This window comes from Martes martes (genome assembly GCF_963455335.1).
Source record: "Martes martes genome assembly, chromosome: 1".
Lineage (NCBI taxonomy): Eukaryota > Metazoa > Chordata > Mammalia > Carnivora > Mustelidae > Martes > Martes martes.
In genome coordinates this window covers 215,625,746-215,689,745 of record NC_137888.1, presented here as the reverse complement: position 1 = coordinate 215,689,745, position 64,000 = coordinate 215,625,746, and the positions used below count along the sequence as shown (strand labels likewise).

Below are 64,000 nucleotides of genomic sequence, written 5' to 3'. Positions count from 1 at the left end.
CCTTGGTCTAAAGGCACTCCGTCGGCCAGGCCGGGCCTGCACCAAGGAAGCAGGGGCTCGGAACCGCCCACCTGCCCAGCAGGTTCTCCCCCGCCAGGCTGGGCACACGCCAATGGCCTCAGCCCTCCATCGGAGCACGGCAGCCAGCCAGGCCTGCTGCTCCTGCCCTGGGAGCCACAGAGGCCTTCAGGGTGGCACGGAGCGTGTCCTGATGACCCAGAGAGCAGCTCCAGCTCTGGGAAGGTCAGATGGGCTGGTCACTGGCTTTTCCCCGAAGGGTGGGCACAGGCTGGGACAGGTGGGATGCCTGCCTCTTTTCCTGGCAGGCCCAGAGCCGGTGGCCAGAGCAGGTCTGATCCCACCGTGGGCTGGGAGACACCATCCCCCCCCTGCCTGCTGCTGGGGGCTGGAGATGCAGACAGGCGGGGAACCGGCGCACCGCCTCCCCGCCCCACGCTAATAACTTGTGCACCAGAGACGAAAACAGCAGACAACAGAAACCCCGACACACTGTTATTAAGGTTGATTCAATCCACGAGGCCCGGGTGCCGCCTCGTAATTTCCCCCTCTTTGTCTCCAGATCAAGGAGGGGAATGTGGCTGACTCCATCCAGCTGTCACCCGTGCCCTGAGCCCCCACGCAGAGCAGACCTGGGAGGGCTCAGGCCTGGGCCGGCGACCTCCTGGTGGAGGAAGACGCTCCGGTGGCCTTGGCTGATGACGGGAGACGGTCCCGGGGTAACTCTCCTCCTGGCAGAGCTCTCAGTGGTGTCCCCAGCCCAGACACCCCTCCTCCTGCCCGCCCAGGACCCCTCCCGGCGGGGGAGGGGAGACGCTAGGCCGAGTGGATGGGCGCAGACGGCTTTGACCCCGCCAAATCCACGCCGGCAGCGCTGCTGCTGGGTGCTGTGCGGAGGGCTTGGCTTTGAGCGCTCGCTGGGCGCCCTCACTTCTGGCTGCAGTGCCGAGCGCGACCGACCGTCCGTCAGCAGGCGTCTGCCCCCTCCTCTCTCCGACACGCACACAGGATCTCAGTGCCAACGGGCCTCTGCATGGAACCCACTGTCACTTCCCGTGAAACAGAGCAGTGACACCCCAGTGTGACCACCACGGCCGTCCTCAGGCACTGCCTGGAGTGCCCTGGGGGATTCCCCCCTGCTGGGAACCGTGGAGTGAGCAGAAGACCCCCAAAAGACAGGGACCTCTGCAGCAGCAGGCCCCATGGCGTTTCCTTAATGTCATCAAGTTGCACACGGACAGCCGTTTGTGGCTCCTGTCCAGTTTTGTGCAGGGGCTGGTCTGGGGCCAGCTGGCGATCAGCCCGCAGTCGTATCCACGGGAGAGCTGCTCCTGCCGCGTGGGGTGGGCGAGGGGGCGGGGATGGAGCCGGGGCAGGCCTCAGAAGAGCCTCGTCTAGGCCGGACTTGGCCACCAGAGCCCAGGAAACCTCGGGAGCGGGTGCCGCTCCTCCGGGCTCCGGTCGGAGGGCAAAACAGCCACTCTTCTTAGCTCAGGGCACAGATGGTCTGATCCGCACCCCTTGTGGGGAAAACTGACCAGAACGAAGGCCCTGTCACCCCCATGGCTGGCCAACTGCGGCAGCTTCTGGGAGCAGGTCCCGGGGCTGACCCTTGCTCCGCTGACCACAGAAGACAGGAGGGGCAGCCAGCAGGGGCCGGGGGGGGGGCTGCGGCAGCCTGCATCTTCTTCTACAACACAGCCCCCTCAAACCTCTCGGGGTCCCAGCATCCTCTGGGGGCCTGGAAACAGCTTGCTGGAGCCGGTGGGACCCTAGGGAGAGCCGGGAGCAGCCACGGCCCAGCAGACGGAGAGAATCTGAGTTGCCGATGTCTGACTGAGGGGCCCGCAGAGGGAACCCCGGGTCTCCCTATGACCCAAGGCTCCTTGCTGGTGTGGTGCTGCCCTCCCCGGGCCCACTGGTCAGGAAGTGGGCTCAGCCTGAGGGAGACAGGGCCCTGGAGACATCAGTGGGGGCCACAGGAGGTGGTCAGGCTGGGGTGTCCCCAGGGCCAGACCCCCAGGCTGCTGATGGCCGGCAGGAGGGCAGGGACCCTGTGGTGAGTGTACTTTTGGAAGCGACAGGGAGTTTGGAGCCGGGGTCCCTGGAGCAGAGACGACCCTGGCCCTGATGAAGGCAGGCTCACAACCTGGTGGGCCCCACGGTGACCTGCCCAGTCGGGGAAGAGGCCAAGTGGGTGGAAACTCCCACCTCCTGGGCGGAGTGAAGCAGGGGCAGGCCAAGGCTGACGCCACTGGCTTTAGGACACAATGGAAAGGATAATGTCCCCACACCCACGCGGGTCGCTTTCCCAGCACAGGGACAGGGTCAGGCCATGTGGGGTTTGGAGATGGGTCCCCAGGACAAGCCAGACTGAAGTTTCCGGCAACAGGCCTGACAGTTCTGCAGACACACATCTCCGCTCCCCTGGCCTCTTGTAACAGAACTGGACAAGGCCGGGGCACTGGCAAAGCTTGGTTGCTTGTGCTGGGAGGGGCTGAGCACCAGCAGCAGTCCCCAGGGGTGCCCACAGGGCTGGAGCCGGGGACCAGAGGCCCCGGATCAGAAGGGGCCCGTGCTTGGGGGACCCTGCAGGCCCAGAGCGAGGCGGAGGAAGAAACTCAGGGCACTGGGAAGGCCCGTGCACCCGGGCCCACGTGCCTGCTGCCATGTGGCCGAGCGTCCCTGACAGAGCTCAAGAGGCTGTGGCTGCCACAGCCCAGCCCAGGCCACCAGCCCACACTCCCCCTGGAGCACTCCTGATGGCAAAATCCCCCGGGAAAGGCTTTCGGCCCAGCCTCCCATCCCTGGAGGCCCGCATGGGGGTTGCTGAGACAACAGGCGAGTTGAACAGGTTACCAGGGAGCCGGCGTGCAGGGCTGGGGCCAGCGCCACGCGCGCCCTGTGCTCCCGCACCCCTGAGGCAGCTTCTGGCTTCATCGGTGTGTCTGCGGCGGTGGGGGGGCCGGGATGGGTGGGCGATTCACAGCGTGTGGCCCCTGCCCCACAACCCTGGGGATGGCGGGCTGAGAACCAACGGCCCAGCGGCCCCTGGACCCCCACCTGCGCATCTCTTGGGTCCCCCAAGTGTGTGGGGGGGGTACGGCAGAAGAGGGAAGTGCTGAGGTGCCTGGCAGCCTGCCCGTCCCTTTGGAGGCACCGGCTCGGTGGCAGGAGTTAGAGCTCCCCTGTGTGACTCTGTGTGACGCTCTGCGGCAGAATCAGCTGGGAGAGGCGGCCAGGAGTCTCCAGCCTCCGGACGGGAGTCTCCAGCCTCTGGACGGGCCCGGTGGCCCGGAGCAGGTGGGGTCCTGTCCTGTCCACAGGCAGGAGTGGGGGGGGGCAGGGTCCCAGCCCAACCCCAGCCAGCTGCGCGGCCCCGCCTCCTCCGAGAGTCCTCGGATCTCGATGCCAGAGCACGACAGGCATGACACAAAGCCACACAGCTTTGTGAAATAATTTTAAGAGAAGTATTTTTAAAAGTAGTCACTGTGCCCCAGGCTGAGGGTGTCGGATCCAGGGCGTGGCCCCTCTGTGCACAGGTGGCTGCCAGGGGCCTGCGCTCCCCTGCTTGGGGGGAGGGGGGAGGGGGGATGCCTGTGTCCGGCGGGCGGGCGACGGGCCATTCACCACTTGAGGAAGACCATGCCGGCCAGGACGGCGTAGCCCAGCACCAGAAAGAGGACTTTGAGCAGACGGTCACTCTTCTCCTCCAGCTCCTTTGCCAGGATCTCAAAGAAGGTGACAAAGAGGAACGTGCCGCCCGCCAGGCCCTGCAGCAGCACCGAGGCCACGCTGCTGGGCACCCCCTGGGCACTCTCGATGCCCAGGCCGATGCCGATGCCCAGGGGGATCATGGCGCTGACGGTGACGGCCAGCTTGGCCGCGTCCCTCAGGGCCATGGCGCTCCTGGCCATGCTGATGCCCAGGGCCACGGCCACCAGCGTCTCGTGGATGGCCACCCCCACGAACAGGCTCACCACCTTCTCTCCGTCCTCCTGCAGGCCCAGGGCCAGGCCCTCGAAGATGGAGTGCGCGGACAGCGCAAACACCAGGCTCAGGAGCCGCAGCGGGCTGGAGCGCGACAGCTCCTGGACGCTCAGCCCATGTGCGTGGGGGTGGGGCTCCGCATAGAGCGCGTGGCCCCGCACGCCCCCCATGAAGGGGCTCTCGTACTCCGAGTCACTGCCGGCGTCCGAGCCGGCGTTGAAGGTCTCCAGGTCGATGAAGGACGGCTTCTCCTTGCGGAAGGTCAAGATGAGCTGCTCCAGGAAGACGGTCATGAAGAAGCCCAGCATCACGATGGTCTCGGCCAGCGGGTAGTCGGTGCTGATGTGCCCGAGACTCAGAACTTTCTGGAGCTGGAGCGGAAGATGCACAAAAGAGGAGACGGAGGGAGAGAGGGGTTCAGAGCGGGCGGCCCGGCCTCCGGCCGCCAACGCAACAGGGTTTGGGAGTTATCACTGTTCACTTAGCAAAGCACAGAAATGTCCACTTCACACAAGAAGCCAAAAAAGTAGGAGAAGCTGGGCTCACCCTTGTTGGGTTCAGGAAAAAAAACACCAAAAACTCCATTACAGAGGGCACTTGAGGGTTAAGTCAGCCAAATATTATGAATCATGCTGTAGTGGTCCCTAAGGGCACGCCCACTCGGAAGCTCAGAACGTGACCTGACTTGGAAGAAAGGTCTTTGCAGATGTAATGAAGGTGCGATGGGCTGAACTGTGTCCCCCACCAAACACTCCTATATTCCAGCGTCTGAACATCTGGAATTTCAAAACCAACCCTCCTTAGAAGAAGGGTCCTTGAAGAGGCGAGTCAGTGGTCTGCGGCTGCTAGGGTGGGCCGCAGCCCACTAGGACCAGCGTCCTCGCAGGGAGCAGCACGTGAAGAGACGGCAAGGAGACAGGCCTCAGAGGGGCCCAGGCCTGCCAGCACCTGCCTCCCGGACCTGTGGCCTCCACAGGGACAGACGGCAAACGTCTGAGGTATTTTGCTGCGGCGGCCCCCGGGGAAATCCTACCTAAGGGTCTGGAGACGAGACAGAGCATCCTGACTTAGGATGGAATCTTACCCCAGGAATGGTGTTCTTATGAGACAAAAAGGAGGGGACACAGAGAGACACTCGGGGAGACGGGCAGGTGACCCAGAGGCAGAGACTGGGGTCATGTACCTGTAAGTCAAGGGACGCCAAGGATTGCCAAGAACCCTCCAGAAGCAGGGAGATGGCGCGGAACCGACTCTGCCTCACTGTGCCACCGCCCAGCCTCTGCAGCCCTGAGGCCTGCGTGGGGTCTGCCGCCACAGGACAGCTTCCGAGGTCTTCCTGCGTGAATACGACTCCGCACATGCCCCCAACCGGGGGGATCCCGCCAGCCAGCGCTGTCCAGAAGCCCCCGGCCACATGCGGCCCAGGGGGACCTTACACACGGCCACCTGGCCAAGGACCGGCATGTGGACTCGTGTCTCACTTACTTCACTGAAGCTCAACCAGACAGGCAAGGGGAGGGGCTGCCGCTCGGGACAGCGCAGCGCTGGGTGCTGTCCGGCAAGGCGGCAGGTGGGCTCCTCTGGGCTGGGCTCATTTTCCCTGCGCTCCTAACGACGCGTGCATACCCCCGGGGGGCTGCAGAACGGGCCGTCAGCTGTCTGGACCGCTCCTCCTCCAGCTTACTCAGAGCTGGTTGATGCTCACGCTTTGGGTCCTGGGTCTCGGGGCACAGAGTCGCCCCCGCATGGGAACCCCAGCTGCAGAAGGCTGTATTTTTTAGATAGACCACTTCATTTGCTAAGCACCTCCAGGAGGCCTGCCTGTGCTCTGCCCAGGAAACCCCAGCCCGCGAGAAACACTAACGGCCCCCCGCCCCCGGAGGAACAAAGTCAGATCAGATCCCCAGATCGAGAGAGACAAGGCAGACACGCAGAGGCCACAGCTTTTATGCTGCCATCTGCGGGGTGACCAAGCCAGCAGCTGTAGGCTGAGCCTGGCTGGGGGTCGGGGGGGAAGGGAGCGGACCCGCCCAGGCTCAGGTGTGGGCAGGGGTGCAGCCTGGAGGGGTCTGGAGAGGACCACGGGAGGCCACACGTACTGAAGGGGCTGGGGAGGAGCAAGCCCATCGCGGCAGCCCCGGCCCGAGGCAGGGGTGTGATGACGGGTGACGGCGCGAGGACGCAGCAGAGGGGGGTTGGGGGCAGTAGGGCTGGAAGTGGCCCTGGGGGTGCAGACGGCCCGAGGGAGGACTCTGAGACCTCACCCCCAAGGATGCCAACTGCGTGAGCTGCCACGCTGGGTCATGAAGGAACGCAAGGTGGGCGGCCGGAAACAACACAAACATGTCAGAAATGCAGGCACTTGCTGATGAAGCAAGTGGCTATGTTGGGGGGCCCACGTGGAAGGGGCTGGGGGCAGCCCTCAGCCACGGAGAAACAAGGCCCTTGTCTGACAACCGGGAAGGAACTGAATTTGCCTCAGCACCACGTGAGCTTGGACACTGATCTGTCCCTGTCAAACCCTGAGATGCGACCACCACCCCTGCAGATCCGGAATGCCACCTGACAAGGGCCTGGAGCGGGGGGCCCAGCTAAGCGGTGTCCAGCCCCGACCCAGAGAAACCGCAGCGTAACCAACACGTGCCACGTTAAGCTGCGAAATTTGTTATTGCTGGTTAAGCCCCAGCAGCTGCTGGAGGAGAGGCCCGGACTGGCAGCTACAGGGCAAGGTGGGGGCCACCCAGCTGGGAAGCCCAGGTCTCGTTCTGGCCCCTTGTCTACCAGGTAAGGCCCAGAGAAGGGAAGCAACTGACTCGCGGTAACACAGCAAATCCATTTCCGGTCACTCCTGCACGGTCACGGCTATCACCAAGCTCGGTGGCATCATTGAAAACACATCAGAGATCGTGGGTCATAAGGGGCCACGGGCTGCGGCGGCCCCCAGGGAGCCCTTACCTTCTCCCTCACGGCCGGCAGGAGAGCATTGAAGCACGTGGCCAGAAAGACCCCACCTCCAAAGGTGTTGCAGAGCGAGAGGATCTTTTTGGAGCGATGGGCCTTCTCAAAATCCGTCTCGATGATCTTCACGGGGAGCAGGGAGCCCAGCAGCATGAAGAAGAACACGCCCACCATGCAAAGGATTTTGGCCACCAACAGCTTCATCATGGTGGCGGCCCGGGCTGTTCTGGTCACTGCGGGGCCAAACCATGTGTGGGCGCGCACTCCCGTCCCACGGCGTGCTACCGGGCCCCACCACGTAGCCGCGGGCTCATGCCTCCGTCCAGCCACTGTGAACGCCAAGGGCAACCACGTCAGCCGTTGGATTATCTGAGCAGCTCTAGCGACCAAGCTCATCACCACCCCCCCCCACTTCACTCATTCCAGCCTGGCCCACCTCACAGCCTCCTGCAGAACATTCCCCACGGCCGCGCTGTCCGGTACGCAGTCACGAGCGCCGCGTGTCTGCTTAAATCAATGACAACTACATTAAAGGCAAAATTCAGCTCCTCAGTCACACTTCAAGTGCTCAACGGCCACACAGGTGTAGGAGGACCGCACCGGCTGGCACGGACAGAGCCTTTCCATTGTTGCGGAACGTTCTACTGCGCGGTGCTGCTCCACCGGTTCCCACTGCCCTTCCACGGCCTGCGTAGAAGGCTCTGCCCCGCCAGCCTCTGCTTCGCCCCACCCCGATGCCGGCCTCTGTGGCCCTGAAGTCTGCCCGGCCCGTTCCTGCCGCAGGGCCTTTGCACAGGTTGTTTTCGTGGCCTGGAATAGTCTTTCCTTCCCCCGACCTCCTGATGAGGTCTTGTCTTTTAGGGTCACTACCTCCAGGACCCCTTGGAAGGGCCTCTCCTTGTACCCCCCACGCGCCTTGTGCAGACCAGAGGCCAGGAACACCGCGAGCCCACAGGTGAGCTGAAGCATGTGCCCCTCAAGGAGCCCCGGTGGGGCAGATTTCACCCTGGAAACCGCTCCGCTGCGGGCGGGCCCCGGGCTGCTCCCGTGTCCTGCGTCCCCGGTCCCCGCTCCCGCTGCCCACGCCCCGCTCGGCGAGGCCTTCAGGTCCCCGCTGCACGGCCCCTCCCGCCCCCGGCCTGGCACGGCGCTCGGGCATCACTCGCGCGCCGGGAAAGCCCCGAACCCGGCGCCCCTGCGCGAGCGAGCGCCGCGCTCCAGGCCGCGAGCTCCGCGGGGCACCGGCGTCTGTCCTGCCCCGGCCGGGCGCGCCGCTGGCCACCGCGCACCCCCGCCGGTGCCCCGGAGCCCGGCCCGCGGCGGCGGCCTGCGCGCTCTGCACACCGGGCCGCGCTCGCCCCTCGCCCCGCACCCATCGAGCGCCTCCTGCGTGCGCCGCCGCGCGCGACGCCCCGCGGACCGCGGCACCGAGCGGGCCCCGCCCGAGAGGGAGCCTCGCGCTCGGCCCGCGGGCCCGGAGCCCGATCAGCACGGACCGAGCCGGGAGCCGGGAGCCGGGAGCCAGCGCCGGGCCTCGGCCAGCGGGCGGCCCAGCCGGCCGGACCAACCGCCCCGCCCCGGCGCCCCGCCCCCGGCCCGCCCGCACGCACCTCCGCCGGGCCCTCGGCCGCCCGCCCGCCGGCGCCGTCCGCCGCTCAACCGCCGCGCGGTCTCGACCCCACAGCCGCGGTCCTGTCCAGCCCCGGCTCCGCGCGCGGCGGCCCACGCCCCGCCCACGCCCCTGTCCATTGGCTACCCCGCGCGACACGGGCCGAGCGCGCCGGGCCACTGGCTGCTGCGACCGCCACTCATCCTGAGACCCCACCTCCCCTACCGGCCCGGGAAAGTAGTTTCCTCTCGCTGAGCGGTAGGTACGGCCAGCAGGTGGCTCCGGTGGGAAACTCGGGCCGCGGGGGAAAGGTTCCGGGAGCACTTGGCCTCCAGCGCTGTCCAGGGCCGCCTGGTGCTGAATGCCGTTCGCGGGGAGGCCGGGCCGGCGTCGGGAGGCCGTTCCCGGGGCGGTCCCTGCGGGGCGTCCACGACGCCGATGCCGTCCCGTGAGCTGAGTCGCAGGTTCCTCTGCTCAGCACCCCTGCCCGCCGTGGGTCAGCACCCCTGCCCGCCGTGGGTCAGCACCCCTGCCCGCCGTGGGTCGCGCCCCTGCCCGCCGTGGGTCAGCACCCCTGCCCGCCGTGGGTCAGCACCCCTGCCCGCCGTGGGTCAGCACCCCTGCCCGCCGTGGGTCAGCACCCCTGCCCGCCGTGGGTCGCGCCCCTGCCCGCCGTGGGTCAGCACCCCTGCCCGCCGTGGGTCAGCACCCCTGCCCGCCGTGGGTCAGCACCCCTGCCGGCCGTGGGTCAGCACCCCTGCCGGCCGTGGGTCGCGCCCCTGCCCGCCGTGGGTCAGCGCCCCTGGCCGCCGTGGGTCGCGCCCCTGCCCGCCGTGGGTCGCGCCCCTGCCCGCCGTGGGTCAGCACCCCTGCCCGCCGTGGGTCGCGCCCCTGCCCGCCGTGGGTCAGCACCCCTGCCCGCCGTGGGTCGCGCCCCTGCCCGCCGTGGGTCAGCACCCCTGCCCGCCGTGGGTCAGCACCCCTGCCCGCCGTGGGTCAGCACCCCTGCCGGCCGTGGGTCGCGCCCCTGCCCGCCGTGGGTCAGCACCCCTGGCCGCCGTGGGTCGCGCCCCTGCCCGCCGTGGGTCAGCACCCCTGCCCGCCGTGGGTCAGCACCCCTGGCCGCCGTGGGTCGCGCCCCTGCCCGCCGTGGGTCAGCACCCCTGCCCGCCGTGGGTCAGCACCCCTGCCGGCCGTGGGTCGCGCCCCTGCCCGCCGTGGGTCAGCACCCCTGCCGGCCGTGGGTCGCGCCCCTGCCCGCCGTGGGTCAGCACCCCTGCCCGCCGTGGGTCAGCACCCCTGCCCGCCGTGGGTCAGCACCCCTGCCGGCCGTGGGTCGCGCCCCTGCCCGCCGTGGGTCAGCACCCCTGGCCGCCGTGGGTCGCGCCCCTGCCCGCCGTGGGTCAGCACCCCTGCCCGCCGTGGGTCAGCACCCCTGGCCGCCGTGGGTCGCGCCCCTGCCCGCCGTGGGTCAGCACCCCTGCCCGCCGTGGGTCAGCACCCCTGCCGGCCGTGGGTCGCGCCCCTGCCCGCCGTGGGTCAGCACCCCTGGCCGCCGTGGGTCGCGCCCCTGCCCGCCGTGGGTCAGCACCCCTGCCCGCCGTGGGTCAGCACCCCTGGCCGCCGTGGGTCGCGCCCCTGCCCGCCGTGGGTCAGCACCCCTGCCCGCCGTGGGTCAGCACCCCTGCCGGCCGTGGGTCGCGCCCGGGCGAGCCAGCAAGGAGCTCCCCTCCCGCCCTTCCGGGGCTCGGCCGGTCGCGCCCGCCGCGGGACGAAGGGCGCCCGGCGGGGTCCGGCTCGAGCGCGCGGGGTCGCAGGAGCCACGCGGCTCTCGGCGGTGCTGCGCGCGGGCCGCTGCTCTGCGGGAGGCGCTCGGACAGCCTCGCGGAGACCGGGGCGCGCGGAGACGGGCGCGCGGGGGGGCGCTCCGGAGGGAAGTGAGGGGCCGCCGCAGAGTTCTGAGCCGAGACGCGCCGTCTGGTGCCCGCGCTGTGCGGCCGACGCGCCCAGCAGGGTGGAGACGGAGCGCCGTGGGTGACATTGAGACGGAGAAGGTACCAGTAAAAACGGTGGGGCGCCGGGGGGCTCCGGGGGCTGGGCTTCTGCCTTCGGCTCGGGTCACGGTCCCGGGGTCCCGGGATCGAGCCCCGCATCGGGCTCTCTGCTCGGCGGGGAGCCTGCTTCCCCCCCACCCGCCTGCCTCTCTGCCTGCTTGTGAGCTCTGTCTGTCAAATAAATAAATAAAATCTTAAAAAAAAAAAAAAAAAAGCTAGCGGAACCTGGGTGACTCAGTCAGTGAAGGGTCTCCCTTCGGCTCAGGTCATGATCCCGGGTCCTGGGACTGAGTAACACAACCCGGGCTCCCTGCTCAGCCGGGAGTCTCCTTCTCCCTCTACCTCTGCCTCTCCCTCCTGCTCACGAGCGCCCGCTCTCTCAAATGGATAGATAAAATCTTAAAAAAAAAAATGTGTTCCGTGCCCTGTAAAAGCAACCAGAGTTATGAAAAGAATGTATTCATTTGTTAACTAAAATCTTATTGACAGACTACTATGGCCCCGGCGTGGAGAGAGCTGCTAAGAATGAAGTAGGGAATATTGTGATGTGAACGGACCCCAGGGACACGGGGCTCAGCGAGAGCAGCCGGACCCAGAAGGACCCGTCCCGCAGGACCCCAGTCCCAGGGGGGCCCCAGAGGAGTCCCGTCCACACAGACAGGGAGGAGAGGGTGGGAGCCGGGGCTGGGGTGGGGACGGAGTCTCTGTGTGGGGAGATGGAACGTGCCAGAAACAGAGGGCGGAGGTGGCTGCAGGACGGGGTGAGTGTGCTTCATGCCTCTGAGCTGTGCCCTTAAAGTTGTTAAAATGGTAAGTTTAACTTTATGTATATCTCACCACAATTTTTAAAAAATTACTAATGGAGTAAAAAACAAACAAAAGACTGACTTCCGTCTTCCTAGCATCTCTCCTGCCCGCCTTGAAGAAGGACGCTGAGGTGTTGGAGAGGCCCACACGCTAAGGAACTGAGGATGACCTCCAGCCGGTAGCCAGCAAGGGACTAAGACCTCCCTCCCGCCCGAGACCCTTTGGGGAGTGGAATCCTGCCGACGACATGCGTGGTCTTGGAAGGGGGTCGCGTCCCGGGCATGCCTTCAGATGGCCGCTGCCCAGTGGACACCTTGGCCGTACATCTTGAGAGACCCCGAGGCTGAGGACCCAGACTGTACGAAAAGCTCTGAAGAGGAAGAGACAGTTCTGCGTGTGAACTCAGCCAGGAAGCGAGGGAGAAGCAGGAGCAGCAGGGCACAGCTGACGTAACGATGGAAAAGAACCCGCCACGCTGGGGGACCTGGAAGGCTGGGCTGGCTGAATGTTAGCAAGCAGCAGGGAGGGGAGAGAGGAGGGACGGTCCCCCGGGCCACGTTCAGGAGTTTGCGTGTTACCGTGACTGCAGCGCGATTCACTGAAGGGGGTTGGTTAAGCAGGTGAAGCTGGTGATCCAATTTATCTCTTACGGCGATCCTGACGTCCGTGTAGAGACTGAATTGTGGGGAAGCAGGAGACCAGTTAAGAGTCATCTGGGCGAGGACAGGCACTGGTTTAGATAAGGGCTCTGGCAGGGAGATGGCGGAGCCAGGATGGAGGGTGAGTTGAGAGGACGTGGCGCTGGTTCACCTGGGCAGGTTCCAGGAGTAGGAGGGGTCAGGGTAACTTCTTCTAGTTCTCTGGTTGGAGCAATTAGGTGGATGTTGGCGTTGTTCGCTAAAACAGGAGGGACTGGAGGAGGTGCAGGTATTGGAGGTGCCGGAAGGCGGAGCTGGGCTTGGCAGAGGTCAAGTGTGGCCTGTTTAATGCTGATCTCTGCCTTCCTCATCGTAGGCACACAACATGGGGCGCCTCTTCGTTCTTAGTAGACACTTCGTTATTATAGTGAGTCTTTTCCTGGCTTCCATAATTCACAACAACAAAAAAAGATGGTTTATAATAAGCGCACACCAGGTAAATGCCCACAGGGTGACACCTTCCTACAGAAGAACTCGTGATGCGCAGTATTTGTTCGTAGTTATCTAGAGAATGAAGCTGCTCGGAGAAGCACGCATTTTTGAAAAGTTCCGAGGCTCGAGGACCTGTGTACGAGCAGGTATCTTCAGGACACCACAGGGAAAAAACTGACACATCTGACTGCATTGTCGACTTCAAAAATATCTTCTAGTGGAAGACACTGTGAATGGGCTTAGGAAACAAGAAACGGGGGGCGCCTGGGTGGCTCAGTTGTTGGGCATCTGCCTTTGGCTCATGTCATGGTCCCAGAGTCCTGGGATCGAGCCCCACGTCGGGCTCCCTGCTCGGCGGGGACCCCCCTTCTCCCTCTCCCACTCCCCCTGCTTGTGTTCCCACTCTCACTGTGTCTCTGTCAAATAAATAAATAAAATCTTAAAAAAAAATAAAAAAGAAACAAGATGGAGCGGAAGGAAACGCCGACAAGAGAAGACAGGGCACTTGGCAGAGAACGAACATGCTAGAACAAGAATGGGAGGGGGGTGAAGAAGTTATCCCCCGGAGAACACATATACAGGGAAACAAGTATCATGGAAATTGGAAGTAAAACGATTTTAACAGCTTTATTGAGGCTAATTGACATAATACAAGGAATGACACAAATTTAAAGTATGCAACTTGGTGAGTTTTGACATGTGTAATATACCTGTGAAACCACCCTCACAGTCACGAGTGACCATGACCTGCTCCCCTGCGGGTTCCCTCCTGCCGCTTCGCGCCCTGACTCCCAAGCACCTAGCCTTTGGCACGGTGGTTCATCTGGGTACTTTCTGGTGTTGGATCTTGCTTAGGTCATACGTGTTGCTGTTGGGCGGATGTCCATAGCGGGTATTGTACTTGGGGTCCCAGGGGATGCAAACCCTTGGTTTTAGGACTTAATGGAGCTGGTTTTCCCCCTTTGGTGCAGAAGAAGAGTTAACACAGCAGTCTAAGGCTGGCTCACGAGGCTGGCCCTCCGCGGTGTCTGGAACCGGACTGCGGGCTCCGGCCAGCCTCGCTGCTGGGGGGCTCGGGTCCCTGAACCATCTGTGCAGACGCGAGGTTCAGGCTGAGCACCTGCTCCCCTCCCTGAGTCTGGGCTCCTGGCTGGATCTGGCCAGAGGGGCCCGTGAGACCGACCCCCACAGAGAACCCCGGGCGCTGGGTCTCTGCCAGCCCCTGGAGACCAAACCACATATGCATGGTCCCGTCTCGTTTGTTGGGAACTAAGTGTTGTCCTGTGGGACACCCCGGGAGAGGGCCCTGGGAGCTCCCACCCCGCCACCCACACGGCAATGGGGACGACTGCTGGGCCCTGGGGTCCTCCTGGCACACCCCCGCACCGGGGTGCTCCTGGGGCCCCGGATGCATCTCTGTAATGACAGCACTTGCTTTGTTCATTCTAACCGTTCTGCTGTATTTGCCTCACATTATGGTTTCAATCATGTTCCTCAGGTATCTAATACCATTGACTACTGGCTAACTGCATATCCTGTTTTTTTGGAAGGCCTATTTTGCCCATTTAAAAAATTTGGTTCTGGCGCCTGGGTGGCCCAGTCAGTTAAGCAACTTAAGCATCTGCCTTCCCCTGGGGTCATGATCCCAGGGTCCTGGGATCGAGCCCCGCATCGGGCTCCCTGCTCTGTGGGGAGCCTGCTTCTCCCTCTCCCTCTGCTGCCACTCACCTTGCTTCTGCTCTGTCAAATGAATAAATAAAATGTTTTTAAAAAAGCTCTTTAAAAAATTGGGTCCTATTTTTAAAAAATATTTTTAAAATTTATTTGATGAGAGAGAGAGAGAAAGAGATCACAAGTAGGCAGAGAAGCAAGCAGAGAGAGGCAGAGGCTTAACCCTGAGCCACCCAGGCGCCCCGGGTCATATTTTTCTCATGGATTTGTAGGAGCATATCTTTGTGAAATAAATAAATATATATATATATATTATATATATATATATACACACACACACACACACATATACATACATATATATATATAGCAAATGGCCTCATCCACTCAGACAGGCTGGAGACCCAAGGGAGAGCTGACACTGTAGCTTGAGTCCCAAGGCCATGTAGAGGCTGAATTCCCTTGAGGAGAGTTTCCTCTAGGGACCTGTCTTTTCTCTGGATGCCTTCAACTGGTTAGGCGAGGCCCACCCGCACCGGAGGGCCCACGTTCTACTCCAGACCCGCTCATTTAAATGTTGCTCTCGTCTCAAAAAATTCCTTCCCAGCAACATTCAGACTAGCGTTTGACCAAGTACCTGGTACTGTGGCCTGGCGAAGTGGACACGTAAGACGATCACAGTGCTGTGCTTTTTAAGATCTGCCTACCCAGAATCATATTCTAAATTTTCTTCTATGATTTTTACTTTACCTTCCCCCCCTTAGATTCCATTTTATCTGTATCAAAACCAGGCACAACTATCCCATGGCACTAAACACTGGGGGAGTGTTACCCTTGAAGGCGGTAATGGGGGCGGGGACACGATGAGGGCTGCAGGGCGGGCTCTGCTCTCGGTCCAGGTGCCAACGACGGCTGCGTGCTGCCTTTGTGGACACTCATCCCGCCGCCTGCTTGTACTCTGTGCACTTAGCGTGTGTATTTACGCTTTGATGAAGAGTGTAAGAAGCGTGGTAACGAGAGAGGGAAGAATGCAGCTCCCTCCCGCCCCAAGTCTACATGAGCTTCCAGCAGCCGTGCGCGGAGCAGAATCCGTGGTTGTCACCCCAGAAGGGGTTCCCATTCTCCGACCCCAGGATGGTGGCCCTGTCAGCGCAGCGCAGAGCCTGACATCCTTGCCTGCGACTTGGAATTCTGAAAGGACAGCCAGCTCTAAAAGCACAGGCCTGACCCCTGGGACTGTGGCCCTTTCTAGGCTGGAGACCGGGTAGTTTTGTTCTTTCTGGTCCTGATGCCGAGGACCCCCGCGTCCGGGAGGCTGGGGCACGGCTGCACCACCTGCTGGTCCCAGCACCTCCCAGATGAGGGCCCCTTGGAAAGAGCCGGTTTTCAGTATGGAGGGGTGGGGGTGGAGGGGCGCGCCGGGAAAGGCCACGTGGTGTGGGGTTTTCAAGTTACCCAGCCTGGGGCAAAGCCTCTGCTGCTGGGACACAGGAGCCCTCGGGGCGGGTGAGATCATTTCTGCTTGTGGCACAGCGGGCCAGGGTATTTGTGTATGGGACACCTCTCTCTCGGGTGCACTGGGTGCCGGCAACACCGTGGGGTGGGCGCTGCGGGGGGCTGAGCAGCTCCCTGGTCCCAGGTTCCCGATGTCAGGAGCCCCTCTGGCTGTGACAACCCCTGATGGCCCCTGGACACAGCCCTGGGGCATAACTGACAGCCAGGGACACCCCTTGCTTGCTTTCTTCCTCGGCATCCTGGGACTTAATGTGGGTGGGGCTCGCAGTCCAGGGCCCGGTCACCACGCACGGCCACGCACCGGGTGTGGGGGCCGAGGACAGACTCCACGATTCCACCTACGGTAACAGCGGCTGCCTTGCCTTTCGCGGCTCAACCTACTCCTGCAAGCGCTCTCCAAGCCACGACTTCTGCTACCTCCGTGTTTCACTGCCGTTCCTCCTCCTCAACGCAACTCTGACAGGAATATTCAGAAAGACCCTATTTCTACCTCGTGTGGGATCGAGCAGTAAGTACCCGTGACACACGTCTCATCAAGTCACTCGGAGAAGCCACCAGCTTCTCGGATGACACGTTGACAGCGACTCCTTTTCTACCCCCTCCCACTCTAGCAGTGGCTCCAACAGAAAGTTTCTGGGTCTTCCCTGAACACTTAGGCTGGGTGTGAGGCAGCGGCTCTGCAGGGCTGCTCACTGACGGACACACCGGATGGAGTGAGACGATCTGGGGAGACCTAGAATGCACCTGTAGAAGTTTCTGGAACACAGGGCTCATGCCCCTGTGCCTCCCAGTGTGCTCTCCAAACAGGTGCGTCAGCATCCTGACGGCAGCCGAGTGCAGAGCAGACGGGGGGGGGGGGGGGGGGCTGGGCGAACTCAAGAGAACGCAGACTGGTCTTGCAGGGACTAAACCGTGTCCCTAACCCCCACCTACAGGATGCCAAGAGCACCCGATCACGACACTCATAGTTTGTGATGGCCACAGACGTCTCCAGCATCAGAACCTGCTCTGTGAGATGCGTGCTGGCCTGGCTCCCCCCGCCCTCCCTGGGACAGCCCCAACCCTGGGAACCTTGTTTCCCTGCCTGCAGGCGGCCACCCCGCTCACGCGCGACAGGTACAAAGAGGGGCCCTGAGGGTTACCCCAGGGAGAGTGAGGTGCCCTCACGGCTCTGCCCGAGATGTGGGGGGTCCAGGTTGGCCCCCGGAGCGAGATGGGAAGTGAAAGCGCGGCAGAGACGATACAGGAGCAGCGCGGGGATCTGCTGTTTCTGGAATCATCCGTGACCCGACACAGGAAGTCAGCTGTCAACACGACAGACCCCTGGTGTGGGCCTGAGGCGGGCACTCCAGGCTGGGGGTTTCTGGGAGCTTGGGGCAGGAGGGCAGGGGTGGCGCGAAAGGTCACGGCAGAGTGGAGCAGAGGTCGTGATGCCTGTTTATTCCCCACACGTTTTCTTGTCACCGTGGCTAGCACTCAAGTTAGGACACATCTCGCCAGACGTGGGACGGACTGCGGGTGGCTGGCAGTGGTCCGTCTTCCCACTAGTTACCTACAACACACACGTACTGGGTCTACCTCGCAGACGGCCCGGAACATGAGGGAACCTCACACGATCCAGATGCCAACACTGGTGCCCACAGACCTGCCCTCCCCCCATCCCGCCCGAGTGGAAGCCGTGGGCACATCCACGGCAGCCCCGTGTCCTGGGCGGGCTGTCCGGCCACGGCTGGCACTCCTGCCCCGCCGGGAGCAGCTCTGGTGGCTGTCCGGCGACGGCGGGGGGGTGCACCAGGGACCCCTGCTGGCCCCCTAGCCCTGAAGAGGACAGGAGAGCCTGCCAGGGCCCCAACATGCCGGCCGGCAGGATCGTCTGTGGACAGGAGGGCAGTGGGCTGGACGGGCCTGGGGTCTGTCGGTCACGAGTACTGGGACAGGAGGATCAGAGACGAGACCTGTGTCCGCCCAAATGCTTGATTGGAAGTCGAGTCCCAGTACCTGGTTCCGTGCGCCCCAGGACGGTCCCGCCCCTGCTCCCAACAGGGGTGGCAAGGGCACGAAAATCGTCTTCTAGGAAAACGTGTCTGAAGAGCTCCTCAAACGAAAACCCTCGGTCTGAGGGGCAGGGCGGCCACTGGCGCCCAGGCCGCGGCTGGCAGTGAGCTCATCCGAGCGGGGCGCGGCTGGGGAGGCCAAGGTCGACTCAGAAGTGGCTTCTCGTGTCTCCTCTGAAGACACCACGGGGCTCCAGAAAGGGGCTCTGGGAGCCATGGGCGTCCCCGACGCGGTCGACACAAAACGGGCAGCCTCCTGGAGTGCGGCTCGAGGACGACCCCAGCCCGGGCCGGCCTAGAAGACGCTTCCGTGACTGAGTTTTCAGGGGGCTGGGAGAGATCAGTGCTGGTCTGCGTTCACAGCTTGCTGGCTCTGTTTCGAGAAGGGTCTAGGGGCCGCGGGAGACTACAAACAGGGAGGGGACGGCGGAGGGAGTAACAAAAATCCATCTTGACATGCAGGTCCGATTTCTGTTTCTTTTTCTCTCTTGGGTGGTCCAAGGGGAGAAGACGGCAAAACGCGAGACGGCCTCCGGTCGGTGGGAAGGAGCTGGCGGCACCGGGAGGGCTGCGGGAGAAGACACGAGGGCGAGGGCCGCGAGTCAGCGCAGACAGGACGTCCCTGCAGGCTCTGGGGCTGAGAACGTGGGAACGCTGGCAAAGGTGTTTTGCAGATAGTTACGACGTAGAACAAATGCAAAACTGATCTCAACTAGGTTTCTTTTTCTCTTTAAGAATGCTTTGGGGGAGAAAAAGGAAGAAACACGAGCTCAAATAACTAACGTTCGACGCTGTAGGTGGAGAGATCGGAGTTGTTTTCCTTGCTGCTGGATGGTTTTGGCATTTAAAACCTTTTAAACTTTTTTTTTTTTTTAAGTTTATTTGTTTTAGTAACCTGGACACCAGCTCGGGGCTCGAACTCATGACCCCAAGATCAAGAGTTGCACCCTCCACAGACTGAGCCCGCCAGGTGCCCCGTCCTTTGAAATTTTTAACAGAAAATCACAGTAAAGGAGAGAGGAGGACAACGATGAGGTCTCCTGGGCACAGGATGAGTCTAGTGGCCCCAGGGAGGGAGGTGGCCCCGAGCCAGCCACGGCCACAGGGACCCCCAGTCTGTTTTCTAGCAATCCTGCCGTAACAGCTGCTTCTGGCGAACACACACACACCCAGGCAAGCCCCGGGCTGCAGTGCCAGGCAGGGCGGGGCTGTCAGCCTCCCTCGCAGGGACCTCGCTGGCATTGCCGCGGCTGCCCCGGGGCTTCCCACACAACTGCGGCCTGCCAGCGCTCTGGCCGCTGCTGGGACACGGAGCCCTGGGTGTGCAGCCCTCGTGTGCACAAGACCCACCGGAGTGACCGGCCCACCCACAGACACCCGCTGGGAAGGAACAGGATGCGAGTGGAAAACACCTGGAAAGGGACCTGATGATCCCAGACACCCTAACCACGGAGACCCTCCCTACCTCATGGACCCAGGGCTGTCCAAAAGCGGTTCTCCCCCCTCCATGGCCCACGGGGACTCACGCGAGCGGTCACTCCTGCTGGTCGTCGTTGCTGGCACTGGGGGTCCGACTCCGGATCTGACTCCGGAGCTGTTCTATCAACTCTGGGTTCTGCTGCTGCATCTGCTGGGCGAACTGCTGGCCGCTGCGGGAGGGCCAGGCCCAGGCTTAACCCCGAAGCCCGGGGCACCCTTCTGGCCACGTCCCAGGCGCGTGCCCCCCACGGGCAGTACGACTACGCACTGGAGGACGCGGGCCCAAGGGTGAGCCCAGGGACACGGCACCTTGGTTCCTATGCTCGTGGGTGGAGCCCCACCCCACCCCACCCCACCCCAGGTCTACTCACGCCTGGATGAGACTGGCCAGGTCGTTCTGTGAGGGGCTGGTGCCGGGAGTCCCCAGCGGGTTGTGGCCGCCCGAAATCATGCCGGACATGCTGCAGGGGGAGCCCGCGATGAGACCACCAGCCTGGCTGGCCTACTCCCGCCAGGCCCTGCCCTGCCACCCGAGAGCAGCTGTTATGACTGCCCGGCAGCCCCCCCGGGGTCCGGCGCCGGCCCGGCCCGCCCCTCTCTGATGGCGGCCGCCGAGAACTCCACCAGCTCACTCAAGAACAGCCTTTGTTTTTTGGCTTAGAGACGGGGGTCTTCAACCAGGGGACACGGGGCCAAGTATGGGGACGCTGGGCTGCCCCCACAGTACCCCGGAGGCCCCGAGGGCGCCCCACCCCGACGGCAGCGGTGCTGCGGAGAAGCTGGGCTTTAAGGTTTGACCACAGCCCGGCAGTTCTTCAGTAAATAGAACAGAATCACCGCGTACCCAGCCATCCCGCTCCTGGGTGTGGACCCAGAACGGCCCCTGACATGCAGGGAGGGAACCAGACGCAGACGGCCACATGGGATGTGAGTCCACACGTGGGACACGCCCAGACCAGGCACCTTCACGGACGGGAAGGAGGCTCGTTCACAGGGACCGGGGGCTGGGGAGGCAGGAAAGTGCCTCTAATGGGGACAGGGACTCTATGGGGTGATGGAATGTTCCGGAATGAAATGGTGATGGTCGTACAGGTGAATGTACTTAACGCCACTGTACTGTAAACCCTAAAATGGTTAAGATGGCCAAATTCTGTTACATGCATCCTGTCACAATAAAAAAAGAAATCGGACCCCAGACCCCAAGGAAGACGGCGGTCACTTACAGCTGCTGAACCTGCGGGTTGTTCATTAGGTTGGACGCCTGAAGAAAGAACACGTCATCAGACACGGCGCGTGCTACGCGGCACGCTCGCGGGGCCTCCTCGATGCCTTTCCTGACATGGGCTCGCCCATGGTTTACTGCTTTTCCTGCTTGGGTCTTGTCCCTCTTTAGGACCCATTTCAGGAGTGGCCAAGCAGGACGCTGCAAGTGGCCTGCCTAGCGTGGCTCATGGGGGCCTGGCTAACCTCCACGAGGGGCCAGAGTTGAGGTTCTCGGCTCTGTGGGCCAGGCTCTGCCCCGACCACCCAGCTGGGTCGCCACCGACAGATGGCGGCAGCCATGCGCCAACACGACCACAGAATCCAGCCGGTCGCCGACCCCAGGTTCAGGAGATCAAGTGCGGCCACCGCCCGACTGAGTCCTCCTGCCCCTTGGTGGGCTTGTGCACACCGCGCCAGCCCCCGGTGGTGCCCGGCCATCCTGCGGCCTGCGGACAAGGTGCAGCCCCTGCGGAAGGAGGCGGCCAGCAGCTCCTGGATGCCCTGCGGGGATCTCTCTCTAGCGGAGAGCCTGGGCCCTGAGGCGCGGTCAGGGAGCCCCACCGTGGACACGCGCATGTGGGGACCAGCCCCACACAGAACTAGCGCTTCTGGCCTTAAGTCGGGGTCTCACTGGGGGTGGTACTGCCCCCGGGACATGGGGTGCTGTCCGGGGCCATCTGTGGCCGCCACACGGGGGCAGCTCCTGGCATCGAGGGGGTGGGGCTGGGATGCTGCTCTGCCCACGGCACCCCGGTCACGCCCCCAGCTGGGGCAGCCCTGGCTCAAGGCAGGCGTACACAAGCGGACACGGGCGTGGGGCGCGGGGGCCAGGCCCCAGGGGAGGCGGGAGCGCAGGTTACCATGCTCATGAAGCTGGGGTTGTTGAGCAGGCCAGCGATGTCAAAGCTGCCGACGCCTCCTGTCTGTGGGGATGAGAAGAGCCCTGGTGAGTGGTCACAGGACCATGACACCAGCCCCCCATCAGAGACGGACGATCCCGCGGTGGGGCGGCTGGGACCTGAGAGGCCTACGGCTCAGACGTCCTTTCACCCCACAGCCAGGCCTCACAAGGCATGTGCCCCGGGCTTGACTGCTTGGGGAAAGTACCGTGTGAGGCTCGGACGTCTTGGGCCCCTGCGGAGCCTGGAGGGCCCTCGGGGTGAGCAGTTCCCAGAGAATAATCACCTACCAGTCCACAGCCCACACCCCCAGCCCGACTGCCCCGGACTCCAACGGGGGTACTCGTCTAGCCTGTCCTAAGCCCACGTCCCCGGTTTCCCACGGAAACTGGCCCACACCTCTCGGCTCCCACCCGCTCCCTTCCCGGGGCCACTCACGGGACTCGGCGTCTCCCTCAACTTCAGCTCGGCTATCTTGAGGTTCGACTTGTAGGTCTCGTTGTCAGGATCCAGCTCCAAGGCCTTCTTGTAGTAGGCCACAGCCTCGGTGTGCTTGTTCAAGCTGGAGAGCGCGAGGCTGCGGGAGAGATGGCAGCGCGTGGGGAGGGGCCCGGGAGGCTGCCCGCCGCGGCCTGGCGTCTGCTGGGGACGGCCTGCGAGGGCCGCGGGGGCAGAGAGGATGGACGTGTGGAAATAACGGGAAGGCACAAGGGCTATAGCGCCCGAGAGGACCCACAAGGGTCCTCCTCCTTTCGGACAGCCCAAAGGAGGGGCACAGAGGCAGAGGGCAGGGTGGTCGGACGTGGCTGGCCCTGTTCTTGGCACAGAACTCTTAAAATCCGGAATTTCCCAGGTCACAGGTGCTCCTGGTTTTCCTAACGAGCCCCTCTGATCACACTTGAGTTTATGCTCGTGCGGCGACCTGGGACGGGGCTAGCGGCCAGGAAGACCAGATCTGGGATTTGGATCCTGTGATCCCCACAGCCCCCGGAGGGGAGAAAGCTGGAGAATAAAACTGGACAATGAGATAGGGAGAATGTCCTGTGGGTGAAGGCATCACACCCCACTCCAGGGGGACAGAACTCCCACCCGGGGACCCTCCTGGACCCTGCCCTGTAAAGCCCTTCGTCTGCATCCTCTACGGGAATGCACAAGTGCATTTCCAGCAAAACACAGGAGAGCGAGCCGTGGGGACTGATCTAGCAGCTGGGTCGGAAGGAGGGGAGGCCCAGATTCAGGACACGTGAATGGGGCCGAGTCCTAACTCTGTCTACGCAGAGGATCAGCACTAGAGCAAACCACTGCGCGTCGGCAGGGGGTGGGAGAGTGGGGGGTGGGAGAGTGGGGGGTGGGCCCTCCCCCTGGGGCACTCACCCCATCCTGCCGTAGGCTTTGCTGTAGGACGGGTCTATGCAGATGGCTCGCTCACAGTCCTGCACAGCCCCAGTGTAGTTCCCGAGTTTGCTGTAGGCCGCGGCTCTGGGGACACAAAGCAGGGCGGGGCTTGCTAGCTGCCAAGGAGCAGCCTTTTGGGGAGCCTAGGCTGCCCCATCAGTCAGGTAGGGGTGGCGGGGGTGGGACAAAGGGCTGCCAAGGGCTTCCGCTGTGGAGCACCTGTGCTGGGGGCTGCGCCAGCCTCCGGGGGAAACTGAGGCTGGAGGCCAAGCTGCTTGGCTCAACAATGCTGTGACGGGACTGGGATCCAAACCCCGAGTCCATGGGCCCAGCACCTAGGCTCTGCCCACCGTCGGGAGCTGACACCCGTTCTAGGTCAGGAACTATCTGTTGGTAGACACTGACTGAACCCCCACGCGAGCTCTGTCCAAGCTCTCGGGGGTCTCCTCTCACACTTCTCGGACTGTTTCAGGTTTTTTGTTTTTTTTTTTAGATTTTATTTATTTATTTATTTGACAGACAGAGATCACAAGTAGGCAGAGAGGCAGGCAGAGGTGGGGTGGGGGGAGCAGGTTCCCTGCTGAGCAGAGAGCCCGATGCGGGGCTCGATCCCAGGACCCTGGGACCATGACCTGAGCCGAAGGCAGAGGCTTTAACCCACTGAGCCACCCAGGTGCCCCGGACCATTTCAGGTTTTAACACCACACTTGGCGTTTCCCCAGGTTCTGAAGTGCAGAAATGCATCAGGTAGAAACACCGAGCGGCTGGGCCGGCGTGTGGGGTTCTGAGGACTACGCGTGCGACTTTCCCGCCAACCTGTTCGCGTCACTGCCCCCAAGAGTCAAAAGCAAGAAACTAAAGCAACAAGCGGCTCTAGGCTGGCAACAGCGCATTGCGTGCGGCACCCCCGGCCCCCACCACCCGCCATCGGCTCCCGGGGCTGGTGTCCTGGAGCGCGACCCTGTGTCTACTCTGCGTCCTAGAGTCCGCCTTGTCATCACGATGGTCTGTCCTGGGGGCCGAGGCAAAGCGGAGGCAGCTTTCCCTGTAAAACGACCAGCCAGGGGCGCCTGGGGGGCTCCGTTGTTGAGCATCTGCCTTCGGCTCAGGTCGTGGTCCTGGGGTCCTGGGACTGAGTCCTGTGTCGGGCTCCCTGCTCAGTGGGGAATCTGCTTCCCCCCTCCCACTCCCCCTACTTGTGTTCCCTCTCTCACTGTCTCCCTCTGTTAAATAAATAAAATCTTAAAAAAAAAAAAAAAAAAAGAGAGAAAGGATCAGCCAGATGCGGCTTCCCACAGCCATGCTGCCGTGACCGTGGGCGCGAAACATCACGCGTGGTCTGGCTTATTTCCTTGCCGCAGCATCTGTGCAGAAGGCTGCCCCCGATTTTAATCTAATGCTGTGCTCAGCTCCTGTGGACCCAGGCTGGCCCCTTGCCGCTGACTTGGGGATCTGGCTGAAGGATCACTAAGCGACGGTATGGACGCCCCTCCCGAGCGCACCCAGCCAGCACCTGTTACAGAAATAGACCGCGTTGGCCGGGTTCAGCTCGATGGCTTTGCCGTAGAAGTGCACGGCAGCTTCGAAGTTCTCCACTTTCATCTGCTCGTTTCCTGGAGAGGGAAAAAACAGCGCACGCCCCGCTGTTCCCGTCGGGCCCGAGGGCTCTGGGCATCAGGGCGGCTCTCGGGGGTTTCTCAAGGGGTGAGAAGACTTTGGGGGCCAGGCTGCAACACTCAGACGTAGGCTTGGGTGGGGGGTGGGTGGGGGCAGAGGAGGACGATGTGGTTTGTGTCTGGCATCTTGTGGGTTCTGGCCTGAGATGACACTCTGACAACTGTCCCTGCTTTGGTTGTGACATTTGAAGACATAAGCCTCTAATACAGTCACTTTTGCTCCTTGGAAGTAACCGAGTTTCACGAAGTCTAATTCAAATAACCTAAAACGCACATTTTCCAAGTGTACAACTCAGTGGTTTTTAAATATTCGCAGGTGTCCATCACCATAATCTAATTCCAGAACATTCTCTCTCTCTCAAAAAGCAGTGGCGACCCTATCAGCAGCCACCCGCCCACCCCCTCCCCAGCCTCTGACACACACGAACTCATTTCTGTGTCTGTGGAGGAGCCTCGTCTGGGCGTGTCACACGTGTGGACTCACACCCCGTGTGGCCTTCTGTCTGGTTCCTTTCCTGAGCGTCGTGGGCTCGGGGTCCGTCCCTGGGGCAGTGCGTGGGGGCATCTCGCCTATTTGTGGCCAACGGACACTCCAGAATATGGACAGGTCACTCTTTATCTTTTCAACCCATTTATGGACATTTGGGCTGGTCTACCTTTTGGCTGCTGTGGACACATTTGACCCCATTTCTCCCGGACCCATACCCTGGAGGGGAGCAGCCAGGCCCCGTGCCCAGTGTGACCACTGGGGAACTGTCAGAATGCCTTCCACGGTGACTGCCCCAGCCACATCCCCACGGGCCATGCGGGCGGGCCCTGCTCTCTGCACATCCTTACCCCGTGCGCTCAGTGGCCCCCCCGTCTCCCGGAGCCGTGCGCTGCGCGGGGCTTCATGGCACTGCTCCCGCCTACAGCTGCCACCCCCTCCCCGGGGGCCAGCCCGCCCCTGCCATCCCCGCAGGCCAGGTGGGTAAGGGGCCTGGTGCTGATGTGACAGTCTCGTCTCACCTTCTGTTTTGAGGCGCTCTGCCTCAGCCGAGTCCTCCTCTGAAGGTGGGGTTCGCTCGGGGCTCCTCAGGTCCTGCGGCACCTCCTGGCCCCAAAATGTTGAGCTGCTTAAGGGGTGGCAGGCCACCCGACTGCCCGACTCCCCCACACCCCACAGCCCCGGCCTCCCGAGAGGGCAGCTGAGCTCTGAGGGAGGGAACCTCGGGCCGGGGAGGCTGAGGGCGAGCTCCCTACTGCCCCGTCCGCGAGCCGGGAACCCGCTCCACGGTGCCAGTCTGGGGGGGGAGGCGGGGGGGACACGGGCCCTGCACAGGTGCTGCAGAGCCCCCCTGCCCATGCTCGCTGTTACTTCTGTTCTGGGAAGCGCAGAGACTCACCTTGCCCGCAGCGGCTGCTTCAAATATTTCCGGGAGGGTCTGAGGGAGAGCGAGGTCGTGGTCTTCCACGGTCACCCCAAAAGCAGTCTCCAGGCACTGGATTGCAACTGTGAGGGGGACACAGGTATGTTCTTCTGAACGCAGCCCAGACCTTGGGACTTTGGGGCTCAGAGGGAGTCCCTCCCCGACGAAACCCAGGTCAAAGGCCTGGCGCGTGGCAGAAGCCAAAACGCCACCTCCCACTGCATCGCCCGTGGGCGGAGCCAGCTGGACACCAAGGGGCTGGGGGCGGAGTCCGGGCAGAGGGCCGCTCAAGCGCCCGCCCGGCCTGGGCGCCTCACCCCCCAGCCCCAGGCGGCTTCCACCCTCTTTTGAGAGAGAGCCTTTCTCCTCTCACCAGGGGAGTCGCACACATGGGGTGGGGAAGAATGTTCTGGAACCACCCCTCGATGAAAGGTGGGGAGATGACCGGAACGCCTGCGAGGCTGGGCCTGCGGAGACCGGGGCTGGCTCCGCGTGGCGGGAGGCCGGGCAGCGGGCCCACACGCACCTTCCAGGCTCTCCTGGGCGTCGGACGAGAGCCCCCCGTGCCGGAGCTGGTCATGCAGGAACCGGATGATGGCATAGGCCAGGCGCTTCTTGTTATCCATCTTGAGACAGGAAGGGACCACGCCTCGGGTTTTCAGGATCTGCGGACCCAAGCCAAGGGAGTGAGGCGCGCAGACGGGGGGCATGGGTGTTGCGGAGACAGTGCCCGTGGCACCTGCCACTCCAGGGCCCGCCCGGACTGCTGGGCCTCGGCCCCGAGGAAACACTCGAAGTGCCTGGCCCAGTCTACCTGCAGCACAAGTGAGGGGGAAACGGCCATGACCCCGTTTCACAGCGGAGACTTGAGGCTCCCCGGGTGGGGGCGCGCGCCCAGCCATCCTGCCTCCTTCTTCTAACGAAGCCCCGCAGCCTTGGCCGCCACCGCCCCGTCACAGACTCAGGGGCCCAAGGGGGCTCCCAGGGATGCGGAGGGCTGGCCCACAAGCTAGTCCTGGAGGTCTCCGAACCCCGTTTTGGCGGAGCACGAGCCGGCCCCCAGTCCCACCGGCTTCTGCACTCAGACGGAGGAACAAGGTCACGGGGGTGGGAGGGCAGGAGGCAGCTGGGGCCGGGAAGAGGGGCCCAGAACAGACCGAGGGGTCCCAAAAGCACCGAGCCCCTCGCAGGCCACCTGGGGACCCCTCTTGATCCTCGGCCGTGTGCCGCACTCCCAGGCCAGGAGAGGTCCTGCCTCAGGGACTCTGGGCCGTCTGGGTGCGTCTCTGGTACCCCTGGCATCGGGCGGTGAGGGCCTGCCGCTCAGCCCCTGGCTCCCAGAATGTCCACACAACGGAGAACTACGCTGCTCTAGCGTCCGCAGTGCCCAGGGAGAGCCCTGCTCTGGAACAGTCCAGGCGCGAGGGGTCTGCTACCCGAGGGTCTCTGATGGGTCAGGCACGTCACAACACCGTCTCACCCCTTCCCCACCATGACCTCCACGGCCGCTCCCGCCGAAGGGCAACAGGTTGGGGACGGGGATCTGGGAGGAGTGGCCGAGGCCACTGAAGTCCACGTGCACAGCCAGAACCCGCAGCAGGAAGCACCTCAGTCTCCCCAAAACACCTCCGGGGGGTGAACGGCCTGTGCCCCATAGCAAACAAGGAGCAGGCCTCCTGACCACCTTCTCACGAACCTATAATCGGACACTATGGTTAAACAAACCCGGGAAGAGGCTGCCACGCGGCCCCCGGCTCTCCGCGTGGGGACGGTGCCGGCATGGGGGCCGGGGGCCACCGGGCAAGGGCAGGTGAGACACTCGGTGCTGGCTGCGTGCAGAGAGCTCGGGCTCTGGTTCCCGGGAATCTATGTCCATCGACAGCTGCCTCTTAAGGAGAGGGAGTGAGACACAGGCCACAGGGTGTGAGTCCACGTGTGTGACACGTCCAGAACAAGCACATCTGTGGACGGGAAGGGGGCTCGTGGGGGCCGGAGGCTGGAGGAGGGGGGAAATGATGGCTGATGGGGACAGAGTTTCTTTTTGGGGTGATGGAACGTTCTCGACTTTCAGAAAGGGAACAGTTACACAGCAGTATGAATATATACCAAAGTCTGCTGAACTTTAAGGTACATGAATTATACCTCAAAACACCTGTATTCTGTAAAGCTGGTGAAGAAAAGAAAGTTCTGTGAGGATGGTAATGAGCTCCCCATTTCTGTACACAACGCCCATTAACCCGGCAAGCACCCGTGGCCGGAGAGACTCCCTAGAACCGGAAGGTCTGGGATCAGGATGGGCCGGTGCTTGGGGGACGGACGGCCAGTCCCAGACCACAGGACCTTGGGGCGAGAGAGGGGCTCACAGAGATCAACCACCTCAACCCACTTCCCCCCACTTCGGGGAAGTCAAGCCCCAAAAATGAGTTTCTGTCCCCAGCTGAGAAATCTAGAGAGCAAACCAGTCAGCCTGCTCCCCTCCACCGAAGGAGGAAAGACTAAGAGGTCAGACTGTTTTCATTTTAGGTATTTGTTTCCACAGCGGCTATTTACATTAGCTGACAGGCAGACAAGACCCCGGCGTCCACCCACGGATGAATGGATCAACATGGTGCGGTCTGTCCACACGCGGGAACACGGTCCAGCCTCAGAAAGGAAGGGACCCCGAGGACACTGGGCTCCGCGAGAGCAGCCAGACCCAGAAGGACCCGTCCCGCAGGACCCTACTCCCAGGAGGGCCTCAGAGGAGTCCCGTCCATGCAGACAGGAGGGGGTGGGAGCCGGAGCTGGGGCAGGGATGGGGAGTCCGTGCTTCGTTGGGACAGAGTCTCCGTGTGGGGGGAGGGACAGTTCTGGAGACGGAGAGTCGGGGTGACAGCAGGACGGGGGAGTGTGCTTCCCGCCACGGAGCCGTGCGCTTAGAGACGGTTAAGGGTGTCTGGGTGGCTCAGTCGTTGAGCGTCTGCCTTCAACTCAGGTCATGATCCCAGGGTCCTGGGATCGAGCCCCACGTCGGGCTCCCTGCTCAGTGGGGAGCCCGCTTCTCCCTCTCCCACTCCCCCTGCTTGTTGTTCCCTCTCTCACTGTCTCTCTCTATCAAATAAATAAAAAAAACCTTAAAAAAAAAAAAAGAAATGGTTATGAAAACGCTAAACTATGTTATGTGTATCTTAACATAATTAGAATCTTGTTTCCTTTTGTTTTCAAAGTCTGAGGTCCTCCCCTTCAGACGAGCGATCCCCGGGCCCTTTGTGTGCTGTGTTCTAAGTCAGGCCTTGAGGGTCACGTCTGGACAGCTGCCTATGGGGAATGAATCTTGAGTTCTTAAGTCACATAAGTGGCTACATCCCGCCTCTGGGCTCCAGGCACCACTTCTGAGGGTGGCTCCCCTCCATTCCCACGGGTCACTCATTCTGGGCTTTATGTATTCACGTGTGTGTACGGGAGGACAAGACTCAGTCTTCCCTCCCAGGGAACGGATGTGAGTCCTGATGGTGCTGGGTGCTTGCTCAAGAGCGGACTGAGAAAGGAAACCTGGTCTTCGACAGACGTTTCCTACCCTCCTGGTCTGGCTGGTGAAAGGGGGCGGGGAGGGCAGTGTCTGAGACTACTGAGGCTTATGCAGGCAAGGGTTCAAAAACCTAAAGACCAAGTCACGCTCCTTTCTGGCATACTTCCAGTCCTTCCCATGCCCCCAGCCCCTGGAGCCTCAGGGCCTTCGCACGAGAGGATCCCCTGCTCCCAACAGACTCGAAGCACCCTGGTCTGATTTCCCTGGCATAAGCTCTCACTGCGTTCTTTCTGCGCTTCTCCTAGTCTGTTGCTTGGTCTTCTTTCAAGCGCTGGCCCCCCCCAATGCGTCTCACTGTCCAGTCAGAGCCCTCTGGAGCCTGCCCTGGGCCTGGCGTATGGATGCCAGGCCACGGACGCCTGATTTGCCTGAGAGGACAAGGGCCTGGAGTCATGTTATAGGTCCAGCCATTTCTGTCCGAGGCCCGTTCCATTTCACCTTCCCCACCCTAAGCAAAGGAACGCTCTTTGTCCCATCTGAAAGAGTCCCAGCCAATACCCTCACTTTCCTCTTCCACAAAATGGGTTAACAAGGGCGTCCTTACCAGCTGTTACAAGAATTCATGAGCCAATACAGGGTTTCTCTACCTCCGCACTATCGACATCAGGGGTTGGACTCTTCTTTGCTGGGGTGGGGGGACAGCTGTCCTGTGCAGTGCCGAGTGGTAACAGCATCCCTGGTCTCTGTCCAGTGTGCCCAAGGTAAGGGACAGAATCTCCTCGGGGTGATACCCCTCAGGTCAAGGGGTTCCACTGACCCCCAGGAGTGTCTGCGTTCTGTAACCATGTGACTCCTGAGGTCCTGGGACACTACACATGTTGAAATACACACACTGAGTGGGAGGGAGAGAGGGGGTGACTCGCAGATGCCGGGGTCACCCTGGTTTGTACCCTCTGACCCCGGGGGATTTACTCTGGTGTCCAGAGTGAGCAGGGACCAGACTCAGTATTTTCCCAAATCATCAATGCAGGGTCTCCACTGCTTGGTCCTAACATTAGGGGCAGGTCACTCTCATTGGGGGCGTCCCGAGCACCGTGGGGTTCAGCATCCCCGGCCACACCCTCTCAATGCCAGGAGCACCCCCTCCACAGCGGTAACAACCACAGATGTCCCCAGTCATGGCCAAACCACCCAGCTGAAAATCACTGAAACTCCAAGTGGGAAAAATAAAGGGTCTAAATCAGCACAAGCGAGATTTTTTTCTGGCCAAAGAACTTTGCTGTAAGCTTTCCGAAAACCTTCTGTTTGCACATTTTGGGCTTCGGCCCTGCAGTCGAGGAAGCCCGGGTCTGCAGCCGAGGACTATGTCCCCAAGGCGCGAGGAGGAGCCAGCACGCCGTCTGACACGGGCTCCACACAATGTTGCTTCCTTGCGCAACAGTTTGCGGGTCTCACCCACGTGTGGCTTTTGAGATGAACCACCTTCCGCTCCCCACAAAGTGGGGCCCAACAAAACACGGGGACAGCACTTCTCCTCGTCTCCTACCAGGCACCCGGAGCCTGCAGAACAATCCCAACTTGTAGGGCTTTGGCTGCCGGACAAAAGTCTCCGAGAAGGCCTCCTCTCTGAACAGTGAGGGCTTTATGAGCTCCCAGCACCGCCAAAGTGCCAGGCGAGCCGGGGTGGGGGTGGGGGCCCCGGGGCCAGCTCCTCCGGTGGTCTTCACAGTCCCTCCCGGCTCTCAGTCCACCTTCTCATTTTCTTATTTTATTTTATTTTTCTAAATATTTTATTTATTTATTTAACAGAGAGAGAGAGATCACAAATAGGCAGAGGCAGGCGGGGGGGGGGGGGTAAGCAGGTTGGCTCCCCGCCGAGCAGAGAGCCCGATGCGGGGCTCGATCCCAGGACCCTGAGATCATGACCTGAGCTGAAGGCAGAGGCTTCACCCACTGAGCCACCCAGGCGCCCCGGTTTTCTCATTTTAAAAATAACAACAACTTCTACTTCTCTTCTTTCACCGCCCAGAACTGGCCAAGGGGGAAAAAAAGCACGTGTTTTTCCACCCTGGACGGTGGAGCGCCCACTGCTGAGGGCTGCCTGCCTCCGCCCTGCACCCAGAGCTCGGCCCACAAACAGCAGCGTGCGAAGCCAGTGCCCCAGTGCTCTTTTTCATCCCAGCACACCCCCAGTGTCCGAGCGAGGGCTGTCCCGAGGCTTGAGCCCACCACCCTCACCACAGCCTGCTGTCTTCTAAAACGCCACGTTCTGCATCCTTGAAGACCATGGAAAGCTCCTGAAACTTCACACGTGCGCATGGGAAGCCCTTCACCAAACCCTCAGCGTCTCCACTCAAACCCAACTGCTCACCGTTCCTCCAACCCACCTGGAAATACTCGATTCCCTTCAACACCGAGCTGCAAAGTTATCTCAGAGCTAGACGCCCTCTTTTTTCTAGCAAAGTCCAAGCACCAGCCTTATCACTGGCCCAGACGGCTTTAAACCTGTCTGTCGTCTGGCCCCCGGCCTCACCCAGACCGTGAGCACCCGACAGACATCTTCGCTTTCAACCCCACACTCAGCAGTGTCTGATCCGTACGGTCCTGGGAAACGGTGAGATCCCTGTCAAATCCAGAGCCCCTGACCAAGTTCCCGGGGAAGCCCAGAGGAGACAACAAACCCTGGGCCTTGCCTGCCGACCGACAATTGCCTTCATTCCTACAACCCCCTTGCTGAGCATCTCCCACAGAGGCCAGGGCTGGGTCTCGGCCAAAAAAAAAAAAAAAAAAAAAAAAAAAAAAAAGTGGGGACAAAGTAAGACAGTGTAAGCTCACAGTCTGGGGTGGAGGTAACCCCACTTACAGTCGCTCGCCCCTCCTCAAAGACTGACGGTAAACCTCAGGTGAAACCCTTGGCGGGCTGAGCACTTTCCAGGCCCCGAGCTCAGCGCAGCCCTCGCAATGGCTCATGGAAGGGGTCCACGATCATTTTCTGAAAAGGGCTACAGGGCTTCTGTGGAAACCACTCACTTTTGTTCTTGGGCAAAAGCTGTCACAAGTTTTGTGACGGACCCCCCCCCCACTTCATTTACAGAAACAGGCTGCAGCTGGATTGGGCCTGCTCACAGTCAGCTGAGCCCTGGGTTGTTTGCGCCAATCCCCATTGTACAGAAGGAAAAACTGAGGCTCAGAAAGATGGGGTGGCTACTCGAGGTCATCCAGCTTAGAAGACCCAAACCAGGAATTTTGAGCCCAGCAGTCGGATTCCAGAGCCTAAATTCCAAAGCGCCCTTTCCTCTCCACGCAAAACCTTCACCTGATCTTGTGAGTTCATACCCCACCCCCGTGTGTGCCACTCATGCTGGTGGAGAAGCATTGGTCCGGGGGAAGGCTTAACTCCCCGCTGTGGACACTGTGACAGTTCTCCGTGGGGAAGGTGGGGGCACTGCGGGGTCTTAGGCGGCATCCCTGAGCCCCACCCACTTGCTGCCAGGAGCACACCCCGTCGTGGCAACAACAAATGACCCCTAGACATTGCCCTGCGTCCCCCAGGGCGACAAAACCACTGGTCTGGGAACACGAAAGGCAGACAGCCCAATCAGACACAGAAAACCAAAGGGAACAGGGACATCTTCCAGCCCAAAGGGTGCAGACTGCACACGTTTTCTGGCACCTAATAAACCAGCCATTCTCCAGCAAAGTCTTAACAAGCAGCAGGAACCCAAGCAGAGAATGACCTGCTTATTAGCCTCGCAGAGAGCCTAGGATGCACGTTCTTCTGGGGTCCCTGCTGCAGAAGAAACGCGCTGCTCAGAGAGGGAAGCGATGTGCAGCGACTCAGGCAGCCAGGAGAGGGGGTGCAGCCGGTCCTCGCCGCGGCTCCTTCCCGCCGGCAGCACGACCGACAGAACCACCGCTGACCCCACCAAGCTCTCACTTTGCGCTGGCCCCTGTGGCTTTCACCTTCCCAAGACCGCCACCCCTCACCCCCCACCCCAAACAATCAGGCAGGGACCGTGATGACGCCCATTTTACTGCGGGGGAAACTGAGGCTCCGGGGAGCCAAGAGGCTGGCCAGGTGGAGAGTGGCGGCGCTGGGAAAGGACCCCGACCCGCGCCCCACGAACGGGGTCCCCATGCAAAGGGACTGTGTTTCCGGGCAGCAGAAGACACCCTCACTGCTTGCGGGGCACTTTCGACTCCTGCTGTCCACCCACGGGCCTGAGACCAGCATCTCCCGGGCCTGGGGTCCGGGGTAGGATGACCAGGGCCGGCGAAGGCCTGCCGGACGCCACCCTGCCTCAGTTTCCCCTTCGCGCCGCCCACTCACAGCAGCCAGTGGATCGCGGGATCCTCGCCCCAGACCAGCCTGTCCTTACGGGCCCCGGAGCCCCGGGAGTTCCGAGCCGCGGACCCCGGCCCACCCCGCTTAGCGCCGGGCCCCCCCACGACTCACCTCTCAGGCGGCCGAACGCCGACCCACCGACGGCTGCGCCTGCGCACCGCGGCGCTGCCCGGTCCCGCCCCTGGCCGCGACGCCTGCGCGGAAGGAGCCGGCTCCCGTTGTGTTTCCTTCTGCGCAGGCGCGTTAATGATCGAGGCGGGCGTGGGGAGAAGTGACGTAACTTAGTGGTGGGGGCGAGCCGGTCGTTAGGGCAACTGACCTCTGCGACCGAATGGAGGCCGGAAGTCAGGACCGAGTTCCCCTCTCGAGCGGGAACGGAGCGGTGCATGGTGGGACGGTGGCGGACTCCGGCGCGGTCGGCAGGGCGGGTCACGTGACGCCGAGCCGGCCACGTGGTGTTGCGGTGTTTGGGGAGCGGGCGCCCGGAGCCGCGCAGGCGCGGTGTGCAGGGGAGCGGGTGTTTCCCACAGTCTTTGACACTTACTCACCCACCGGTCGTGCCACAAACGTATTCTCTCGCTCATTCGACGCATGGCGCGTGAAGGAACATCTTTGTTTACAGCAGGTGCCTAGTAGCCAACAAATACTTATTGCAAACCAACTGCAAAAACCAGGGGAGTGTTTGTTCCGGTTCCCTTGTGCGGGCGTTGACGAGATGCAAACTAGTACCCGGGGACGTCAACTAACCCTTTCCACTTGATGGCGAGCGCTCTAAAGACAAAACGGCGTGGTGGGGTTAGGACTGGGGAGGCAAGGGGGCCGGGATGGTTAGGGAAGATCTACCGGGTAGAGATGGTTTCGGAGGATGAGTAACAAACTCCGGGAATGGAAAACGGCGAAATTGAAGACTCACAACTGATCACCGTTCTTGTCAAAGTTGCAAGTAGTGTTCTCCTAATTCACTTTTCTCCTATTTATTTTTTTAAGATTTTGTTTATTGATTTGACAGAGAGAGACACAGCGAGAGAGGAAACACAAGCACGGGGAGTAGGTGAGGGGGAAACCGACTCCTCGCTGAGCAGGGAGCCTGATGTGGGGCTTGATTCCAGGACCCTGGGATCATGACCTGAGCTGAAGGCAGATGCTTAAGGACTGATCCACTCAAGGGCCCCCTTTTATCCCATTTAAAACACAGGCATATTTTTAAAAAGATTTTATTTATTTATTTGACAGAGATCACAAGTAGGCCAAGAGGCAGGCAGAGAGAGAGGAGGAAGCAGGCTCCCTGCCGAGCAGAGCCTGATGCGGGGCTCGATCCCAGGACCCTGAGATCATGACCTGAGCCGAAGGGAGAGGCTTTAACCCACTGAGCCACCCAGGCGCCTGAAAACACCGGCATGTTTAAAGCCCAGAGTTCTTTAATTTCTTTTGCAGAAATAGGGAGTGGGGTTTTTGGCCACTTTAGCTGTAGGAAATTTTCCTGCCTGGAAGGAAGGACGCCTTCGTTCAAGATTTTGTTTTAATAGACGACAATAGTTATAGGTTAGGATACTGCACCGTTTCAAAACACCTGTTGTTTGAAGTCCTGGATTCATTTACTGAAGCTTTCTCGACTTTTTAAAAAACTGCCATTAATTGAGGGGATTCACCGGATTCCGCTGACGTATGTGTCCCGTCTCTATTCGTTCCAAGCCAGAAGCTGGGCAGGATGTTCGCTGGGATAATCTACAAAAAGCGCCCGAGATCTGGCCACTAACTCAGGTGCGGCAGAAAATCGGCACAACTAGCCAGACACACAGTTATAACAGTAGGAAGGGGGCGAGCACAGACGAGTACGGGAGCGAGAAGCCCTGGCACAAAAGTCTGGGCGGAAAGAACCGCGAGCACCCCGGCTTCGGGGCGCCAGCTGTGTGTGGTTTCCATGGAAACGGCCCTCGAAGGTTCCGCCCTCTCGCCGCCAGAACCAATCAGAGGCAGGGAGGGATCCAGCGCAGGCGTAGAGTGCGTCAGCCGGCCAAAGCACCGCCTCGGGGGTGTGGGCGGAGCTAGGGCGCGCATGCGCCCTCTCCTTCGGCGCACGCGCCCTCCCAGCATTCAGCGGGCGCGCGGGTGGCGGGCGCCTCGGTCCCGGCTGCTGCGGACCCGGGGCGGGCGGAGACGGCCGGCGGCGGCAGCTGAGGCAGCGCGAAGTGGACCAGGTGGAGGGAGGGGCCGCCGGTGCATACCCGCCCGCCATGAAGCCCCCGGCAGGTACCGGCTGCCCCTCGGAGCGGCCCCGCTCCGCGGCCCCGGGCGTCCCCTGCACACTCGCGCCTCCCGGGAACTCGGGCCTAGGAGCCGAGCCCGGTGGCCCCCGAGGGGCGGGAGCCTGGATGGGGGGAATGGGTCGGCGACCCCGGCACCCCGGCCCCTCGGCGGCCGGATGAATGAACCCGCTTTTCCAGCGCCTCATCGTTCGGCCGCTCCGTGTGCGCGGCTTCGGCCGAGCGCGCGTCGGGCCCCGAGGGCGGACTCCGGGGGACTCCGGGGGACTCCAGGGGACACCGTGCGTTCCAGGAGGCGTTCGGAGCCGGAGACGGGCGTTCCAGCAGCGGGGGTCGGGGGTGGGCTGACGGCGCTTCTCTCGAGAGGGCGGCCCCTGAGGGACTTCTCGGAGGAGGCGGCCCGAGTCAGCCCGGACCCAGGGGGGAGAAGCAGGGAGCTGCCGTGACCCGAGTGCGGATCCCCGCGGGCGGCGGGAACTGCGAGGGCAAAGGCGGGGAGGCAGAACGCACCTGGGAGTCCCTTTTATTTTAGGGGCCGAGGGGCGTCGTGGAAGGGTTTTCGTTATGGGAGCGATGGGATGTGCGTCCTGTGTTCAGAAAATGGCCCAGGTCTCTGTGTGGTACCCCCTGAGTTTTCGAATACTAACCCCCCCCCCCCCAGTTCCTTCTCCAGCCGACCGTCGTGCTGATTGCATTAATGAGGATCGTAATTAGGGTTACTCGGGCCTCAGGAGGGCGGGAGTCTTGCCTGTCTTGTTTGGGGCAGGTTGTTAGCCTGGCACGCGGCGCGGAGGCGGCAGCGGAAACACCGCGGATAATCTGGTCTGCTCCAGTCTTTCAGGTCCCGGCTCCTCCCGGAGATTTTGCGGGCCGCTCTCCACTTACCGCATCTCCTGTCTTGTCCGCTTCTGGAGCCCTTGTGTACCACCGCGTGTAACACAGACCCACGTCCTTTCTCCCTGAGCTCGCAGCAGTCCCTTGGCCAGAATGTCCGGCCTGTCCTGGCTCAAGAGCCCTTCTTTTTCCCACTTGGTGTATGTTGGGGGTCCTCAGCTGGCGGGATTGCGGCACGCCAGGGGACACTGGGCAGTGTCTGGGGACGACTGGGGGTGCTCCTGATGTGGAGTGGGTGGGCATCAGGGGTGCTGTTCAGTACCCTGCAGTGTGTAGGGCGGACCCCCACCCCAGACAATGACCCAGCCACAGGTGTGGATAACGTCATTAAGAAACCCTGCCCTAGAGACACCGAGCACCTGTCCCAGCCGGCAGGGCCCTGCAGAGATCCTGTCTCTCTTCGGCATTCACAAAAAGGCGGGGAGTTCAGGACCACTGGGGCCCTGCTCAACTCCCTGCCGTGCCAGAGGGGAAAAGGGGCTCGAGTGGATGTTTCCGGAGCAGCTTCTGCTTGCTCTGCATTCCATACTTTGCTGGGGGGGCGGTCACACAAGCCTGTGTTCGTTAGTTCAAGTGATTCAGGGCAGCCGTAGCCGTGTGAGACGCCCAGGTGCTGCGGGGATGCCATTGGGATATCTGAGAAAGAAACGTGGGATGGAAGATTCCATGGCTTGGGGCTCAGGGTAGAGGGGTTAGCCTGTGGGAAGGCCTGGGAGATTCCTTGAAGAAAGAGGGTGTGTCTAGGCACAGGCCAGCTGGCCAGACCCACTGTGCAGGACCCAGTAGAGTCTGGGTGGTGTAGACCAGGGGCGGTAGAGTGCTCACTAGTTTAGGCTTGGCGGGTCACATACTCAGTCTCCTGCAGCAGCATTTTGATCCTGTGAACTGTACAAAAACAGGTCGTCTTTTGCTAACCCCTGGTGTAGACTTCCAGTAGGGGTTGAAGCAGGGTGGGGCCCTGGAAACGGGGCAGGAAGCTCTGACAACTGCATGTGTGCGGAGGTGGGGGTGCACACGATCCACTGGTTCACAGCGTTGAAGCCCAGGTCAGACTGCACGGGTGTGAACCCCACCTCTGCCACTTGCTGGCGTGGGGTCACGGTGTGAGACTTAAATTCTCCAAATCTCAGGACCTCCATCTGTACGGTGGGGGCCACAGAGGACCCAGAACTGCGCATCCGTGAGGGAGTGAGAGTAAAACATCTTTACCCTGAACACCGCACAGTGGTTTAAGTGACCGTTGTTTTTACAGACCACAGTCTCGTCCAAAAACTCTTGGAGCCAGGGGTGTTTTAGTAATCGGTAATTTCCTTTGTTTTAGGAAAGTAACATGGTATAAACGTCACGTTACGTCAGGGGATGTCGGGGGTAGCCCCCGTGATCAAACAAGTTAACTCAAAGGAAGGTGTATATCGCATATCCACCCCGCCCTGCCGACGTTGGGGCTGGGCCATTGTGGGGTGTCCTGGAGCCAAGGGGGTGTTGAGCAGAATCCCCATCCACCCCCCACTCGATGCATAGCATTGCTCTGCAGTTGCGACAAGCACAAGCGTCCTCAGAGATCACAGCCGAGTTTGTGTCTCCTGGGATGTAAGAGCTTCTGCTTTAAAGGATCGGTCCCTGCGCACCCCCACAAAGCCCTTGCGTGGGGAAACCATGCTCCGGTCCTTGCCCTCGGATCGGTCCCTGCGCACCCCCACAAAGCCCTTGCGTGGGGAAACCATGCTCCGGTCCTTGCCCTCGGATCGGTCCCTCTGCGCACCCCCACAAAGCCCTTGCGTGGGGAAACCATGCTCCGGTCCTTGCCCTCGGATCGGTCCCTGCACACCCCCACAAAGCCCTTGCGTGGGGAAACCATGCTCCGGTCCTTGCCCTCGGATCGGTCCCTGCGCACCCCCACAAAGCCCTTGCGTGGGGAAACCATGCTCCGGTCCTTGCCCTCGGATCAGTCCCTGTGCACCCCCACAAAGCCCTTGTGTGGGGAAACCATGCTCCGATCCTTGCCCTCGGATCGGTCCCTCTGCGCACCCCCACAAAGCCCTTGCGTGGGGAAACCATGCTCCGGTCCTTGCCCTCAGATCGGTCCCTGCGCACCCCCACAAAGCCCTTGCGTGGGGAAACCATGCTCCGATCCTTGCCCTCGGATCGGTCCCTCTGCGCACCCCCACAAAGCCCTTGTGTGGGGAAACCATGCTCCGATCCTTGCCCTCGGATCGGTCCCTCTGCGCACCCCCACAAAGCCCTTGCGTGGGGAAACCATGCTCCGGTCCTTGCCCTCAGATCGGTCCCTGCGCACCCCCACAAAGCCCTTGCGTGGGGAAACCATGCTCCGGTCCTTGCCCTCGGATCGGTCCCTCTGCGCACCCCCACAAAGCCCTTGCGTGGGGAAACCATGCTCCTGTCCTTGCCCTCCAGCTCCTACTTAGTCGAACCCTAATTCCGCCCTTGAAGCAGACACATTCAGTGTGGGGCTCTGTCTTCTCTGTCCAGCCTGTGCAGGAGGTGCTCCAGACACAGCGGCCCCGTGCTCCGTGGAGAACCACCTAAGATGGGACCTGAGCGCCCAGCAAATAGGGGAGCTCACCGTGGAGCTCATCGAGCAAACTAAGCGTGTGTATGACCAGGTGGGCTCGCAGAAGTTTGAAGACGTGTCCTACGAGAGTACCCTCAAGGCGCTGGCTGATGTGGAGGTGTCCTACACGGGTAATCTGGGTCAGGATCCGGGCAGGGGGGCCGAAGCAGCTCAGGCCTTGAGCTCCCGGACGCTGGCCGTGAGCGAGGCCTCCTCCTCCCGGGGGGGCGGTGATGGCTGGAGGAGCTGACGGTGGGGCCGGGGGGCTAAAGGCATCTACCGGGCAAGAGGCAGCCCCGGGGGCACTGGTTCCCCCGCATGCCCTGCTGCACAGCCTGGCGTACTTGGCTGTCCTGGGCGACGTCCTCCGAGGGGCCAGAGCAGGACAGCGTGGCCGACAGCTCACGTGCCAGGAGCCGGCTCACATGCCAGCCTTGAAACCAGAGCCGCTCCTTGCTCTTTTCTGGGTCTGGGGAGATACTGATTTTCTCTCCGAGAAAAAAGCAAAAGGCCCCCTTTGCTTTTTTCTCCCCCCTGCGCTTTGGGAAACTTGATGCCAGCACGTGTTCTCATCACCACTCGACTGGATCCTTCTCTCCCCCTTGGAGTCTGTCGGCCCCCTTGTGAGGGCCGAGGCGCTCAGTGAGATCGATGCAGTGCCGCTTCCCCGGGTCCCCTCTGTGGAGGTTGATGGTGTGGGGACAAAAGGCCGAGACGGTCTTAAAGCAGAGAACACTGAGCTGAGGAACCCTTGCCCCTGGGTCTCTAGCGGAAGTCCTTTTTCAGGGAAACTTTGAGAATCTGTGCTGGGGGCTTCTCCCGAAGCCTCCCTGTGCTGTTGGCCGGGCGCCGTGGGTTTCCGTGCTGCCTTCAGGTGGTGCGCCTTTCCAGAGAGGCTCTCCGCAGATGCGCGACACTGATTCCTGCCTGTTGGCCGCACCCCTGCCAGACACCAGCTTCGCTCCTACAGCCTTTCTTTCTGTCTCCCCACAGTAGCCCAAGGGATTTTATTTTGTTTTTAAAGCTTTTATTTATTTGAGACAGAGGGAGAGAGGGTACACTTGTGTGTGTTCGCATGACGGAAGAGGGCAGAGGGAGAAGCAGACTCCCTGCTGAGCGGGGAGCCCGATGTGGGACTCGATCCCTGGACCCCGGGATCATCACCTGAACCGGAGGCAGAAGCTTCACTGACTGAGCCCCCCAGGCACCCAGTCCCCCAAGGGATTGTAAAGGGAAGTAAAATTGAATCATGGCATTCCCCTCAGCCAGTCACTCAGTGTCCACTGCCCTCCGGACAAAGACCAGAGTCCTTGATGTTGCTTTTGGTGCGACTCAGCCCCTTGGAGTTCGTGTGTGCGTGGCCGCGCGGCCGCTTGTGTGCGCTCACACGCGCCCGTCTCGGGGCTTCATGCACCTGCTGCTTTGTCGATGTTGGGCATCTCCGTGATCATAGAGCCCCTTCCCGCGCCCCCTCTGCTCACAGCGGCTGCTTGCTTTGATCCCACACTATACTGTTCTGTTGTCACACTTGGTACAGTCACGTGCGCTCGTGAGCCTGTAAATCCCAGAGGGAAAGGTGCTGTTTCTGTCCTTTTCACGGTCCTCTCTCAGCCCACGGGCAGCAGGTCTGCCCTGGGACCACAGGAGCGACCAAGCTGTGATTTGGATGCAGATCTTTTCAATGCAGAGTTTATGCCTTTAAAAACTAAATGGTCAGTTGGGATCTGATTTTATATGTCACAGAATTTGTTGAAAGTATACATTTCGGTGGTTTTTATATTCAGAGCTGTCCAGCCATCACCAAGTTCTAATTCTAGAATATTCCATGACCTCAGAGCGAGATCCTGCCCCCATCAGCTGTCATCCTCCCCCTCCCCAGTCTCCGGACCCAATCAGATCCCTTGCCATCTGTGGGAGAGCCTTGTCTGGGCGTGTCACACGTGTGGACTCACCCTTTGTGGGCTTCCGTGTCTGGTTCCCTCCCTGAGTGTCGTGGGCTCGGGGTCCGTCCCCAGGGCTGCGCAGGGGGCGCCTCGCTCCTGCTGGCGGCTGTGGGACGCTCCCGTGCATGGGGACCGTGTTGTGTTTGTCCGCCCACCTGTCAGCGGACATTTGGGTCATGTCCACTTGGGTTATTCCCGGTCCTGCTGTGAACGCATGTGATTTTTGTGTGATGGCGTGTAGGCACCTAGCGGTGTGTTGCCGGGTCAGGCGGTGACGGTTAAAGCTTGCGCTCTCACAACCGCCCCCGCTTCCTCTATTTAACGAAATGCAAACGTGCTCTGTAAGAAAGTTGTTCATGAGTTCAGAATGCTGCCGTCAGCAGCCGTGGCTCTTTTTCTGGATCCTGTCATACTTCTCTGTTATGGGCCTTTCCTTGGAGTTCGGGAGTTCGGTCTTTCCATCGGACTGTGAGATCCCTGAGGACGTGGATGACCCTGCCCCTTTCCCCATTCTTCCCTTTGGCTCCCTTCCCCGGGCCCAGCGGAGAGGGCGTTTCGCTGAACAGATCGGCGGACGTGCGTGAGCCCCGTGCCTGGTGGGGCTGAGGTCGGTACTGGCCGGTTTCTGCCGGGGCCCGTCTTCACGCCTGTCCTGGTCTCTCCCCGTTTCAGTGCAGAGGAATATCCTGGACTTCCCGCAGCACGTGTCTCCCTCGAAGGACATCCGGACGGCCAGCACAGAGGCGGACAAGAGGCTGTCTGAGTTCGACGTGGAGATGAGCATGAGGCACGATGTGTACCAGAGGGTCGTCTGGCTGCAGGTGAGGCTGCGGCGAGGCGCCCGGCACGTGCCGGGTAGACACCGGGGGGCGGACCGGCATCCACATGGGCACTGCTGGGTCGGAGCCTCTGCTGACCTGATCATTGTGTTCCTCAGGCTTCAGGAGGTGGAGAGTGAGGGGCCCCGGGGGTGGCGGGTGGGGATCCCTGCGCGACAGTGGAAACGCGCTTCGGGCCGCTGAACCGTGCATTTAAGAATGGCTGAGGCGGTAGGTTTTGTATTGTCTTTTACTGCAGTAAAGAAACATGAGAGAATGACACAGACAAACACAGAGGAACACAAACAGTAGAGCCTAAAACGCCTAGGACTTTGTAAGCCTTCCCTGCACGCACCACGTGCTTCCGCTGTCCTGACCCCGCCGGCTGCTCCGCAGGGCTGGTGTCGGGGTGAGCCGTGGGGCTGGACAGGCGCTCCTCCGTCCGTTCCCTTAGCGCCCGCGTCCCCTCGGTCAGGAGGGCACCCCGGCGGCTCGGGCGCAGGCCCGGGTGGGCGGCCGTGGACGTGCGAGCAAGATTCTGTGTTGAGTCGTAACATCGAGACCTTCGTAGATGTACGTGCGGTCGTAAGAAAGAACTCGGAGCCTGTCTGTGCTTGGCCCAGTTTCCCCCAGCATAATACTTTGCAAAACCGGTCACCATCACAGCCAGGGTGACGGCCTGGAGGTCGCCCTCTGCTCTCATTCGCATCTGACCAGTCACCCGTGGGAGGTGCTCCGGGCCAGGGTGTGTGTGGTTTCGTGAGAACATGAGTCTTTGTGTCTCTGGGATGGACGCCCAGGAGAGCCCTTGCCCAGTCGGGTGGTGATCGTAGCTGCTGTCCCCAGCGGCCACACCGTCTCGCGTTCTGCGGGGAGGTTTGTGCGAGCACCCCGGTCTCCCGCCCCGTCACCTGTCCCTGGCAGTACGTCCGCGTTCCGTCGCACACGGGACTGTGGTTGTCTTGCTGTAGGAGAAAGTTCAGAAGGACTCGCTGAGGCCAGAGGCCATGCGGTACCTGGAGCGACTGATCAAGCTGGGCAGGAGAAACGGGCTGCACCTGCCCGAGGAGACTCAGCAGGTGAGCGCCAGTTTGCGGGGGTGGCTGGGGTCCCCGGCTGTGAGCGGCCTCCGAGGGCCCAGCCTTGGGCTGGGTGCCCGCCTCTGCTGCCTGAGTTCTGGGAGGGGGGTCTTTGTGGAGCAGCTCTGCCTTTGTACCCTCCCTGCTCCGGGTTCTCCTGGGTCATGGTGTGGCTTTCCCGAGAGCGTAGCACTCCCTCGGCCATGGAGAGTGGGCGCGGTGCAGGGGGCACAGCTCCTCTGTTTCTCTCCGTGACTCGGGCGCCATGGCATCGAGGGGGGGCTCATGCCGGCGGGGCCTCGTGTTCTCTGAGCTCTGCCGCGGCAGCGTGGCTTCCCCAGATACCACAAGTGGCTCCCAGTGACAGCAGCCGGGTGTCCCGCCGGCAGCCTGCGTTGGACACCATCTACCTGGCGGTAGTGTCAGGTCCCACAGCCTCAGGGCTTGGCCCCTCGAGACGGCACCAGCGTGACACCGCGGTCCCAAATCCAGGTTGTTCTGTCTACTCTTGAATGACCACCGTGTGGTTCAGAGGTTCCTGCCACGTCTTCCCCGCGTTCACGTCGTTTGCCAGAGCATCTCACGCAACCCAGGAAACGCTTGCTCCCTGTTACTTACGTAGAGGGTGTAACGTGGCCCAACAAGGTCAGGGGAGAGGCACAGAGCTCTGCCCTCCTTGTGCGCCCTGCCGGAAGCTCTCTGAAGCCTGTCCTTCGGGGGTTCTGTGGGGGCCTCGTAGCGTGGGCGTGACTGATGACACCGTTGGCGAGGGACAGACCTGCCAGCGGGGGACCTCCCCGCCCAGCGCAGGCAGGAGGCGCCTCACCGCTCTGTCCGCGGGGGCCGTCCTCGGGGGCGTTCCAGAGTCGTCTTGTTAACGTGCCCCAAGTGCGGTCGGAAGGGGCTGGGGATAAGGAACACGATGGTCCGTGCTCCTGTCGCTTGGGTAGTTTATTATAGTGTCTTGTTACCACAGAAGAAATTCTGAGGCTTCCAGGAGCTGTGTGCCGGGAATGACAGCGTTGCCTGTCGTAAGCCCGGCCTCACAGAGGGTGTCTCCTGCACGTTGGCCTAGATCAGCGGGCGAGCAGGGCCGTGCCTGCCCCTGTCCTGTGGTTAATCACGGAGGATCTTCGTGTGCCCCACTCCCTCCCCGTTTTCTCCGGGCGCCGGGCAGCCACATGAGGGAGATGGCTGGGCCGCGGGCTCCGGGCTGGCTGGTTTGCACACACGCGGTGCCCTTTGGGTGGCCACTCCTCGGAGAGGATAGTTCTCCAGGGCCAGTGAGCCCCCCGGGTGGGAAAGCACCAGGACACAGGAAGTGGAAGACGCAGGTAATGCCGACACTAGGTCTGCACCCAGAGCTCAGCGTCCGTCCCCCTTGTCACTTAGAAGGACGGTTTTCTGATTAGGCCGGCACATCTGCCTTGTGGTTGCAGAAACCAGGACTCTGAGAGATGAGGTGCGTGTGTTGTTAAAACCAACGGCAGCGAGGGGCTCCGGCTGATGTGTGTGTGCGGTGTGGTGTGCGATTCTTGGTCTTGGGGTCGTGGGATCGAGCCCCACGTTGGGTGTAGAGATTATATAAAAATGGAAATCTTCTTAACGCAGGTTTTTGTTTTTTGTTTTTTTTAATTACTATATATTGTTGGAGCAGAGTTTGCGTGCGCGTAAGGCAGGGCGGCGCAGGGAGAGAGAAGCTCAAGCAGACCCCCTGCTGAGCGGGGAGCCCGATGTGGGGCTCGATCCCCGGACCTTGAGATCACGACCTGCGTCGAAATCAGGAGTCAGACACCTGAGCCACCCAGGTGCCCCCGTAAGAATTAAGAACCTTAAAGGCAAAAACAAAAAAACCAGGGCCAGTGGGACTTGAGTCAGGTTCCACTGCAGGAGTCGGGCCCAGAGCCCGGCGCGGCACCCACTCCAGTGGCTGCGGGTGCCACAGTCCGCCCGAGCGACAGAAGCACGGCTGTCCTTTTCATTTGTATAAAGCGGACTCCGCACCTAACTCAGGGCTTGAACTGGCCACCCCGACCCAGAGTCACGTGTTGCCCTGACTGAGCCGGCCGGGGGCCCCATAGTTCCTGAAGCTCCGGCCTTTTCAGGGTTGTTGAAAGTCTGGCGTGTGTGCACAGGCGGCGGTGGGCTGCACGGACGGTGACTTGAGAGCCCTCGTGCCGAATGGGACACAGGGAGCCCGGCATGGAGCCAGGGCAGCGGGCCGGGTGGGGACCCCGGGGGGCACATGCTGTCTCCCTGCCGCGTCTCAGAGCCGTAACTGGCACGGCTGCCGCGAGGGGGGGGCCGTGAGCGGCAGTGCCCGGCGCAGGGTTGTGGCCGGCGAGGCCAGTCTGCCTCTGTGGGCTGATTCCTGCCCGGGTCTTACCTGAGGAGCCCCGCGTTCCCAGCGAGCCCGCCCCCGTCTGTCCCCTGCTGGCGCAGAGCAGCTGTTGTCATGCCGAGGGGTGGGCTCGGCTCCAGGCCCCCCTGGAGGGGACGGCGGGCTGACCTTGGGGCCCCATCAGTAGTTTCCGCGTTGAGGCCTAGCCCTGCTGCCCTGTCAGGATGTCCGAAAGCCTCGGCTGTAGACCGGAAGGCAGTAGGGTCCGGAGCGCTCTTGGCGGGGGATGCGTCACAGATGGGGACGCTAGCCTGAGGTCCCCAGGGTCCCCAGGGCCGCTCAGTGTGGAGGCCGCTGTCTGTGTGCTGTCGGCACCGTGCCGACTGGTGTTGGAAGCTGATGTCTGTGCCTTCCGCATGCCCTCTTCCCGCCGCGCCTGTCTCTCCTGCCTGGAGGGAGGGAGCCCCCGCCCCGCGGCAGTGCTCCGCTCACAGCTGTGCTCCTCCCTCCAGAAAGTCAAGAGCATCAAGAAGCAGCTGAGCGTCCTGTGCATCGACTTCAACAAGAACCTGAACGAGGACACGACCTTCCTGCCACTCACGCGCGAGGAGCTGGGTACGGGGGGGGGGGGGGCGCGGGGGGGCAGGGGCTGACTCGGGGTCCCAGGACCCTCACAGGCTGTGGCCACCACCCACAGGCTTCCGAAGTGCGGGGACGTTTGTGTCCCACCGCCCCGGGCGAGGGGGTTTCTTTGCTTGGAGCGTTCAGCGCTTTGGAATCTGTTTCTGGATCCTTCCTCGAGCAGCGCCAGGGGCGCTGGGTTAGGCAGCTGAGTGGGCCGGGTTTCCCCTTTGGGACCCACGCCCCTGCGCGCTGCTGGTCCTGTTTCAGTCTCGTGAGAGGATCGGATAGACTGAACCGGCCTGATCGTTGTTCCCGAACCTGGCTGTAGGCGGGAATTACCGAAGGTTGGGGCCGAGACGTCTCTTCTGATTTTTACTCTTTTCTTCGCTTGGCCCAACTGTTTCGTTTGGAAAAACTTCATACCGTGGGAAGCCCTGTGTCCTCGGCTCTCGTCGCCCCAGCAGACGGGGTGCTTTCTGTCCTTCGCGAGGACGGTGCCGCGCGTGTGTTCTTCCCGCGGCGGGAGAGTCGTCCGTGGGCCCGGGGGCCTTCCCCAGGGGTACGCCTCACGCTGGGGAGGGCGGCCGGGCGCGGGGCAGCCGCGTCAGAGGGAACGCGGCCCACGGCCCCTGCTGCGCCGTCGAGGACGCTGCCTGTGCTCCTCTCCCCTGTCGGGTCTGCTCACGGAGCCCTTGTCACATGGAGTGGTCCTGACCCTTTGGGCTCCCGTGCTGATGATGTGTCCCTCAGCCATTCACGGAAGCGTCACCTCCCCTGATGTGGACGCTTCTGAAAAGCTCAGGCCAGCGGTCACGCTGTTGCCTGTGTGAGCCCTGCCAGTCCCGTGTCAGGCGCTGGGGCGTGGTGGCCGTGACCTTGCGGCTGCCTGGCGGGTGGCTGTGCCGGGCCTCGCTGCCAGGACCCCTGCCCCCGGAGGCTCCCGAGGGCAGCTTGCTTGCCAAGGGGCCCGCAGTGGCGGGTGTTCCTGAACGGGGCGTGCACTCTGCTGCCCTTTGTTCTGGTTCATTCCCTTCCCTGCCTGGGCCTTGGGCGGCAGGTCCCCCCACATGGCTCCCATGTAAGGACAGGCGGCCAGGTGTCCTGGCCAGAGGAGGGTCCCGGGTCTCGAGCTCGGCAGACGAGTTTGCTCGCCCACCTCCTCGCGTGGGCCGGCTCTTCTGCCCATTTGTCTGGCCCAAGGGGCCTCGCCGTCTCAGCCTGGCCTCGAGTGGGGGCAGCCGGCCGCCCCGGCCCCGGGGAGCAGGGCCAGCTGGCCTCAGAGGGTGGGGCGATGACCGCAGCCAGGGTGGCCTGGGCAGCCCGCCCGCGGGTCATGCTCCGCAAGTGTGTGGCGCGTGTCGATTTTCCTCTGCTTGTCGGAGGGAGAGGTGGTGTCTGTTTACAGCCTCGGACAGCGGGTCTTTCTCTCTGTCCCCCTCCCCCCACCCTGAGGCTCAGGCGCTCGGTGAGGGGGCTTCTGTGCCCGAGGCCTCCCTGGAGGTGTGGCTGCTCCCCCGTTAGCGGCTCCCCGGGGGGCCCTGGGCTGCGGTTCCTCACTGTCCCCGCTGGGTGAGGCTCCCACCACCGCTTTTCTGACCCTGTCATTCCTCATGCGTTCGTGTGCGAGTCTCTCGGGTCAGAGCCCCCCCTCCCCCAGGAGTGGGTTTATCTGCGGCATCGGTGTGGACGGAGGCCCTGTTACCCCGGGGGCTGTGGGCTGCTGCTGTCCCTGTTTGGGAGCTCAGCTCATCCCACTTCTACCTTGGGGCTCTGCAGCGTGAAGGGTCCCTGTTAGTCCGCGAACGCCTCTCCGGGACTTGGGTTCCAGGCCCGCTTTGTCCTCACCCTGCCCGTCTGCTCTCGAGAAATGGTGGCGTGGGTGCCGGGCGTGCCGGTGCCGCTGCGGGCTTGTTCCCAGGCCCCGTCACAGAGTCAGGAAATGGGTGTCTGTGTGCACACGCACACGCACACATACACACGCACGTGCACACACACCGCGGGCCTGGAGGCTCTGCCCGGCACTGCCCGCCCTGCCGCACGGCGTCCCTCCCCCGCTGGACTGAGTGAGGGCCCCGGGCGAGCTGCCCTTGGAAGGAGCTGTGGGCCAGGTGGGAGCCGGTGGCCCACGTGGGAGCCGGTGGCCCCCGGAGGCTTTCCGTCTGCAGTGATGCGTCCGGATCTGTCTACGGGGGATGGTTCAAGGGCAGGGCGCCAGGTGTGGGCCGTGGCAGAAGTGCGGCCATCCCGAGGCCGAGGGCGGCAGGTGTCCTCTCCCAGGGGTGCTGTTGGAGGAGGGGTGGGGGAGGGACTGCAGCTCCTGCAAGCCCCGTGTCGGGTGGAGCCGCGTGGAGCTTCTCCTCCCTGGGAGCCCTGGTGGGAAGGGCGGCAGCTCTCCGTCCTCCTGGAGGGACTCAGGGCAGGTTGGGGAGGCTGGGCCTGGCATCTGTTTCCTGTAGGCTCCCAGCCCTAACCCCTCGCGTGGAAGGGAAGCCCACCATCCCGCCCCAGCCGCACGGGCCCTACAGCGTCTCGGGCCCGTGGCAGCGCTGGTTTCGTGTTCCCGCAGGAGGCCTGCCGGAGGACTTCTTGAACTCTCTGGAGAAGATTGGCGATGACAAGTTGAAAGTCACCCTCAAGTACCCTCATTATTTTCCTCTCCTGAAGAAATGCCACGTGCCCGAGACCAGGAGGAAGGTGGAGGAGGCCTTCAACTGTCGCTGCAAGCAGGTGGGACGGTGGCGCCTGGAGGTCACGGGGCCTGTCCTGTCTGTGCAGTGCCCGCCGGGCTCGGGGGTCGGCCAACCCCGGGTGAGCTCAGGCTGTCCCTCCGAGACTTCCATGCCGGGTCTGGCTCTGGGCCCCAGCCACAGCTCAGGGTCTGACCCCTCCCCTAGCCCAGTCCCGTGTCTGTGTGACCATCCACTGCTCCCACGCCGTAGCTTTGGTCACCACCCCCCATCCAGTGGCATTGCCGGGGCTTGAGCGGGCTCTGGAGATGCGCCCTCCCCTTTTCTGTGTCTTGCGTGGCGGCCTGGGCCCTCTAACTGCGGCCAGGGGCGCGTCTTCAGTGCACAGATCCCCATTCCCACACAGACACTTGTGTGTGTGTCCATGCCGTGGTGTGGCCTCGCTTCTCCTGTTCAGTGTCTCCAGCAGACGGGGGTGAGCGCCCCGCACAGGTGAGCCCCTGAGGCTCACCTGGCCCACGTTGGTCTCCACTCGCGGCCCTCGAACCCCTCACCGTTACACCCTTTCTGGGTCCAAAAGGGACCCGAGGGCTTACGGAGATGTGTGTTACGGGCAGACTCAGGGCAGTCACAGACATGTAGGCCACGGGAAGGGGGAGGGAAGTAAGCCGCAGCCGGCTGGGTCTGGCATTCCAGAACCGTGCTGGCCGTGGGTCTCAAGTGGGAGGGGGTGGGCCGGGCGCCCGCGGAGCAGTTGTTGGTCACTTCCAGGAGAACTGTGCCATCCTCAGAGAGCTGGTGACCCTTCGGGCCCAGAAGTCCAGCCTGCTGGGGTTCAGCACGCACGCCGACTACGTCCTGGAGATGAACATGGCTAAGAACAGCCAGGTGGTGGCCACTTTCCTAGGTAACCCCTTGCTGCCCCCAGCCTCCTGCCGTGCGTTCCCGGAGTGGGGCCCGGGGTATTCTTGGCTGCGTGTGATGAGACTTCTGAAAGCCCCTTTGTGTCCACCCTACGGTGGGGGTCCTGACACCTCCCTGACCCCGGTTCAGCCTCGAGGGGCTCTAACCGGGTGGCTGAGTGTAGGGGTCTCGGGTGAGCCTGCGTCCGCCCCCCGCTCTGCCTCCTCCCGGTGTGAGCTCTGGGCAGGTGTCCCCAGTGTCCCATCCTTTCCTGTTGGGGGTAGGGGACTGAGCTGAGGTGTCTGTTGTGCCCCGGCACCCTCCACCCTCTCCCCGCACCCGCCCGCATCCCCAGCTGCTGCGGGGCGATGTCGATGTCGGTCTGGGTCGTTCCGGCAGCCAGGCCTTCCAGGCGGGGTGCCGCGGACGGGGGCTGGTGGGGGAGCCGCCGCGGGGAGGTGGCCTAGCCTTCCCCTCTGCCCTCCCCAGATGAGCTGGCCCAGAAGCTGAAGCCCCTCGGGGAGCAGGAGCGGGCCGTGATCCTGGAGTTGAAGAAGGCTGAGTGTGAGAAGCGGGGCCTGGACTTCGACGGGCGCATCAACGCCTGGGACATGCGCTACTACATGAACCAGGTGGAGGAGACGCGCTACAGCGTGGACCAGAACCTGCTCAAGGAGTACTTCCCCATGCACGTGGTCACCGAGGGCCTGCTTGGCATCTACCAGGAGCTGCTGGGCCTCACCTTCCACCTGGAGGAGAGCGCCGCGGTGTGGCACGAGGACGTGAAGCTGTACTCCGTGCGGGACTCGGCCTCAGGGAAGCTCATCGGCAAGTTCTACCTGGACCTCTACCCAAGGTGCGTGTGAGCTGGGCGGCTGGTCTCTGAGCCTCGGCGTTCCCGTCTGTGAAACGGGTTGTGGGGCTGCCACAGCGCAGTCCGGTGAGGGGCTGGGAGTGCTCGCTGTCTGGGGAGGGTGCCTGGGAGGTTCCGGCCGAGGGGGTCAGACAGAGTGTGGGGCAGACGCCCAGCTCCCAGGCACTTGCTCCCGAGAAGCAGGTTTGAGCCACCCCGTCTGTCCAGCCGCCTCGGCTGCCAGATGAGTCGATGGGGTGCAGAATCGGGCCGGCGGAGTCCGGGACTCTCTTGGGGTCGGGAGCCATCTGGGCCGGGCAGTGCATGGAGCGGACCCTGGCTGGGCCCAACCCTGCCTCTGTCCCCAGGGAAGGGAAATACGGGCACGCGGCGTGCTTCGGCCTGCAGCCAGGCTGCCTGCGGCACGACGGGAGCCGCCAGATCGCCATCGCGGCCATGGTGGCCAACTTCACCAAGCCCACCCCGGACGCGCCCTCGCTGCTGCAGCACGACGAGGTGGAGACCTACTTCCACGAGTTCGGGCACGTGATGCACCAGCTCTGCTCTCAGGTGGGTGCCGGCGCTTCGGGGCGGGCGGTGCTGGCGGTGGCGTCTGAAGGCAGCCTCCACGCTGCACGGTGTGCACTGTCTGGGTCACCACGGCCACGGTGGTGCCGTCTTGTGCCAGCTGCCATCGGCGAGCCCCGCGGACGGCTGGCTTGCGGATGGAAGTGCGTCCCCGTGGGGCTGGGGTGAGGGTCTACGGGCAGGGCGTCGGCTGCACGAGGTCCTTCCGAGGCCGTTCTTGGCGTGCAGCCGGCAGTTTCCTCACGTCCTCACGCGGTCGTCCCTCCGTGTGTCTGTGTCCCCCCTCCTCATGAGGAAGCTGGTTGTCAGGTTAGGGCCGCGCCAGGGAGCGCCTTTTACGTTGGATGTTTCAGCGATGATTAGCTCACCCAGTTACGCAGCCGTCACTGCTGTCCCAGCGTGGTGGAACGTCTCCGTGACTGGAAAGAGCCTCAAACCTCTTAGTTGTCCCCACGCCCCCCCCACCCCAGCCCCCGGTCCCCACGAGCCCCCTTCCCATCTGTGGAGGGGCCTGGCCTGGGCGTGTAACACGCGTGGACTCACACCCTGTGTGGCCTCCTGTGTCTGCTTCCCTCCCTGCACGTCGTGGCCTCAGGGTACGTCCGTGGGGCGGCATGTGGGGGCCTCGCTCCTGCCAGGGGCCGAGGCCTGTGCCCACACGGGGGATGCGCTGAGGAGTGCGTTTTGAGCAGAGGGGTTTTTTTTTTTTAGATTTTTTTTTTTAATTTATTTGACAGAGAGAGATCACAGTAGACAGAGAGGCAGGCAGAGAGAGAGAGAGAGAGAGAGAGAGGGAAGCAGGCTCCCTGCTGAGCAGAGAGCCGGATGCGGGACTCGATCCCAAGACCCTGAGATCATGACCTGAGCGGAAGGCAGCGGCTCAACCCACTGAGCCCCCCAGGCGCCCCAAGCAGAGGGTTTTGACCTTTGTGTGCAGCTCACCGCCTGCTTCCTGCACGGTTTGCACTCTCTGTGTCTTGTTGAAGGGTCACGTTCTCCTAATTTTCTGGAAGTCGTGGCTTCAGCTCTTCCCCTTCACCCCTCGTCTGCTGCGCCGGCTGTTGTCTGTGGGGTGAGCGTTGGTGCTCGGCGGCCAGTGGCTCCTCAGGGCAGGACCGTGGCTGTGCAGCCCTGCGGGCCATGTGCCCGGCTGCCGGCTCCTGTTCGCGCTCCCCTCGGCTCTCCCTGCCCCAGCGCTGGAGGCTCACGGGCTTGTCCCCCTTCTGCAGCGACTCCCATGGCTCCCTCGTTTTCTTCAGGCCTTTCCAGACACAGTCTCAGTATTCGCAGCTCTTTGTTAAAATTTATTTTTTTATTTTTTTTTAAGATTTTATTTATTTATTTGACAGAGAGCGCACAAGTAGGCAGAGAAGCAGGTAGAGAGAGGGGGAAGCTGGCTCCCTGCCGAGCAGGGAGCCTGATGCGGGGCTTGATCCCAGGACTCTGAGACCATGACCCGCACCAAAGGCGGATGCTTCACTGATGGAGTCCCCCAGGCAGCCCTGTTGGGATCCATTTAAACAACCCAATTGCCTACCGAAAAAACACAGAAATGGGGGGGGGGGTTGCTGTCAGCAGAGCATGGAAAGACCCTGTTAGAGCCAGAGTTGAAACCCAGCAGCAGAGGGTTAAGCGACTACGAAGGGCCACAGGTGTTGGTTTGGGGGTTAGAAATTGTAGCAACTAGAAAGAGTCACAAATACGGTCTGTGGGTCACAAGGCCCAACGCGTCCGCTCTCCCAGTTCCCCTGCCTCCCTCTGGGCCCTGAAGGGACTTGCCCAAGGTTGGGCCGCTCCTTTGGCCTCGTGGCCGCCAGAGCGGATTCTAGCAGGACTTGAGGGAAATTTCTGACGTGAAAGCGGGGTCAGCACACCGTGCTTCCGACACTGCCATACAGATCCGTCACCTCCGGGCCCGCGCCTTTTGGGGTCTAGGACTTTTGTCAGGGGGGTCTAGGGCTTTTTGAGAATGTTGGCTTTGTGGATGGACGAAAGGAACATAGGTGGCCAGCCAGGGGTGGGCGTGCTCCCCGTCCCCCTGTGTCCTGGGCCGGGATGGCTGTTATCCCCCCAGGAGCCTCCCGTCCCGTCCCCAGGTGTCAGGGCCTCGGGCAGCCTGCTGTTTGCTGGCCCAGCTGTGCCTCTCCAGAGAGTGCTGTGTGCCCGGGCAAGGCCGGCGACCAGGAGCTGGCCCGGCAGGGTCCAGCCCTCCCTGCAGCTCTGCCCGCCCCCACAGGCGGAGTTTGCCATGTTTAGCGGGACGCATGTGGAGCGGGACTTCGTGGAGGCCCCTTCGCAGATGCTGGAGAACTGGGTGTGGGAGAAGGAGCCGCTGCTCAGGATGTCCCAGCACTACAAGACCGGCAGCGCCATCCCCCAGGAGCTGCTGGAGAAGCTCATCCGGTCCCGGCAGGCCAACACAGGTGTCGTGGGAGCCACCCTTCGGCCCGGGGGCCTCCGGGAGGCCTTGGCCCCGAGGCTGAGCAGGGGGGAGCCTGGTGCCTGCCTTCACGGGGTTCTCCGCTGCTCGTGTGGGCGCTCAGGGCCAGCCTCCCTGTCTCCTTCCGCCCGTCAGGTCTCTTCAACCTGCGCCAGATCGTCCTGGCCAAGGTGGACCAGGCCCTGCACACCCAGACGGCCGCAGACCCCGCGGAGGAGTATGCCCGCCTCTGCCGGGAGGTCCTCGGGGTCCCAGCCACGCCAGGTAGCTGCCCGCGCGGTGGGCCCGCCGTTCTGGAGGGGGTCAGGGTCGTGGCCGCTCCTGGAGTCAGAAGGATCTAGTCAGGCCAGTTTATAGATGGCAGCTGAGGCCTGGGAGGAAGCAGACGGCCTCTGGCCCCCTCGCCGCTCTGTGTTGCTGGGCCTGCCGGCTCCGGCGTGTGGCGGGCCGCTGGTGGGTGCGAGCACTCTGTCCTTCCGCGCCGCGTCCCAGCGCTCGGGCTGGGTGCTGCTTCCCTCCTGGCCAGCCGCCAGCCACGGAGCTCCCGCACCTTGTGTCTCCCACGCCCTGCTCTGGAACAGGCCTGGGAGTGCCGCAGAGACCGGGGTTTCGTTGCCCTGGTGGGAGAGAGGAGGTCAGGCTGTGCTGTCTGTCCTGGTGCGTCACCGTATGCGCTTGGATTAGCACGTGTGAGAGTAATTGGGATCTCAGCGTGGGTGGTACGGCTCTGTTTTATTCTACGAGCACTTTTAACAGTTCTTTCAAAAAGCTTAGCAGTGCGTACTCTCTGCTGCACGGACGTGTCTTGATTTATGTTCTGTGCGAACTCTTAAGTGTCAGTAGAGAGCGGGCAAAGCTATGTTTCTAGAAAGCTCCTGCTTTCTGCAAGCGTCGGGGCAGTTCATCTCCTCTTGGGTGTGTGTGGGTCATCTCTGACGGGGCTGGTTTGAGGCCCCCTTCTCCTGGCAAGGGGCCCTGAGGGGACTGGGGGATAGACGGGCCACGGTGAGAGCCATACCATGTCTGTCCCAGGGACCAACATGCCTGCGACCTTCGGCCACCTGGCAGGTGGCTATGACGCCCAGTACTACGGCTACCTGTGGAGCGAGGTGTACTCCATGGACATGTTCCACACGCGGTTCAAGCAGGAGGGCGTCCTCAACGGCAAGGTGAGGGCAGGCCGGCCATGCCTTGGGAGGGGGCCTGTCTGTGGAGGGAGTAGGGGACCTTTTGGCGCTGCTCCTGGCTGTGTGGGACCGGGGGTGGGGAGCTGAGGCACCTGCTGGTCTTTGCGAGGCGCTGGAGATGGGCCCTCCCTCCTCCCCAAGGTTCGCCACCCTGGACCCTCCTGGGGCTGGGGCTTAGCCGGCTTTCCAGGCCTGTGTTCTGTCACCGCAGAAGCTCGGGCACCTGTGTTGTGGGCTCGGCCGGGGCTTCAGTCTGACGTGAAGGGCCTCAAGGAGTTGGGAGTGGTTGGGGTTCCCGCACACATGTGCTCGTGTGTGTACCATGCACACAGTTGCGGACACACGCGTGTGCTTGCGCGCACATGTTCTCTCTGACGCCGACACAGGCACCCCCGAGCCCACTCGTGACAGGAGCGGGGTGCTCGAGGGCTGCCGCCCGAGGACTGACGCCCCCACCCGTGTCCCCAGCAGGTCGGCATGGACTACAGAAGCTGCATCCTGCGGCCCGGCGGCTCCCAGGACGCCAGCATCATGCTGAAGCTCTTCCTGGGCCGAGACCCCAAGCAGGATGCCTTCCTCCTGAGCAAAGGGCTGCAGGTGGACAGCAGCGAGCCGCCGGCCTGCTGACGCCCCAGGCGCTGCCGGCCCCGGCCCCGGGCTCAGCGCCCCGCCCCCGGCTCCTGCTGCCCTGTTGCCTTAGCTCCCGGTCGGGGCACGGGGTGGCCCGCAGCTCCGGGTGGGGGGTCGGGACAGGGTGAGGAGAGGGGGTGTTCGTCCTCCCTGTCCGTTCCTCCTATCTGGTCTCCACAGGCCCCCTCCCCCCCGCCTCGGCGGCCGGCCTGGGCTGATGAGCTTTTATCCTCGCGATGCCTGGAAAGCTCTGTGTCCTGTCAAGCCCGCCAGTTCGTTGCACTAATCCATCCCTCTCTTGGGAAGTTTTGCTAGTGGAAAGTTGGTGGTTCTTTGAAATGCAGCCATTAAAAAAAAAAAAAAAAAAAAAGGAAAGAGTAAAGAGAGTGTCGGCCTGGTCTCTGCCCTGTCGGTGGTCGCACGGGGGCGACGTGCTGGTGCGCTCGGTACACCCTGGACTTCTTGGCAGTCAGCCCTCAGGCTAGGGACGTGGGCCGTAGACGGCGGCTCTGTGCTGGCGTGTCCTGGACTGGGGCAGGTCGGGGTCTCTGGGGGCCAGCTGAGCTGTCCGACTGCGTGCAGGGATGGGGGTGCCGGTGGGAGTCGCGGAACGGGTGTGTGGTGCCACTCACCAGCAGGGACCTGTGTCCTGCCCTCCTCCCCGCTCTCGCACGGCCGCGGCTGGTGTCGGACCAGGCTCAGCTGTTCCGGAAGCTGGGAGGCCACAACCGCCCGCCTGTGCCCCAGCAGCTGGGATGGCGGGAGCAGGCAGCAAGCGGCCGCCCGCCCTCAGGCCCGCTGGGCACAGCTCCTGTCTCGGCCCCTTGGCCAGACCTAGGGCTTTGTGATTTGACGGTTTCTGATTAATGGGCGCAGCTGCTGGGTGCCAGGCTGTGACCTTCTGGGCCATGTGGCCTTGAAGACTAAGGCGCATGTGGTCCCTTTGGCTCAGCTCCCTCTGGCTGCTACCAGCACAGCCAAGTCCGGGCTTGGGGGACGAGCGGCCTTCCTGGGTGTCCTGGTAATTCTTCGGAACGCCTCAGGGGAAATTTCTGGTGGCGGTGGTGGCTCGGAGGGGTTCTTGAGCAGGACGGGTAGGTCTCCCTCCTTTCTTTGGTCTGGGCCAGCCCGTGTGTTCTCTGTGTCTTGGTCTTTGCACTCTTTGGGAGCCCTGCCACCTGCCCTGGATCGTCCCCACCAGTCCTGTGTCTGCCCCTGCTCCGAGGGACCGATCCGTGATCCGCGGAGTGAGGGACCACGGGGCTCCCTGTCCTCCTCCCTGAGGCAGGTGCCCGCGCCTGTGGGGCTGGCACCTCGGCGGGAGGTCTGCCCCCTCGTCCGGCGGGCTCGCCAGCTCCGGGCTGGTTGGCTGCGGCGGCTGCCCGTAGGCGGGCCTGGCTCACTTCCTGCTCCCGCCTCTGGGTCTGAGGGGGCGGGGACGGGGCCCAGAGCCGGTGCGCCCCCAGTGGGGGGGTGGCGCTGCCGAGAAGGTGGGGTCGGGCCCTCCAAGGCAGCTGTTGCGTATACTTCAACCGCTGGGGCCCGAGAAGGAGCAGAGACAACCAGCAGGGGCCACAACTGGGCTTCCCTCAGGGGCCTCTATCATGTCGGGGCTGGGGCTCTCCTGGCCTCTCCCTGTGCACAGCCCCCAGACAGCCAGGACCTGGTGCTTGTGCGAAGTCCGGGTGTGGTACTGGCATCCCCAGCGGTACGCCGGGCCGTGGGGGGCTGGGGGGGGGGAGCCACAGGCCTCCCGTGTCCCCACGTGGGCAGGTGGGCTTGGGAAGGTGGGGGTTGCCGTGCAAGGCCTGCTTAGTGCCCCCACGACCGCCTTGCTGAGGGCTGCGGGGCTCATGGGTCTGTGGCCTGCGACGCAGACACACACCTGCTCCCAGGTTTGGTTCAGGACGGCACGGAGAGCTGTCGGATCCTCCCGGCTGGTGGCCTCGAGCAGCTTTACCCTGAAGGAGCTGACGGGCTGTTGTGTGACTCCTCCCCGTGGGGCTGTCACAGCCGGCGCATCTCAGGACTGGGCCAGTGTCCCCTCCTTCCTGGGCGTCCCCCCAACAGCCTGCTGCGGCCTCGGTGGTGAGCACGGCTTTCTCGTTCTGGGAAATCCCACGTGGATCCTGCGTTCGAGTCTCAGGCTGGGAGTGGGGCCCCAAGGGGACTTCCAGCGCAGGTTAGGTGGGAGCCCATGTGAGGCAGGACACTGAGCTAATCTTGGCCGTGTGCGGAGCCCGGGCTGATGTGGTACACCTCCTCACACACCGCAGACCTCCCCGGGCTTGCCAGCCCGCAGTGCGGGAGGTGGGGGGACCACTCAATCCCAGAGGGGCCCCGGGCCCCCGGCTAGGGCAGGCACCGCGGCCCGTCTCTCCAGCCAGAGTGCAGTTCACTGTGACAAGCGGCCTCCTTGGGCTGGTGCTATCAGCGCCGTGACTCGTGTTGAAGACGGGATGGAAGTTCTGTGAGGCTCGGCGACCCGGCGGGGGTGTGGGGGACCAGAGCCATGAGGGGGGCCACTCCGCCATGGCTTTGCCCTGATGAACTGGGGGTTCCCTATTCTGCTCCAGCCACTTTGAGTGGTCCTCTGTCACCTGCAGCCCACAGCGTCTGTCCTTGGTCCTGGCCCCGCTGACCCCCGAGACCCGTGGCGGCTGAAGCTGGGGTTGCCAAAACAGACTGGCCTCTCAGCCTCCGAGGACCATGGGGGCCTCCGACGGGGTGTTGAGGTAGTTGGGGCGGGCGGGCACCGGGGGTCCTGGGGAGGGTTGTGTTGGCTCTGGTCTGGGAGGGACTCAGTGGTCCTCACCGTCCCAGAGACCGGGACCGGCCCCAGCCTGCGGCCAGTCGGGCTCCAGCCTCCCGAGGGCTTCTGTGCGCGTCTCGGGACAGCAGCCCCGTCTGCAGGGGGCTGTGCGTGTGTTTGTGGTTTACAGCTTCGTGGAGGTAAAATTTCCACGAAAATCATATATTTGAAGTTTTGTCGCTCGTTTGTCCCCACGAGAGCATCAGCACGGTCAGGATGACATGCTTGTGGCTCCGTGCCCCCACCCCGGCCGCTCCCCACACACTCTCACCCGGCCTGTCCCTGTGCAAGTGGCCTGTGCTCTCACGGTTTGCACAGCGTGTCCTGTCGCTCGTCTGGGTTCTCGTGCAGAGGCTCGTATTTCAGGAGGTGTCCCCGTGGGGCCCTCACTCTTGCTGTGCTGGTACGTCGTTTGGGTGTGGGTTTGTTCAGCTGGTCCGCTGCGGGGCTGGGTCCGGTCCAGGGCTGTCAGGAATAAAACAGGTGGACATTCCTGGGCCTGCCTTCGTGGGGACGTAGGCGCTCAACTTTCTAGAAGTGGGTTTCGGCTCTTCTGGTAGGTGGCTGCGGTCTCCCACGGTGTGTTTACTTCGCTCCTCCCTCGTGGTGAACGATGTGCAGCTGCTCGACACACTTCCTTGCCGTCGTATGTCTTTGGTGACCCTCCTACCCTGTCTGTGCTAGCAGAAGTGCTTGGAACCGGAGACGTCCACGTGTGCAAAAGACGACTATTTGTGACAGTGTCGGACGTTAAACACATAGGAGTGAGGGGATGAAAGCAGCTCTACCCTGAAGACGCAGCCTCCTGCGGAGGGAGGTGAGAAGGGCCATAGCTCGTGCACGGAGGAGAGGGGCTCGGGGGACCCCTGTTCTCCCCCAGCGGAGGTTCACAGACCCTACAATCCCAAGTAAAGTTGCGGCACTTTTTTTTTTTTTTTGTAGAAACTAAATGATGATTCTGAAATCTGTATTAAAATTCAAAGGAGCTAGAGTGGCCAAGGAGGACGGTCACTGTCTGTCAGCCCAACTGTCAGGAAGCCCCCGTTGCGAAGCCTGTGTGGTTTGGGCCCGGGGACGGACGGAGCCACTGGGCAGCGGGGGAAACAAGGCCGGAGCAGCGCCGCGCGCGGGGCGCCCGTGTCCGCACCCGAGGCTTCTCTGCAGGTCGGCGGGCCCGCAGGCTCTAAACACCGAGCCCTGACCGGCCGGCTCACGCTCTGCACAAAAATGAACTTAAAATGGATCCTCGATCTAAACGTGAAAGGCCCGCAGCATGTCCTCCCGGCCTGCGCGCGGCCTTTCTGAGCCAACACCGCATCGCCGTGGGAATTCGCTGTTTGTGGAATGAATGAAACCCGCGGGCGGACGGCACTCCCGGATACGCCCACGGGCGGCGGGGCCTGGCCACGTGTAGCCGCGGGAGGCTCACACCTCAGAATGCACCGGAACGTGTCTCGATCTCCTGGACAAGCAAGAGATGCAGTATCTAAATCTACCGGCCAAGCAGATGGAACAGATGAAGTTGGTTTTTGTTGTTTTTTTGTTTTTTTAATGATTTTATTTACTGGAGAGAGAGAAGGGGAGCAGGGACAGAGGGGGAAGCAGGCTCCCCGCCGAGCAGAGAGCCCGATGCGGGGCTCGATCCCAGGACCCTGAGATCATGACCTGAGCCGAAGGCAGAGGCTTCACCCACTGAGCCACCGAGCGCCCCAGGAACAGTTGAAGTTTATGTTAATAACGTATCCTACTTAACCCAACGTATCCAGAATATTTCAAGGTGTTAACAATAGGAAAACCCATTGAGGAGACCTTGTATGGACTTTTTTTTTTCTTTAAACAAAGCCTTCAGAATCCTGTATCTGTTTCCGGCCATAGCACATCTCAGCACAGACTAGCCCCATGTCCGGGCCCGATTGCCACACGGGGCCGACGCCTGCTGGGTGGGACAGCAGGTGACAGCACAGGAAACCACACAGCACCTCGGGTGGGAAAGCCGTGGTTCCCGTCCTGGCCCCTCTGTGCCCTGCTTCTGTCAGAGCGGGTGTCTGCTCAGGACGCCTGGGCCTCCAGCCCGAAGTCCCGGACAGGGCCCCTTCCAGGTAGGGCCACCCGCCGCCTCAGCAGGTCCCCAAGGAGGAAGACCACGGGTGAGGCAGATGAATGCCTGATCCAGCCCACCCCGGGCCGACAACGTCCTTCCTCTCATGAGCACAGTACACCTTCCCCGTAGCAAGGTAGATTGAACCTGGTGCCCTGTTACTTGTAGCCACAGACTAAAGTCAAACAACACTGAATATTTTATTGACGACCTAGAGAAACTGCCCCAGAATGATGCATCCGGAGAGGGTCGGAAGAACCCAGGGTCCCGAAGCATAAGCAGGGACTGAATTCTACAAGCTCTTGAGTCCCGCGTGTGAGGGCTCTAAGACCAGTTTCCTGAACAGGCCCAAACCGGCTGTGGCCCGAGGCCCGCACTGTCGAACAGCCACACAGCTTTGTCTACACGGATCTAGGAGCCCTGCTGGTGAGCTCGTCTGTCGGGAGATTGTGGGGAGGGGGGTTCGGGGTCATGAAAATCGTACTTTGAAACACAGGACATGTCGGTAGCGTGAAAATGTGTAACGAGATCCCACAATAAGAGCCCATCCGACTGGACGCATTTTAAAAAGTGGCATCAGGATGGGGATAAAGAGTGAGCTGACAAAGTCCTAATGGAGAGCATTGATTTGATATTTGATAATTTGATATTATCTATCAAAGTTTAAGATGTAAATACACACACCCCAAATTCCGTATCTAGGGTCTGAGTGGCGTACACGCACATTTGGTTGAGTTGTATGTGGAACGTTGGTCGTAGTGTTATTTATAATAACGGGAAGTTTAAGACAACTCAAATGCCCACCAATGGAGAAATAGTTAAATTTGAACGAAATACGTAACTTAAATGTAGGGGGTGTTCGGTTAACGTGATCCCCAGTCTAGCCCCAGTGTATCTGCACGTTCACAGTTTAGTTTAAGAAGACGGTCTATTGAGGGGTGTCTGGGGGACTCAGCCGTTAAGCGTCTGCCTTCGGCTCGGGTCATGATCCCAGGGTCCTGGGATCGAGCCCCGTATCGGGCTCTCTGCTAGAGGGGAGTCTGCTTCTCCCTCTGCCTGCTGCTCCCCCTGCTTGTTCTCTCGCTCTCTGTCAAATAAAATCTTAAAGAAGAAGCAGCAATGTCTTGGGGCGCCTGGCTGGCTCCGTCAGCGGGGCCTGAGGCTCGATCTCGCGGTGGTGAGTTTGAGCCCCATGTTGGAGGGCAGACATTACTTTAAAAAGAAGAAGGACCAGTGTCTTCATCTGTACAAGGAAAGGAGCCGTCAGTGGCCCTGAAAGTACTCAGAGCTCAGTAAGAACATGTGTGAGCTCTTTAGCGTGGGGTCGCACGAAGGAGGGCTTGGGTCATTTCACCACCAGCGAAGGGCATCATAGCTGGGAAGGGCATCCTACTGACTCCGCACCCAGAGGCACCGTCCGCTTCACGGCCATTCCCGCCTGAAGCGCTCATCGTCCTTGCCTGGAAAATACAAGCACAGATGCCCCTACGACTCCTGGGAAAACGCCGGTCCGTGCAAACCGAGCCCCCTTTGTCCTCCTGGGGACATGTTGCCGCCGGTGTCCTTGAGGGTCTGCGGGTTCCAACGCTCTCAAGGCCACGGATGCAGTCGTGGTAAGGACCACATCACCCGCTTCAAGTTGCCCTCAGGACCCCATTTCTGGATGGACGAGAAGCGTCTCACGTGGGGCATGGGCCGTGGCACGCCCGGCAGGGTCGCTGGAACCCCACAGGCCGCCGTCAAAGGAACAGATACGTGTCCTCCAAGGACTCCTGGTGTGGGCGTCCTTCCCAGCCTTGCGGGTGGGTCCTGGGGGTGAGCGCTTGAAATCAGATCACCAGAGTGTACTGAGGACAACATCTGAGCATTCCCATCGGTTCACCGTCCGTATAAACGTGAGAAACCAGGAACGTCGTGGCTCTGGTGTGAGGAGGCAAGAGTCCCTTGGAAAGCGTCAAGCACGGGGTCTTCCCACGGGTGGCGAAACCCATCCTGGGTGGCTGCGACCCACCCCTGCTGTGCGGCGACCGTGTGCAACCCACGCTGAGGCTTGTCAGAGAGCTGGTGTTCCGGACACAGTAGTCATGCCTGCTGTTGCAGTGACTCTGGAAAGTCCGTCCTCAGGAAGGCTGGGGTCGCTCACGGTCGGCAGCCTCTCCGCACGAGCAGGGCAGAAAGCTCTCCTGACCGTTCCTCTTCCAGATCCCAGAGGAACCGCTCCCCTGTCAGACCGTCCGAGAAGAACAGCCCCACCCAGGTCTGGCCCAAAAGGCACCACCACCACCACCACCACGCCCAGGGCCGGAGCAGCGCCCCTGGGAGCCGCCTGATGCAGACACGGACACCGGCCGTTGTCCCTCAGGGGCGGGTCAGAGGCCCGTGATCCGAAGGGGAAGAGAAAAGTGGGGTCCCTCAGTGGAAGCAACACGAGGGAGAACACGGTGCGGGATACGTCACTAACCAATCACGTATTTTGTATGACTTGGATCCTTTTGAACGTACCAACATTTTTTTTTCGGATCTCCTGGCTGGCTCAGTCGGTTAAGCATCGAGCTCCTGATTTCAGCTCAGGTCTTGATCTCAGGGTTGCGAGATTGAACCCCGTGTTGGGATTCTCTGTCTCCCTCTCCCTCTGTCTGCTGCCCCCACTCTCCTTTTCTTAAAAAACAAAAAAAAAGTTTATGGCCCAGAATATAATCTGTCTTCACATCTGTTCGGTGCACATTTGGGAAGAATGTGTGTTTGGCTGATGTTGGGCAGAGGAGTCCAGTCAAGGCTGCCGGTAGGGTTGTTTAAACTTTCTCCTTTGTTGAGAGACAGGTGTGATGATTAATTTCAGCTGTCCCCTTGGCTGGGGGACAGTACCCTTTGTTGGGTCAAACATCAGTCTAGAGGTTGCTGTAGAGATAATTTTTATTTTATTAAAGATTGCCTGGGAGAGAGAAAGAGAGAACAACTGTGCGGGGGGCAGAGGAAGAGAATCCGAAACGGATGCCCCGCTGAGCACAGAGCCTGCCGTGGGGCTAGGACTCGTGACCCCGAGTGGAAATCGGGAGTCAGACACTTAACCGACTGAGCCGTCCAGGTGCCCCACAGTGGGGGTCATTTTTAGGCGTGATTAACGTTTAAATCCGTCCACTCTGATTGAGACAGATTACCCTCTGCACTGTGGGGGCCTCCTTCAATCTGTTGAAAGCCTTAGGGAGGAAGGACTGAGCTCTGAGGAAGAAGGGATCGTGCCTTCCGACGGCCGGTGGTCTTGCGCCGCACGGTCCACGCTTCCGTGGGTCTCCAGCCTTCCCTGCAGATCTCGGACCTGCCAGCCCCCGCAATCGCAGAACACGATTCCTGAAAGTGAATCGTCCTCTGTGTCCCCGGGAGCCCTGACTCCCGCCGGAGTAAAGTCCTCTCCAGCCAGGACCGTGGCTTCTCTGGTGTCCCTTGCAGTTCTACCCATTTCTGCTTCGGGTATTTTGAAGCTCTGTTA

The 64,000-nt window shown here is 61.9% G+C and overlaps 3 protein-coding genes across 9 annotated transcripts; 1 reads left to right on the top strand and 2 right to left on the bottom strand.

Moving 5' to 3' along the window:
• Positions 1-3,467: 3,467 nt before the first annotated feature.
• Positions 3,468-8,689, bottom strand: SLC39A3 (solute carrier family 39 member 3). Of its 2 annotated transcripts, XM_080825722.1 has the most exons (4): positions 8,577-8,689; positions 7,403-7,470; positions 6,964-7,295; positions 3,468-4,379 (listed from the first exon to the last, which is right to left on the bottom strand). In XM_080825722.1, the coding sequence occupies exons 3-4, from the start codon at positions 7,171-7,173 to the stop codon at positions 3,645-3,647; spliced, it is 945 nt and encodes a 314-aa protein (XP_080681848.1). In that variant the 5' UTR covers positions 7,174-7,295; positions 7,403-7,470; positions 8,577-8,689; the 3' UTR covers positions 3,468-3,644. The 2 variants fall into 2 exon arrangements, with proteins under 2 accessions (XP_080681848.1, XP_080681849.1); XM_080825723.1 differs by lacking the exon at positions 7,403-7,470 and having other exon boundaries at positions 8,577-8,677.
• An 8,478-nt stretch (positions 8,690-17,167) lies between these two features.
• On the bottom strand, positions 17,168-34,004 carry SGTA (small glutamine rich tetratricopeptide repeat co-chaperone alpha). 3 transcript variants are annotated; one of them, XM_080812474.1, is made up of 12 exons: positions 33,892-34,004; positions 26,454-26,592; positions 25,904-26,010; positions 25,527-25,611; positions 24,356-24,455; positions 22,822-22,926; positions 21,886-22,024; positions 21,409-21,471; positions 20,509-20,546; positions 19,657-19,746; positions 19,333-19,455; positions 17,168-18,374 (listed from the first exon to the last, which is right to left on the bottom strand). In XM_080812474.1, exons 2-11 carry the CDS (start codon positions 26,551-26,553, stop codon positions 19,341-19,343), a joined length of 942 nt encoding a protein of 313 aa, XP_080668600.1. In that variant the 5' UTR covers positions 26,554-26,592; positions 33,892-34,004; the 3' UTR covers positions 17,168-18,374; positions 19,333-19,340. The 3 variants fall into 3 exon arrangements, with proteins under 3 accessions (XP_080668600.1, XP_080668602.1, XP_080668601.1); XM_080812476.1 differs by having other exon boundaries at positions 17,172-18,545; XM_080812475.1 differs by having other exon boundaries at positions 17,173-18,460.
• Positions 34,005-35,878: 1,874 nt separating this feature from the next.
• THOP1 (thimet oligopeptidase 1) lies at positions 35,879-55,952 on the top strand. Of its 4 annotated transcripts, none has more exons than XM_080816129.1 (14): positions 35,898-36,030; positions 39,429-39,641; positions 42,126-42,274; positions 43,243-43,350; positions 46,204-46,306; positions 48,882-49,042; positions 49,774-49,909; positions 50,395-50,537; positions 50,631-50,761; positions 51,127-51,328; positions 53,583-53,769; positions 53,922-54,050; positions 54,819-54,955; positions 55,445-55,952. In XM_080816129.1, the coding sequence occupies exons 1-14, from the start codon at positions 36,015-36,017 to the stop codon at positions 55,598-55,600; spliced, it is 1,971 nt and encodes a 656-aa protein (XP_080672255.1). In that variant the 5' UTR covers positions 35,898-36,014; the 3' UTR covers positions 55,601-55,952. The 4 variants fall into 4 exon arrangements, with proteins under 4 accessions (XP_080672253.1, XP_080672255.1, XP_080672254.1 ...); XM_080816128.1 differs by having other exon boundaries at positions 55,442-55,952; XM_080816127.1 differs by having other exon boundaries at positions 35,879-36,030; positions 50,395-50,761.
• The last annotated feature ends 8,048 nt before the right edge of the window (positions 55,953-64,000 follow it).

Bases quoted from the DNA above. Each gene is read 5' to 3' on its own strand.
- SLC39A3 (XM_080825722.1), bottom strand. From the start codon at position 7,173: ATGATGAAGCTGTTGGTGGCCAAAATCCTTTGCATGGTGGGCGTGTTC. The intron at 4,380-6,963 runs GTAAGGGCTCCC...CTTCCGCTCCAG, and splicing joins TGCCGGCCGTGAGGGAGAAG to CTCCAGAAAGTTCTGAGTCT.
- SGTA (XM_080812474.1), bottom strand. From the start codon at position 26,553: ATGGATAACAAGAAGCGCCTGGCCTATGCCATCATCCGGTTCCTGCAT. The intron at 26,011-26,453 runs GTGCGTGTGGGC...TCCCCCTCACAG, and splicing joins CGCCCAGGAGAGCCTGGAAG to TTGCAATCCAGTGCCTGGAG. The intron at 19,747-20,508 runs GTAAGTGACCGC...CTCCCCCTGCAG, and splicing joins AACCCGCAGGTTCAGCAGCT to CATGTCCGGCATGATTTCGG.
- THOP1 (XM_080816126.1), top strand. The intron at 43,351-46,203 runs GTGAGCGCCAGT...TCCTCCCTCCAG, and splicing joins TGCCCGAGGAGACTCAGCAG to AAAGTCAAGAGCATCAAGAA. The intron at 46,307-48,881 runs GTACGGGGGGGG...GTGTTCCCGCAG, and splicing joins ACTCACGCGCGAGGAGCTGG to GAGGCCTGCCGGAGGACTTC.